At 38.3% G+C, this 72,089-nt stretch overlaps 1 protein-coding gene across 1 annotated transcript; it reads left to right on the top strand.

Moving 5' to 3' along the window:
• The first annotated feature begins 40,342 nt into the window (after window positions 1-40,342).
• Window positions 40,343-70,285, top strand: lmo1 (LIM domain only 1). The gene is made up of 4 exons (XM_007554076.2): window positions 40,343-41,197; window positions 56,786-56,999; window positions 68,266-68,391; window positions 69,747-70,285. Exons 1-4 carry the CDS (start codon window positions 41,176-41,178, stop codon window positions 69,850-69,852), a joined length of 468 nt encoding a protein of 155 aa, XP_007554138.1. The 5' UTR covers window positions 40,343-41,175; the 3' UTR covers window positions 69,853-70,285.
• The last annotated feature ends 1,804 nt before the right edge of the window (window positions 70,286-72,089 follow it).

Below are 72,089 nucleotides of genomic sequence, written 5' to 3'. Positions count from 1 at the left end.
TTTTTGAACATTGTGACTTTACAGACCAATTACTGTTCAGTGCGGTTCCATTGCCATCTTTGTGAGGTTAACACCCGTAATCATGAAACGGGGATTAATCCATATCCCTTATTGCTGCCTTTACTGTGAGCCTGCTGACCAATCAGCAAACATGAGGCCCTTAATAATAAGAGGGTTGTCAGAGTGACAAGAAATAAGAGAGCATTTCGTAAAAGTACTGGCAGCAGCAATGTGCAAAGAAGTGTGTTCAAACATGATTGCATTTTAACTTTTTTAATAGACTCCAAAAAAAACCCGAATAAACATTCAAATGAAAATAACATGACACTTTTAATTTGTGTAAAGAAAAGCTGCTTTTTTTTTTTTGCTAATGTGTGATAACATTCATCTTTATGAGAAAAATGATCACTATGTATTATCTTTCAAATTAAGTTTCATGTATTCAAGAGATTAATTATCGTCTTCTGCATTTAGTCAGTTTTAATTTTAGGAGGTTTTTTGTGGCTGCATAGGCAGGACTTCAACAATGGGGATAGTTTGGAGATTGTCAGTGTGTGAGGGGGTGGAGTGAGACAGAGCAGGAAGTGGACCAGTGTTGACTCGAAGATACGAGAATATGCAGAAAAACACACAGACTCATGCACAGCCTCGGACACTCAACACTCCCCTCCCCTGAGGGCTTATAAGCTAATTAGCTCCAGAAGAATTTATTTATCAGAGATAAACTGTCAAACAATCTCACTGGCACATTCCCAACGGAAATAAGAACTACTCATTAGTTTGTTCAATTAAGCTTCCTTTTCCCACTACACTACATTCTTCCCACAGCACCACTGCAATGAGAGTACACTTTGTGGTCCTACGGAAGTTTTTCCCTTCTTACACGGCTGCAACAGTGGACACATTTTTTCCCGGTTTTCTTATAACCTAAATTAGATTCAGTGGGTAATCGTGAAACGTACATTTCTGCCAGGGTGAGAGGTCTGTGACTCCACATTATCCTTAAAGACACTTGAAAAAGCAGCCATCTGCTGGCACTGTTTGAATAAACCCATGAGGTGATCTTGCAGCACATTCCAAACTATTCCACATGAAGGCCTGTTCAGGATTATTCTAAACCGAAAGCACTGAATTTATATTGTTGACTCTGCTGCAATTCATTTATGGAGCATAACAACAAGCTGGGACACAGTGGATCCAGCTTGGTGCCGTGACAGCTTGGTGTCAATATCCAATTATTCAGTGTGCTGAAATGGTACTTTTGAGCTTCCATCTGTTGGCTGTTTGCAAAAACATGTTCTGTCAGGCTGGATGGATTGTGTTTGATCAGGAGGCTGTGATATGCAGTTCATATTTGCATTATGTTAGAAATTTGACTTTTCTGCATTTAGATTTTTTTTTCCAGTCGTATGGTTGAAGATAATAGAACTAAATTGCTCTTAGAAAAAAAAATAAAAAAAATCACAATAGCAGTTAATCTTCTGATCCATTTCCATAAAGGAATTTATTTTATTATTACAGGAGATGGGTGGATATTTTTGGTTCATTTGTATGCCTCTTCCCTTCCTTACAAACAGAGTCCAGATGGTTAAAGTTAACAAAAGTCTGTCGTCTGCTGTCACAACCAGTGTTTGGGCTCTCCAGGCATGTGTGAATTCAGCTGATTTGATCACGTTTTACATTGATGATTGCCGAATAACTACACCAAATCAATACATATTGAAATGCACTGATTATTCAGTTTTATTTATTGTATTTGATGCCTCCGACAACCGAGGACCCCTCTAACGTAGTATTCTTGAAGTTATTTCAGTGGACAAAAATGCTCTTAAAATAATACAACAAACACAGAAGAAATTGTGTTTGGGTCACGATCATAAAGTTCCCATTACAATCCATAATGAAGAACTCAATCAGGTAATTTACAGTGCATCCAGAAAGTATTCACAGAAAATCATGTTTTCCACATTTTACATTACAGCATTGCTCCAAACTGTGTTAAACAAATCATTTCCCCAAAATTCTACACACAAATACTCCATTATGACAATGTGAAAAAATGATCTTGCAAATTTATTTAAAAAGAAACAACAATTTCGTTGGCAAAAGTATTCACAACCTTTGTTTAATACTTTGTTGATTAAAATAAAAATGTCAAAATTTACTCAGTCTCCACTGATCTTCCTTGTGGTGTTTGTACAACTTAAATGGAGTCGAATTGTGGTAGTATTAGTTGATTGGACTTGTCAATGAAAGGATGGTCACTGTAGGATCATGGTCATTGTAGGATCATGGTCACTGTAGGACCATGGTCACTGTAGGACCATGATCACTGTAGGACCATGGTCACTGTAGGACCATGGTCACTGTAGGACCATGGTCACTGTAGGACCATGGTCACTGTAGGACCATGGTCACTGTAGGACCATCCCTACAGTGAAGCATGGTGATGGCATCATGATACGGGGATGTTTTACAGCAGCAGGAACTAGCATTAAGAATACAGGAAATCATGTATACAGCAATAGAGACATTCTGCTCCAGAGCACTCTTGACCTCAGAATGGGTCAATGTTTCAGGATAACAACCCCAAAGCATATTCTTCAAAGCAGCGGCTTCCGAACCACTCTGTAATCCCGTAGTGAACAAAGCCAGAGTCCAGACTTGAATCTGACCGAACATCTCTGATGAGATCTGAAAATGGCTGACAGATGTTCAGTAGAAAGGAATGGAAGAAACTGCCTCAAGGTAGGTGCGCTAAAATTGTGGCATCAGAATCAAAAAGACATGAGGCTGTCAAGTTGGATCAACAAAGTGTTAAGTGAAGGCTTTGAAAACTTATGTATTCACAGCATAAGTATTCACATATATTGATATATTGGTTTTAGTATTATGTATTCTATAGGCTTAAAGTGCCGTTTTACAGCACAATCGAGTATCTTTTATTTTCAGTTGTTATAAAAATGCTATATATATCTATATATATATATATGTAATTTAAAATAAATTTGAAATGGTAATTTAATGTCTTGAAATTGGGCCTTTGTCTCTTTAAAAACTCCTGCTCTTTCTGTAGCTTCATCTTCAGGAAGTGATCACAACATTGTTCTTCTATTAACCTTTCAACAACGTTTGACAACCCCTTTAATAAATTTGGAAAACTTAAAAAAAAATCTTCCCACATTGTTGTATTTGTGTGTAGAATTTTGAGGAAAGAGTAATTAAATACATTCAGGAATAAGGCTGCAATGTATCAAAATGTGGAACAAGTATACTTTCCAGATGCGGTGTGTTCATGACTAAATATCTATTGCCTCGGGAATCCACATTAAACTAGTTTGTAGTAGACAAAGTAAAGGATATATTTTCTTTGACACCTGAGGTTCTTTGGAGAAAGTAAATATGATCTTTTGTTTTATACCTCAGTTACCATTAGCGCTTTGCATTTCTGCAATACCACATGATATAAAAGCCTGTCCATTGCTTTATCAAATTAAGTTATTCTAAAATTGCAGGCCAGGCATTCAAGACTTCATGAATCTTCCTACCATAGAAATGTGGTGAAATTAGATAATAACACCGCCTCTAACCCTCACCACTCTCTGAATCATGAATGCAGACTGTTGCCATCATGTTGGGGGATACAAGGTTCTGCAGTTTAATGAGGATAAACTGAAAGTGCTTTCATACATCAGTCAGTCCTGGATCTAAACAGAATTTTTAACAGTGTGGATTGCTATTATTTTGCTCATCTCGCGATGTGTATGTTGCAGTTCTGTCTGTATATGTATTTAGAGAACAAGTCTGTAAACACATTTATTGTTCTGACAATAAAGGAACACTGGATTGTATCTCACAGTTTAACAACATACTCTTTACCAGAACAGGGCGAGAAAGTTTTTGGCCTGCTGATGAATCCACTAAACTTGGAGTGCAATTTTACTTTACTCCTGTCTGAGAATCTGTCCCCTAAAGACAACATTGCACAGACACTACGAAGACAACATTTGGCCTGTTCCATCACTCTAATTCACTCCCTGCACATCCATATTTCATTCAGCTTTGGCTTTAATGAAACTCATGGCAACCTTTCCACCACTGGAGTCTCTGAGTGCAACCAGAAAAATCATAGTTTTGGACAGTGGCCTTCACACAAAACAATGCAGGAGGCAATGGTTTCCTTCAAAGTTGGGTGGAGAAAGTGAACGAAGCCGGGAGGATTCAGCTGTGCTAGAGCTGCGGAGGCCATCTGCCTCGAAGAGATTATTTCCATCATCGGTTTACCTCAGTTGGAAAAACTGTTTCCTTAACAGCACAAGTGTCACATTTAACACACAATGCATGAATAATTTATATAAATACTTATGCATACATAACTCATCTGTCATTCTCAGGAAAGGTTTGAATTTTATTGGAGATTGTTTTTACTTTAAAGAATGCAACTGTAACAAAAGAGTGCAGAGAGCATATTGCCATATTGAAAACATTGCATACAATTTGTTTACTTGCAGCTGTAAAATATTGTTAAAGGATTTTGCGCACATTTTAAATGACAGTGGTACGAGATCTCAAAATATCTCACTCTGTAGGTATAAAGCTTGACTGACAGATGATATTTCTGACGGCTGACATTATATCTCAAAGAAATAGCATGCTGTTCTTAAAGTAGTTTGACTTTTTAAAACAGTTGTTTTCTCAGTCAACATTAAATCAAAATTAAAGTAAGAAGTAAAGAAAACCTTTGACTAATTACTGTGAATTGTTGCAGAGATATTTTAAATAACTCTTGGCATTTTGATTTAAAAGGTAAAATCTGTATTAGCAGAAGAGCTCATAACTCATGTTACACTGTCTGGTTTGTTGATACAGTTAATCCCAAAGTGATTCTGAACTGAGGCCAGATTTAGACTTACAATTATTTGTATTCAATCAGTAAGTTTTTTTTTTTTCTAAATATGATATGAGACAGGCATCTCTCAAAAGATAATAAAACAACTTAGAAGAAGTAGTAGACTGGACTATTAATTAAATATGTTTGCTAATACTTTAAATGATATATTAAAACATGACCTTCTCCATAACTATTAGAAAATAATTACTGAGAAAGTATTGACATTACTGTACTTAGGATTGGTGACTAGCATTCTGCAAGTTTCCAGAGGTTTTTTAGACTTTTTATCTTTGAGGATGAGCTCAATGTTTTTAAGGTTGGAAGGCCGTATACCTCCATTATTATCTTTAGCTCTTTCACAGATTGGGTATCATAAGTCAGGACTGGAGCTGAGTCACTCAAAAACGTTAACATTAGGTTCAGTTCAAAGAATCATGCTGGTAAAATTAAAAGACATCTTTAAGCCAAAATCTGAGTGCCAGATGTACGAATAATTTGGAGCTTCACTTGAGCTTTCATATTTGGATCATGATGTTACCACATCATCATGAAGTCTGTCTGTAAACTGAAAATATATTTTTCTTTACTGATACTAATGCCTTTAATCAGAATATGCCTAGTAGATCTGGGGTGAACATAGTCTGTATTACAACAGAGATCTTTTATGAAGGGCAATAATTAGAATCTCGGATTTAAGGGAAACATCAACCCAAGCTGAGGGAAAAAAAAAGACAAACGGTGTTCCTGCCACACAGCTACAGACGGTTTGAGGAGGGAGTTAATAGCCAGACCACTGAGGCTACTTAGAACGTTGCAGACATAATGTTCATCAGGTAAGAAAAGAGTATCCTTTTCTGTAGTTTATTTCTTTCTTCTATGTCCCCTGTAAGTACAAAAAGTCTGCTGATCACTTTAATCAGCCGCTGGTTTATGTCTGAACCAAATAAAAGAGAGAAAGTTTTGCTTAACCTGCTGTTTGATTATTATATGTCAGTAACTTAACTTCTATCTACCACTTGAATAGCATTCATATTCATTTTGTGTTTTTTAAGTTTGTGGTCTAAAAGAAAATACAGACGTGTCCATTATCCTATTACAGCTGCTTACAGTGATATGATGTAGAGGTTGATATAAAAAAAAAAAAACACCTTAACCTATCTGAGAACATTAAATGGAAGTAGTTCACACTCAGCTTTCGCCGAAAGCTGGTATATTTAGTAGTATAAATTAAAGCAAAAATAAGTGGCACTTAAAACTTGACATTTGCAATCTTTTGCAAAACAAATTATCTAAAAGGTCTTTCCATTTGAGAAATCTTTCATCCTTCCATTAAACCAGTGTTGCAATTTAACTTGAGCATGTGACAAATATGTAAAACAGGGCCATGCAAAACCCATTGCCAGTGGTTTAATCATGATTTTATTGTAAAGCACTAGGTTGAGGAATTCATTCTCTCACTCAAAACTATTCAAGTATTTTTTTATTTATTTATTTTTTGCCAGTAGTGTCTAAAAGTGTAAAACTTGTTTTGGACTTCAGCTTCATTTTTTTCACCAAACTCTTGGCTTATAAACTGCACAGGATCAAAATTTTATTTATGTGCACTCTCATTAAAAGATAAAAATCACAGTGGATTTGTGCAGTGTTTGGGGCTTTTGTCGCGAGGTTTGTTGCATTTATGAAACAGAAACGGGAGACTGCTATTACTCGCAGGTGAAGAGTGCCGTTTAACAAGAGAGAGTTTTCATTGAAGTTGTATATGTAAAGAAGAAAAGTAGCAATTAAAATGGGGGAGAAGCGGCAAGCAGCATCCCCCGAAGCCGCGTCTTTAAAGAAGCAGGCTCAGCATAAGGTATTCCCTTTGCAGATAAACGCGCTCTTTCCTCTCATGATCAAAATATACACTAATGCATCATTTTCTACCAGATAGCACGAGAAGAATGAGCTCAAATTATTTTAAGTTTTTGTTAATTACTTTTGGAGCCTGAAGCAGCTCGTGCTTCTGAATTGCCGGGGAACTTTGGAATCGCTCGGTCAAATTAGCTGACTTATAATTCATGCACTTATCACACAATTCAAAAGCAGCGCTTTATGGAGCATCCCGCACTTTATCTGTGTGTACACCTCCAACATGATCACAAGCTCAAATGATATTTCTGCTAACACTCATCCCTTAAATTAAAAAAAGCAGTGGGCGTGCATTTCTGTGGGCATCACCTAATACTCCTGATCTCAATGGAGCATTTACAAAGGATTTTTATAACTTTATCTCTGCCCATTGCAGTATATCAACTGTTAGCCGACCATTGTATTGTGATATGCACCACCAACTCAGATTTCTCCTGTTTGTGGTACATTGTATTTTTCTTAGATTGGAACGAGCAAAGACAAAACTGCAGTTGGGTGAATTACGTTATATCTGCTGAACTGTAAACGTGACACTTTTATTTTTGAGCCCAACAGTTCTGACATTTATTTCTTGTCAGCTTACAGGGTCATTTGAGTATGATTTAATTTTAATTTGATATCAGTGGTTTATCTGACATAACTACGCAACACCCCTACATAGTATTTGCAGTCTGTTCTTTGCCAGATTATTTATTTCTGTACGCCTCTTTTGTTCTCCTTGCCCGCATGGACTATATTTTGTTATGACCAAATTATCAAAACAGCTGCTCTCGTGCTCATATTTTGTGTTTTCATCAGGAGGAAGCAAAATCAGAAGGAAATTTTGACCTAAAGGCAGCCATTTTGTAATTTCAGGCTCTAGAAGACTGGTGTTTGTCTTTAATAAATCAAAATAAAAAACATCCTATCTACTGAGAAAATTGTCAATTATGTAAACAAATATGCTCATACAGGCTATGCTCACCTGTGCCAGCCCTACTGAAGAAAACATCATAAGACTCCAGTAATGAAATAATAGTGGTGCATATCTATAAGTTTTGACTGTTATGGCAAGAGCCTTTTGTGAGGGAGAAGATATTGTAGTCAAAGACTCCCACATAAAACATTGTGTGCTTAACTTTAAACTGCCACTGTACCTGCACAGGCACCACAGTTTTTTTTATTTATAAAAATAAATCTTTGATTCATGTTAATTAAATTAAGAAGTGAATATGAAACAAAATGATACTAATTACACTAGACAATAAGACATAAAAGAATGCTTTGAATTAATATCCTTTTTTTTTTAAACTTGCATGTAATAAAGCTGCAAATCCACCGACAAATTATTGAACCTGAAATTTAATTTGAATCATCCAGTATGACATTTAGCAGCTTGAACCAGTCCAATATCCTCCATTTACACAAACTTTGATGGGTGAAAGATCTTAATGACCCACTAAGTTTAAGGCCTAGTTTAATTATACAAAGGTAGTAAAAGCAGCAGTGCATGTTATTCTTCACTAACAAAAACATAGAAATACGTGTACTGTATTTCTGTGAACAGATGGTTCTTAACAACCCAAGGCGGAGCTTACTGGAAAATGTTGTTGGGTTCATTCTGTATTCACTTTCTGCTGTAAAATTGAGCATACCTGCATGAGAATAAAATTGTGCAATACTCCAATTGCATTGTTGCTTTTCTGCCATAGCAGAAGTACAGTTTTAAGTACATAATACTGAAGTATTATTTACCCCAGAACTGGAGTTCTCGTCCTCGTGTCTATAACCGGCTACGATTTTTTTTGGACAATTTGACAGAATGTGCTTCGCAACTCATACTGCAAATGCAACTCCAATGTCACAGGAATTGCCCTGCCTCTCGCCTGAAATGTCTCACTGGAGATGGGCACCAGCATCCCTCCCGACCCTACTGGGGACAAGGATGTAAGAAAATGAATGAACGGACGGACGGACTGACTGACTGACTGACTGACTGACTGACTGACTGACTGACTGACTGACTGACTGACTGACTGACTGACTGACTGACTGACTGACTGACTGTTTGGCCACTTGGGGGCTCTCATACTACAAAGACATTGAACTGTTAGATGAAGTATAGAAATAAAGATGAAGGAAGATAATTATGTCATGGCAAAAAATGTCAAACACCAGAGCGCTCAATGGTAGAGCAGGGACACCATATGTAGAGGATACAGTCTTCAAAGCAGTTGTCCCGGTTCGATTCCAGACCACTTACAGCATGTCCTACCCTTCTCTCTCTGCCCTTTTCCCCATCCAACTACTAATGAATGAAGGTCCCTAGAGCCACAAAAACCTTTAAAAAAAAAAAGCATACTCCATCCTGATGCCTTTGAACATGAATATTACATTTTTCTTCAATACATGCGCACAACGAATAAAATACTGGTGGATAAAAGTGACACTTAGATTTGACAAGACTGTTTTACAAAATGAAGGACTGAATTTTCTTATGTTTGGACTCAAGTGTATTAAGAAAAATATGTGAAACTCTACAAAAGCAGCTTAAGTCACTCCTTAAAGGGCAGTCTCGATCTGGTGAACTAAAGCTACAGACTAATATTGTCGTTTTTTTTTTTCCTTCAACCACAGACACCTGTGAGTTGCTTGAAAGAATCCATGATAGGTTTCACATTTTGTTTCAGCTTTGGGTGGCTTCGGCGGGGCACACGATGGATAGGTCACCAGTCCATCACTGAGCAACACAGACACACCGGACAAACGGCCATGCATGCAACACTGAAACCTAAAGGCAGTTTAGAAAGATCAATTGATTGGATTGAGAGAAAAAGCCAAAAAAAAAGAGAGAAAACCCATGCATGCAGGAGGGAAACATGCAATCTCCATGCTGGTAACAGAAAGACCAGCACTTTCTTCAGTCTAATACTGTGTTTGATGCACACACAAAAGGAAAATGACCAATAGTAGATTTTCTCTCCAGTCAGCTTAGGTTCTGCTTGTTGATCCGTGGTGTGTCCCTTCACATTTATTGTGGCATTTTTATATTGTGACTTCTTTTTCTTACTTTTTTTTATGGTTTCAGCAATAATTTATTTCCTTTCATTCCATATCTTTTTACCAACATTTACACCAATATATCCAGCCAAGTTCTACATTATTTTGACTGATGCTGGGAAGTAGGAAAAAAAAACACCCCACAAAGGGTGGCAGCTGCACCATTGTGAAATGGTGAGCCCAACCTCTCTAATGATATTGTTGGGCTTTAAAATAAAATAAAATATATTTATTGCCAAACATGCCAGATGTTTACATGTTTACCAGCCCTTTTTCTACACTGAGTTGCTGTATGATGTATTCACTATTTATCCCTATGCAAACTAAGGGGGCCTTGCAGATAGAGTCCTAAAACTTATGTTAATGCTTTGTGGCAGTACTTTGTTGAGTGTCTTGAGAAACTTGAGTCCCCCGCCCTACATCTGCCTGCAGCTCAGCCACTGACAGAGCTGTTAATGTTCTGCAAAGAATGTGCAAATTGCAGAAACGAGTCCAAGTGTGGGCAGAAAACACTTCTGGTACTTAGAACCAGTGATGGAACAAATTTGGTCAAATTGGTAAAGTGCCCAAAGGGGGGAGGGAGATGTTCCACAGAAAACCAATTCCAAGCTTGGGTGAGCTCAGGATTGTTTGGAAACTCTCCAATCTGGGGGCCTGCATTGAATTGCGTGTCAGGCAGAGACTGTTAAATAAGATTAGAATAAGGACCAAAAGAGCAGCAAAGGAAGCACACAGAATTGTTGAATAACACTTACTTTCTAACAACCATATATCACCTGTGCCAGTGCTAGAAAAATGTTACATGAGCTAACATGTAAACTCACTGGTTGTTGCAGAAAACATGAGGGGTTTTGTACTCTTTTTTGTGCATTGTGAGCTCTGTTTGGAACCAGCCCTGTTTCCTGCTTTGATTTCCTCTTCATAGCACCAATTAGGCTATGCCCACTCCTGGAGGAGTTGAGAAGCTGACGATGGATATGTCATGGGATTGCATGATCAAAGCAAAAGAGGAACAGAGAAAGAAAGGATTCTCTTTCAGTTTCATATTTATTAGGCTTTCAGGAGACGTGTTTTACAGCTTGTAAACGCAGTCACTTTCAAAAAAATGCAGTTCAAGTCATAAAAATCCTAATGCAGCCCCTAGAATGAAATGAACAGAAACATTAGCATCTTTTGATGAGCACTCTAGCGAGCCGAAGTGACAGAGAGTTCTTGAAGCCTTCAAATACTGACTGATCCCCCTGCCTTGCCTTTAGTTCAGTTCATCAAGGGCACTGAATCATTATGTCAGAAACATTTAAAGGGTTTTACTTACGGCTCCCCTTCGAAGTGTTATTCTGAATGGCTTTGGACATGATAATCCCTGCAAAAAATGAATGAGCAGGGATGATTTGATCTTTTTTTCTTGCCTTGTGTAATTTAAAGTGGAGAAAGTAATAGGTAAGACTGTTGAATACAATTTTCAAAATACATTGTTAAAGATTGCCATATAATTCCAAAATAAAAAACACTGAACAAGCAAATGCTTACCTGGAAATTCAGATCAGCTTTAGAGCTGCTTATCTTTATTTCAAATAAAACTGCAGAGCACATTGAGCCATCATCATGCATGTTTCAGAGGTTTGGAGTAGCTACAAAGATTTTATGAATTTAGAACAAACATAATTTACAGGATAATTTATGGGTCTGACTTTATGCAGTTAAATAGAACCTAAAACAAGCATACAACACGTTGGAATTTTTGTAGAAAAAGAAGATAATTAGGTTATGAATGCTAATTCATAGCATTCATATGCTCTGAATCCCATCTTGTGATATCCCATAACACAAGATGGGATATCTTGTGTTATCCCATCTCATTATGCTTATGAATCAGACTGGAAATTTGGGATTCTCTTGTTATCCAACTGGAGGTAGATACATAAACCAACCTAGAATTTTTATTTAATTTTAATTTTATTTTATTGTTGGTTAAATTACTTCAAACCTACAGAATACATACATTGATGCTTAAAATTTTATTTTTAGGGATGTTTATTAACTTTGTTAATGTGGAGCTTCCTTCTAAATAAAGACTAAAAAAATATTGAAATCAGGTATAATTACAAAAACAAAGAAGCCCAAATGCTCAAGATGTGAAAAGATCCTAACATTTTAGTAGCATGTTTTTGTCAAAACTTTGGAAATTATACAATCCCAATACAATGCTTGTTTAACAGACCAATTATATAGACATACGGTTTCAAAATTATAATTATTTAATCTTTATAGTTTCACAACACAGTGCCAGTTGCTGATATTCCTAAAATCAATGCAACACTTCAATGAGCACAACTGTAAAATATTTGTTTCTGTAATTATACTTATATTCTGCATATTTGACCAGGACGGATACTTATAAACAAAAAAAACAACAAAAAAAAACAGACAGAAGTCAAAGCTTGCTTCATTTGAAAATAACTGAAATGAGGATTCAAAGTAGAAATATAAGTAGTGTTTGTGTGAAATGAGTTTATGGCTAAATTCAAGGATGTGGATTTAATAGGCCACCTTTCCTCCAATCACTCCCGACTTAGTGCTATTTGACTGAGACAGATGGGGAAGGTAAATCAAGGCAGCTGAGTGGAGAGCACCACTGACAGCACATTAGAGCCTCTCTCAATGAACTGTCACAAGTGCATAGTGAAAGTAAAGTTTGATCACACGTGGCTGCTGTCCTGTCAGACAACCTTAAAAGCAAATGGGGGCTAAGTGCTGCGGAGGTCTGAATGAGATGACAGTTGTAGCCGGTGCAAAGGCAGGGCTTCAGCACTCCATCCTCAGTTCTACGAAAGGACAATGAGGTGAGAAGGACTCTGGCTCCATCTCTCACCATGAATTCTCGTGGTGAAAAGGTTTGACAAAGTGTCAGTCTTCCACATCATTTAGGACTGGGTATGAACTTCTCCGCTTCATCTGGGGTAAAAAGGTCGTAGGCCTAAGTGAATCTTCACACCTGCACTGAACACGCACAGTTTTATGGAAACATCAAAACGCATTCTGTTGTAATTTCTGTGAATTACAGGCTTTAAGTTTTGATAAACACAGCCTCAAAAAGGATAAGTTTCTAAATTGTGTTTTGCACAAGCCTTTAAAAATGGAAACCTTGCAGGTTAGAGCCTTCAGAGTCTTCATAAGGTTTTTTTTTTTTCTCCATCATTTAATTAGAGCTAAAACTGGTTGCCCAGCTGTTATCTTATAATTTGCACATCTTCCAGACGTCCCAGTAAACTGACCTTTCAGCTCCATCAAGCATTTAAACAGGGAAGCATATCGCTGGTGTGCTCAAATGCTTGTGGGTCTTAACCATAATATATTTGTAATGTTCCATTATTATTTCATGTCATTACTTAAGTTATGACCCTGTGTTCTGCTATGAAAACACAACATTCAAAATTTTAATGTTACATAATAATACAGAAATTTGGACTAAATGAAAAGTAAATTTAATACCTTCTTGTGGGTTGTTACTTTTAAAGGGTACTTTTAAAATATATTCAACACAGGGCCGATAATTAGCTGGTTTGTAAACTGTCTACTCAGAGGAAAATAATGAAATAACTAAGGGAAATAATTAATTGCCTTACCAGGTAATCAGTGCAATAATTCTTTTCTTGAGGACCCTGGGAGGTAAATTATCCAAATGGGAAAATTGCACATGTTCCAGCTACTTGTTTTAGATTTTCTTCTTCTTCTACTGCTGATGGTTTGTAGATTCTTTATTTGTTTGGGTCAGACACCGCCCATTGCCAGGGGGCTGTATTCTTCCTATCGGCACTGACAGTAGGTGTTAATAAAGTTGATAAATTCAATCAGCAGACTCGGGTTGAAAGAACAAAGCAGTGAAGTGATCCATTATGATCAAGTGTAGTCAAGTATGTTTTGAGGTTTATTGATAAAGAGATTTGTGGCTGAGTGGGTGAAAAACAAATGAAAACCACTAAATATGGAAGTCCTTGATAATTTGTTAATATCTGCTGAATGATTCCACTTACCTACCAAACCAATTAGATGGTTTGTAAAACACAAAAATCTGTTCTGTGCTTCGGACATAACGTGTTTAGAATGAGCGTGATCATGTGATCAAACATGTTGATGGTTCCATACATTTAGTCCGTCACCACCGACTGGCCAAAACATCTCAGTGTCTCTGGTTAGTCAACAAACTAGAGTAAGAAACCGCATTAAGTGAATCTGCTAAGTCTGTCGTCTTTCTCTGAATCTACCCATTTGTTTTGTGTGTGTGACAGAAGACAGCATTATCTTCTGTAGGATCTGAGTTAATAGAGATGTTGGAGCTGATTCTACACAAAGATTCGAATTATTAACATGGGTGATTAACCTTCCAGCAGATCTACTCATAACCTAGTTGCTTTTTCCCCGCTGCTCTTTCCTGGGATCTCTTTGGATCCACGCTAACCACTGAAGACCTGGAACAACCCGCAAGAGCGTCATTTTTGGAGATGCTCTGATTAAATCCTTGTGTTTCCTCAATTTTTCGGTTTCTTACACATCAACTATGACGACACAATCTTCACTTGATGGCTAATACTTCCCACCAGATAAGAGGTGTCATGAGAATGGAATAACAGATGACATTTGATTAATCTAATAGTAGTCACAATGTAGCCTGATCTATGTATTTTGATTAAAATTGAAAAGAAAAGCTTTCCAATGACATGGCTAGGGATTAAAGTCACCATCTTTTTTTCAAGGTCTACTTTTCTCTGTGAGCTGACAAACTGCACAGTCAAATGCATTGAATACAGAATGTAACTCCAAGAGCAGCATGGTGCTGTGTGGATATCTTTTCTGATTCTTCCTGAATTATTATACATTTTTTCACTGACATAAATTAATCTCTTTTATTCACAATGTCCCCAAGACGCCTTGTCTGCACAGCAACATCTCTGTCTCATGATCATTACTTCTCTATAAGCGTTCTTCAAAAAGATATCGGTGTTGACACGGTTTATGACCAGTTGTGTGTGTGGGATCACAAGTTGTAAATCACAATTCATGCTTTACAGTTAACATTTTCTTTTTTAAATATGTGAATTAAGCCCATCTCTTGTGATATACAGGATGCATCTTTATGTCAGTGCACAGCTTGGTCTGGTTCCATAACACTATGCAACAATACATTTCATCTGCTAGTGCAGTACAAACCTGTCAGCATGTCTGCATATTTACTGCTATCGTCACAATTTGTAACTTTTGAAACAAAGGTACACACTTTTTCTGTATGTTGACATTAAAACCACAACAGCATTGCTGACACTTTGTTGTGCAAAAATCTCTGCTGAAAGCTACCTTTAACATATTTATAATATGAGCTGGGTTGTGGGTTTGATACACTGAAGACATTAGGGTAATGTGACATTTTGACAGCAATGAATGGTAATGGATGATAAATAACATTGTTCTTAACTCTGAATAATGAGGAAGCTACTATTATTATTATAAACCTTTGTGAGTGATAAATATTCACAGACAATATACTATTTGTGCTAATTATTCAGGACTAATTCTTATATATGGTAATAAAATATATCTATTAAAGGGAGAATGAATGACCCTAAAGACTTTAGGTACAAAATTAATTGAACGTTTTGCAACTGATAAAATTGCCTTCAAACTGTATAGCTTTAGTCAAATCTTTTGCATATCCTTCCACAAGACTCTTACAGTTTGCAGAAGCTTCTCCAAACAGAACTAGTGCAATTGAAGTTTGTAGACCAGCTTGTTCACATATACATTTCAGCTCTGTCAACATTTTTCATGGGACTGACAACAGGGCTTTAGGTCACCACTTTAAAATATTGACTGTCTGTACGGCGTTTTGTAAGTAACCTGGCTATACAACATGGAATGAAGCCCCATTTTTGCCAAGTCTTTAACTTCCTGGTTGATGTCTTGACATTCTGGTTCAATATTTCCACATCATTTTTTTTTTGCTTGTCATGTTCGTGTTTGTGAAATGCACTAGTTCTTCCTGCAGAAAAACATTACACGAGGCAGCCACCCTAGACAATTAGAACCGGGTTCTTAGTTTTTGCTGCAAATGTAACAAAGATCGTCATGGCTTTAATACTCAAAAAAAAAAAAAAACTCTCACTAGCTTCAATCAGCAACTTAACATATTTTGCTTTTGTTTTTGGGTTAATATTTTGCACCAAGATATGTCCATACCACAGAAACAAAACCTGTCTCCTTCATTAGCAGTGTAGACATTGCTGTGGTGTTTACACTTATATCTGTTGAACAGAAGAGCATGACATCTTCATGCATAAAAAAAAACTGTGTCCAAAAATTAACCAGACTTTTGAAGTGACATTGCACTATCAGTGTCTGTATCCTTGATAAGCAATTAAATAGTAATTGAAAAGAGGGGCTTAATTATCCCATTCAGATAGCTATTGATGAAATTTAACCCACCACCAATTTAATCTATCACTTGAAAACAGCTCTTTTACAATGTAATTCATGTTTTTAAAGCCATAAAACTGGATTGATAGAAATAGAATCTGTGGGTGATGTTTCTTTGATGGAAACTTGGTAGCCCTCAGACACTTAACCCAAATCTGCACTCTTACACTGTATACTACTCCAATCTTCCATTAGTATGTGTGTTGGGGCCTGCGCCCACTGTTTAGCCTGGCGCAGAGGCACTTCCAGCTGTAGGAATTTGGTCTCCCACATATTCTAAAACCCACTTTCATTTACTTCCCAGTGGGCCAGCATACCTTATTTCTGATGCAAAAGAACACTTTCATAAGTGTCCCGCTGGAGTGCGAAAACACACAAACAACCCCAAAAAAACTCAAATGTAAATTGAACTTTGTTGTTCTTAGCCAATTTGTTTGGTAGGTGGTATCGGGGACATGAGCCATCTTTTTCCAAATGAAATGTTTTATCTACTTAAAAAATTTGCTACATGGGTGAGTAAGACATGAATGTGGTGTCATCATTATGCCATTAAAAATGTAAACATGTCTAGAGGCCTTTTAGTGTCCCCCTAGTGAAAGCATTACTTCAACAGTGGTGCTTTCCATACTGACCATTTCACAGTGAAGCCCCTGCTGTCCTCCAGGGAGTTTTTCCTTCACAAAGACTGTAGGCTAACTCAAATGCTCTGAACAAAGGACAGAAGGAGGAAAAAAAAAGAGAGCTCCACAAGATGGCCCATCTCTTTCTAGTTGAATGCTTTTAACGTCACTGTTTCTCAGACAGACATCACACCGCGTTTAAAAGTGGGTCTAAACCAGGAGACACAGCCATTAAGAGCAATTCAACTGCATGAAAGTAGTGTCTGACAGGTCCACTCTTAGTGACAGATGCCATTATAACCTTTAAAAATGTGATACTGGCACTTTAAGGTTATATCATTTTACCCTTCAACTTTGGCCACCCATCTGCTGTATAATAAGGGTCCATTCCTGTGCTTTGGGACAGTTTTTTATTGGTATTTATTGTAATTATTTTTTTTAGACTCATCTTTAGGTTAAATGAAATTAATAGTGTGATTTATGGCCTACATTTACAATTCCTTGCAGACAAGCTTTTTTTTTTATAACTTTCAAATGTTTCCATTTTCTCCATTTAAAACCCCAGAACTTTGTGCATAGTGTTTGAATTTCAAATATTAAATTATGCTAAATATATGTCTGTATGTTTAGTGTTGTTGTCCCACAGGATGATAAATCCCCCTTCCAAGTTTCATATCTTTTACAATCTCCATTTTCTTCCGGGATAATTCTGTTTTTTAGCTCCATCCATTTTTCTACCAACACTGATCAGCTTTAATGCCCATGATGTGCATTACCACAGCAATATGCAGCACATGTGACTTGTGAGTTTTCACATTTGTCCTATTAGCAGATTATTCCATCTGATCTTGGGATCTCTGCAGCTCCTCCAAAGTGGCTCTTTGCTGCTTTTCCATTATACGGTTCCTTTACACAGCCAGTGCAGGTAGATGACAATGTTATGGTAGGTTTGCACTCGTGTCATAGTGTTTTGTTATTTAGATTGGGAAATATGAAACTTTCCTGACCGGTCAGCTTTCTTTCTTGTTTCTTCCTGCTTGTTGATCATGTAGAGTTAGGCCTTATTAATAGGTGACTTTTAAAGACAGTTGTCTGTGCTGCGTTTTAGAAAACGATATCCATAAGAGTGGTTAAATACAAATGCACACCATACTTTTCAGTTGTGTTTTTTCTTATGAAAAAAACTCACAACTGTTCATTATTTTATCAAAGGAAATGAATATACAATTCATTAAAGTTTGTGTTATGAAGAAAAAAAGAAAATAAAAAGGGGCCATAATTACTTTTGAATTGTATGTTCTAAATTTCATTACACAAAATCTTGCTTCTGACATCAGTAATTTCACCTTGAGCCACCTGATAATTTTCACCTGACTGCTTCAAACAGAAAGTTTGAGAAACAAAATATTCCCAAAAATGTATATTGTCCCCCTCAGTTCAGATGGTAATTATGACAGCCCAAGTTTAATCATAGAATCAGGTAGTTATTTTCTCAATGTCAACATGAAACCTTGTCAAGAAATGAATTCTGTCTTTCTCTCAGGAGATAAGCAGGCTCCAGTGCACCCAGCTCATTCAGAGAAAAAAAAAAGCTTGCAGGTCACAAGGCAGCGACTTGCATGTTTTCTTATTTTTTTTTCACCCCTCCCACCTCCGCCCCTCTCTCAATCCTCCCCCCTCTCCTTCTTTCTGAAAACCACCCAAGAAGAGATTAATCATGAAGGGAAAACTCAACTTCACCCTCTAGCTGCAGGTCACAGTTCTTATTTCGTGTGGAATTGGCTTTCGGAAAGCAGAAGGCCTGCCTGGGGGGCAGGGACCTGATATGAGAGGAATTTGAGAATGAAGCAGAGGGGATTGATTAGCCCACTTCATATCCCACACTCTGTAAGCACAGTCCAGCTGCAATCTAACACACCGCTGAGCTGAATAGACAAGAGAAATTGGATTCCTTCCTAATATTTAACCTTCAAGTCAGCTCTAACAGCTGTTGATGGGTTGCTCTCCCAGGTAGTTACAAGAGGACTTTTTACATGTTACATAGAGAGAGAACAGCAAAGTGGGAATGTGATGACTTTTCTGTAGGTTATTCAATTACAATGGTGCAAAGAGCAGCTAGGCCATTCAAGCACATCATCTGCATGCCGCTGCACTGTGGGATTTAATTTTACACCTCTACTTGTCTGAACTCACCATTTGAGTGTGTGTGTGGGCACACACACAACATTGTAATATACAACAGCGCATGTGCACACACACACACATAAAAAAAGTGCTTGTCCATGTATGCAGAGAAAGAGCAATTAATGCCTTAGAAGTTGAGGGTGCAGCTAATGGATGGATCATATACTGCCATAATGACTTACTTTGATGTTGGTTGTCAGAGTAGACCTATTTTAGACTGAGAGCAAAAAGGGCTCTTGGAAATATCCTGTAATGCTTTCATTCTTTTTATCCCTTTTCACAAGCAGATGTTCAAACAAAGAGCAGTGCCATCACTTCCTTTCACTTAGATCTGAAGAGTGGCTTCCATTTCGATTGCCAGCTTCCTTGGTCTGTACTCGGATGTGGATCAGTGTATAAAAACGGGATGAGTTGACGGATAAATGGTGCATTTCAGTGACTCTGCAGCCATATTAGACACCAATGAATATTAAATGGATTCATTTATGGGCCAGTTTGATTGTATCTACCCACAATATCTCGTGCCAGTCTTGGGGAAGTGTTGATAAGAGGAGCTGGATGTCATCAGGCTCTTTTTCTCAAGTCATTAAGCCATACAGTTTATTCCAAGCAAAGTGTTGCCCATTTGAATGAGCACATTAGCAAATGTCTTATGATAATTGAGTGCTTGAGTTGCAGAACTGCAGAATTGTATTCATTAGTAGAGTCACACATTTTTTATTAGCACCTTATTCTGTTCCAGGGCTGCAGGCAGCGTTGCCTGACAACATGCGGCTTCTGCCTTCCTCACAATGAGGAGAAATTTAAGCAGTGAACTTCCATAATTAGGAAAATTGTTAAAAAGAAATCTGATCAGGGACTTAAGTGTCCAGAGTTTTGTGTTTCCCATAAGAATTTAGGTCAATTTACCAAAGCGTACTTCAGGCACAGGAGAGCAATTCAATAAAGCAGTCTGGTACAAATCCATAGATAAATGATGCTTCACATTCAATTACACTGAGGATTTTATCTTTACATTTCAATGATTTTGTCAATTAGTCCACATGGTATTTCTTAATTCATCAAGGACTCTGGCCCTGTGTAAGCAGTTATTAGATTAGCTGAGGAAGTGGAAAGAAGTGAGAGCAAGAGCACAGGATGTGCTTTAGTTCCTTTTACCTAAAATAAATTCACCAGTAAATGAGATACCTACACCATGCTAATGCTCTTTGTTATCTTACAATGATCCGTGCTATTTGAAGGTTGCGCTTTTGCAGCAAACCTGAAAAGATGGCAAACAGTCATGTATTTATATAAATTTGACACATCACAACTGTCATGCAAATAGCAGCGAAACAAATCGATTCACAAGGGAGCCCATGCACAGACCTTGAAAACATACTTGCAACAGAAATTAATTGGAGAGAAAATAACTAATTCTGACATTCCCTGAAGAGGGTCTTTTATCTTATAAATACTGGCTGCAAACTTGAGTATTTGTGCTCAAGTAACACAACACTGCAGATGATAGTATTCGTATGGCTCAGCCCCAGGGGCCGAGCACGACAAAGAATACTTGTTTAGCAACTGCATAACCAAGTCCCAACATGGGCCTGTGACTGTGCCCAACCTCACCTAGAAACCTGCTCCATTTGCATTCTGACTCTCCTGACACCAGCCGACACAATCGGAGGGGATACGGCATCCTAAAGATGCCATTGGAGGTTTCCACATAAATTATTCCTCTATTCCCTGATCCCTCCTCCCTCTCTTCTTCCATGTGTGCTCCTCCCTTCCCCTCATCATTTGTCCCATGGCTTCTTTACATCACAGTTCATGCAAAGGAGAAAGTGAATTCCAACTTTTTCCAAGTTTTGCTGCCTAATTAGAATCCTTATTTACCTTCCTGAGGCTGCAGGGTGACCCAGAGTATCAGGCTTTTAAAGGCTCGAAATCAAATGTTTCGTTCAGCATTGTATCTGTGGATAAAAACAGCATTGTGAAATAAATTGCACCCTAAAGAAAACCTACTGAACTAATAGCCAACTTAGCAAACCAAAGACATGTTTATGGCACAGGGAACAAAACACCCAGTCTTTCCCAGTTGTTTTGGTTTTCAAAGTTCAAGAGACACAAACAGTTAAAGGTATTTTGCCTCTCAATGGCAGCTAGTCTACACTATTGACCTGTTAGTTGAGGAGTGGGCAGTTAATTTACCCAAATGGCCACATGAGCGGCTATGTTTGCTACCAAGGGCCAGACCATTAGCTGATTAGATTAGATTATGTTACTGTATTTTTTTTCCATTAAGGCAATAGTGAAAAAAACAAATTCTTGTATTTTACTGTCTAGTCTGACAAGGTTAATTCAAACTGTAATCCCTGTCAGTTCCAGAGGTGGAGCCATTTGAAAATGTAATTTCCTTAGAAACAGTTGCTAGGTAGCCAGCCACTCAAAATAACTTTTGTAACTTTATCTATAAAAAAAAGAAAGTTTGTAACAAGAAATATAAAGCCTTTTATTGAGAAAGTCATTATGAAATTTATATTTAAATTCATAGCTAAATAAAGCATTTTGCTTTCAGTGACAGTTTTATTTATTATAGGATGTGTTATTTTAATTCCTGTTTGCTCTTTCAGGAGCATCTGAAGTCAATATTTACCTGTAGCGCCGTCTAGCTGTGCTAGTCACCACTATTTTTTGATAGTGAATTCATGCAGTCTTTGGAGTCTATTTTATCATCAAGCTAGGCTTTTTCAATGATAAATTAAGTTTTTAAGTCTTCACTAATAAATATTGTAATAGAAGATCCAATCAAAAAAAAGCACTTAACTTATTCTGACTAAATTTCTCAATTTTTATTGCTAACTTTGATTGAGATGATGTTTATTACATGTGAAATACTGACTGCTTACAGTTATCCAACAACAAAATGTATTTTGAAAAATCCAAACTATCCTATTTTCTCCTATCTTTATATCTAACTTAGCAAAGGGAATACATGAAGTCTTGGTTGGCACATCGTTTTCTATGGCCACAAATTTGACCATTAATTTACTTTTCCCAGTGAAACTTCATATACCCATGACACTTTTTTTTTTCCTTTGTCCAATTAAATATAATTCTGAAGCTCTTTAAATCAGACTTCATCCGAATGCACAATCTAATTTTTCATTTGCTTTTGTACATGATATAAGACATCAAGTCAATAATAAATTAAATTACTTTTCCCATTCATTTTCTTCTATCTATAATTGATCTCTTCAGTTGAAATTCCGTTGTTCTTTTTATTCATCCAGTCTGTGGAGAGTCTGCGTGACATCACTGTGAACAGGGTCTTTCCCTCAAGATGCCCCTGCTGGAAAGTATTCACGCACACGCACACACACACACGCACACACACACAATCACTCACGCATGCACGCACACTTGTACTTTTATTCAAACTGAGGACTTTGTGTTGACTTCCTTTTATTTTAGTAACTGCATTTATGCCTAACCAAGAAATTTTCCCTATTCCTAACCCTAGGTCTTAAAACTTGATTCACACCATACCTCTAAACCTAAATATAAGAGCACAGTAGACCTGTAAAGAAAGTGAGGACGAGGAAAAGGACCTCACTTTCCACAAATGACCACCTTGTGTTGGCAAATGCTGTAATGCCTCTATATATAATATAATCACACGCCCGCACATGCTCACAACTCTCAATACCAAAAATATGCTGTAATTGACTTCTAATTTAGCCATTAGTGTCTTAGTTTTAATCAAAGCATATTATTTCACATACACAGTAGAAGACAACCAAGTAACCTAGAACACGTTTAAATATTTTAATGTGTTTTGTACGACGTGAACATATTCAAACTCAATCGACAATACTGTATCGAGAGACAATAGAATTATTGTGATTTCTGGGTCATGCAATTTGTAATTAATAAAAAGTTACTGAGTTCTGAAACGAAGTAACAAAAAAATCAATCTACATAGCAATAATAATATTACTCAAGTAAAAGAAAAAGGTACAGTGCAGTAAAAGTACTCTTACAGGTACCTTTATTCCAAAAAAGTTACTCAAGTGAATGTAACCAGTACTACCCACTTTTGAACATAGATAACATCAGTAGCCTCTGCGCTACTTGTTAACAAGCTTAACTTGCTGTATTGGCATTAGCTAGTGATCTTATACCTAACGTTACCTGCATCAATCTGCATTACTCAACTCAGTCGGTTAGTTTGGGGAAAAAAAAACTGTGCAAAGTTCTTTGTGTTTGACTGGTTTGCTGCCATGATTCTAACACACACCTGCACAGTTCTGCACAGCAGCAGCACGACGTCTTATCGCTCATGTTGCATGCAAAGGCGGCTCTGAAAAACAGGTTACGACGTGCTAACAAAAGATTAAACAGATACTTGTAATGGCTGAAAAAAGTGAGAGAGGGCACAAATGTGTTAAGTGCAGAAGCCCCTACTGTATCAAATCTGTATAGGAATACCAGAGTTGGCCACTCTGAGGTAAAAACAACAAACAGCTTCCAGTTCTGGGGGGCATGGCTAACCCTGTGGCGGACAATGCCTCCCAATGCCCGGCTATACCGCCGGGCCCAGATTAGAAGACGTCTGAGTGAAGTCAAGCTATCAGCAAGAAGTTCCCACAATGTCCCATTGTTGAAGAACATAACATGCTTGAAAGGTTACAATTTCCCAAACAGTATTTTGACTTGCCAACAAAGACGTGAAACATTTGATGGAGAAAGGATCTTTGTTAGTTTGATCTTTTTGTGTCCATGGGGAACCATTTATTAGATCACCCCAAAACCCTGAATTCATACCATAGTACGCCATGAAGACAGTCAAGTGGTGGTTCAGGCATTAGACTGTGGAGCTGTTTCTCATACTATGCTGTCAGGCCTACTTACTGGATGCCAGGTTTCATGGACCAGTTTGACTACATAAAAATAATCAACACAGTCAGGTTGCCTCATGCCAAAAAGAAAATGCTTCTAAAATGGGTGTTCCAATAAGTCAACAACCCAGATCAGCAAGAATAATGTTATGAAGGAGCTAGTTAAACCCACAAAATGATGTAAAATAAAACTTGCATGTTGACATAAACAGAGCTGTTTCTAAGACAAGCCTTAGGAATGCAGAGGAATTGTATAATATAGTGAAGTTGTTTTAGGCTCTAATACCTGTTCAGAGGCGACTGAAGTTGATCAAATTAATACAACACAGATCTGAAGAATTTCTCAGAAACCATAATTATACACCTAAATATCAATTCAGGGATTTCCAGGAAAGTTGAACTCCCAAACATTAGCAAGTGAACAAATCTGTCTAGAAAAGTAGTGATTGTTTTTGAACAGCTTAACATTCAATTATTCTGTAAGTTTCATCACCAAGTTAAGTCAACTCCATTTTATTTGTGTGGCACATTTCAGCAATAAGGTAGTTCAAAGTTATCTATGTAAAGAAAACATAGCACAATAAACAAACAAAAAAGAGATGTTACATTACAGTGGCAAAATAAAGAGAAGTAAGGAAACGTTCCAATCCAGACTATGACTGAAGCTGTGTGCCGACTCTTGAACATTCTTATAGTGATAACAAATCTTTTTTTTTGTTTGTTTTGTTTTATTTAGACTGAAATATGCTGTGTTCCCAGTGCATTTGTTTGCATAAAATAAAAGCTGCCATAAGGACTTTGAACATTACATCACTTCCCTGCTGTCACTTTGAAGACAGTGGTACATTCACGTGAACTAGTTTGAAGGTTTGGAACTCATCTTTTTTGTATATGACTTTTATCCTCTGTAAGATTAGCAAAACATAAGGAAAAAGAGAAGACTCAATTGTATCTATTTCCTGATTCAGGCAACAAAATATTACCAAACCAATTCTGAAGTTGAGCTAAAATCTGAAAAGGCGTTTATTTTATTTTTTTAACTGTCCAAAGAGCAGCTTTCATTTACAGTTTGGCTGCTGTTGGATTTCTTTCCTAGTACAATTTTCTTATTCTTAAAAATTATTTGGCATGATTTCTATAGTGTTCCATGAAAAGTTGAAGGACAGAAATACTGGATGTTGGTTAAAAAAAAAAAAAAAAAAAAAAAAAACCCCCCATAAAAACAATGGAGAGCTGTTAATGACCCATCAAGCAGATGCTTCACTGAAAAGTGGAACTGACTTCTGCGACACTAAATACCAGACCCTCGAAGCCCAGGTGTTCAACAATGGCAGTTTCAATTTTTACACACCTTTTAGGTTTATTGGCAACAGCTCATTAGTTGGTCCTTCACTTCTCCTGTGCATGAGTTGCACAAGTGTTTTGAGCATCTGGAGAATAGTACCTAAAATGTCACGTGGATAACATCTTAACCCTCTCCCCAGCAGCAAACATGATGTGATGTGCAGGAGAAATCTTGCAGGTTTTTACTGTTCGGAATATGTTTCTACTCAAGAACAAGAGTTCTTTCAGTCACTCTGTGGGGAAATGCTAAAACGTGGCCACACATTATAGGCTACTGGTAACGCTTAGATTAGTTACGGGGCGCAGAATAAGACGAAAACAGTGGCAACTCTATACTTCTGTATGATTCAGTAAATTTGTTTTTCAGTTGAAAAATGTATAAAGTTACTTCTCACTCACTGTTGGTTTTTCTGTAATGATGAAGTCACTCTTTGTTGATATAAAACAAAGAATTTTCTTAGGGCTTTGAACACAGACTTTTGAAGTGCAACGTTAAGTCAAATAAAATTTTCCATTTACAATGTCTCACAATTAAACACCAGCTGTGGATATTAGACACATATGAGGGTGGCTGCACTGTTTAAAGATCCTAGTTATCCAGAAAAAAAAATATATATATATATTCTTTTCTTTTTAATCAGAAAACAAACTTTTTGCTTTGGAGAATATACAAATAAGTACTAATGAGTCTACATCGGGTTGCAATCAGTCAACATCTAGATGAGTCTGTACAGAGCAGTCTTGTGAATCAACCAGCAATTACAGTCAGGTTATTATTTAACAGGTGGGTTAAAAAACATGTTAAATGCTTGAAGTCATGAACCATGTAGTCATTAGAAAGACAAGAAAAGGAACAAACAGACAATCCAAAAATAACCAGAATTGGGGCGTTACCGCTGTTGGCTAATGCTTATTTTATTTTCAGGTATGAAAAGATTTTATGTACATAACAAACCAATGGTAACTTTTTATTACAAGGGTGTAGTTGATGGACCATAAGTCGGATCAAACAAAGTATTGTACAAGTGACATTTTTTTGTAGTTAAATATATGTTAGAGAAATAGATTGAGAGTAAGTGGGGAGAAAAACGAAAACCACTCCTCTGTTAGACTTGAACAGCACAGCATCTTTCTCTGATAGGCTGTTTCCCCTCCCAGTTCATCACTGTCAGGTTTATTCAGTTATGTCATAGCTGACATGGTGATGGCCTCAGAGAGTGATCTAATATCATCTCAAGGCAGTTTGTTTCAATAGTATGTAAAACAATATAGTAAACACATGCAAATTGTAGATAAAAGAAGATTGTACCTGTTATTGCAGCTTCAAGGTGCCAATTTAACTTGCATATACAAATAAGGAGTATGTGCTGTCATTTATTTCAGAAGAGCTATTGTTGTTAGGTGAACTCAGCAATGGTTGCCTTACAAGCAGAGGCATCTCTGCATCAAACAAAAGGAACTTGCATACTTAAGGTCATGTTTTCCTTAGAAATCTTTACTGAAAGAGGTGCAACAAATCAGTCAAAACATAAACACCTCTTTGACAGGCTCTTAAACAGTGGTCTAAAACTGCAGTTCTCGAGAACCAGAGTCCTGCAACTTGTAGATGTGTTCCTTGTCCAGCACACTTGAATTAAATGGCAAAACTGCCTCACTAGCAGTCAGTCTACCTCCACAAAGCTCTTCTAATGAGCTAATATTGGAGCCAGGTGTGCTGAAGCAGAGAGGCGTCTAAAAGCTGTAGGACATCGGCCCTTGAGGACTGGAGTTTGAGTTTGGCCATGTACATCAGAATTCTCCCTAAATTGCTCAATACCTTTTTTCAGCAAACATTTAAACCTGCTTTTACATAATTTTCCACATATTAAAAAAAAAAAAAAAAAAAAAACTCTGTGTTGGTGTCAGCATGAGGAAACCAAGTGGATTTTGTGGAACAAACTCTTGTCTTTGGAGCATGTCTGCAACTTTAATTGTGCTTGGAATACCGCACGTATATTGAGATCAGTGCTGTGATAATTCCAGTGTGGGAATCAGTAATAATCAATAATCATATGTACCACCATTCTAGATAAATTAATTTTGTTTACAGTTTTAAGTCAAGTGCCCTGGGCCCATTTTTTTAAGCCTAATTATGTCACTCTAGCATGGCACTCCATTCACAAAAGCGTTCTTTGATTCACTGTTTGCTCATCAGCTTGAGACAAGGAAGGAGTTTATAAAATAAGATCTTGGATTTTTCAGTGGCCTTTGACCTGCACAGCTGACTCATTACTGTTTGTCACAGGAGAGCTGAACATTTCTGACAAGCATGTACAGCAGAAGGAGATCAGAGGAAGAAATGGGTTGTTTCAATTTTCTCAAAATGCCTTTCTGCGGTTGAAATGGACTGAAGGGACATCAAACACTCTTGGCTGTGTCGCTCTCAGAGGGGAAGACAGACAAAATTATTTGATGCCATCTCAGGCTCGCCAGAGTTGGGGTTCACGATGTAGCTTGCAGGGATTATTAGCTTGTAGCGAGTATTCATGGCACTCACGATTATTATTGTGGAGAGACAGAACAATGTATTGTCTGCTGTAAAAAAGTGAATGGTTAGAAGTTGTAACATGTGCCAAAACAATGACCCCGTGCATCTCTTTCAACAAAAGCAGAGAGGGGAGGGTGCGGATGTTTCCGCCTCCCTTGGGTGCAATCTGACTCGGATAAATATTTGCTGTGTGGTTTGAACATCACACAAAGCCATTGTGATGATCTTGTGGAGCTTGTTGCGATTGGTGTAGACTACCACAGAAATGAGTTGTAGTTTTTCAGAAACTTTCAGTTGAAATCATTATTATTCCCTTTTATTTCTATTGACCCATTTGTCTTATGCCATTACTAAAAGGCTGAAATTCAATAAGAAAAATAAATGGAAAATTCTATTGAATTATTTCATCAAAAATATGATATAAAAATCTCAACAAACATTCAGAAATGTAAATCTGTTTTTAAGGATTTTGATTTTATTCACAAAATACCGCAATAATGAAATTTATTGAGAGTTACCACAGACAAAAAATGTCAATTTGTCTTTAAAAAGTGTCACTAAAGATTTTCTCTGAAATTCTGCCCACTGACCCATGTTAGTTTGTGTTTTACCATCACACACATCCATCACAGCGTCCAGAATCATATCAATACTTGCCCATTTCCCCAGCTGAGTAGATCAATTCATTTAAAAGGAGCCACAGCCAGACATCCGTTGCAGAGATTAGTGCATATATTGGCCAGTCATCTGATGGAGGGTTGAAGGTTCATTAAGTCAATGGAATCCTTAATCAATAGGCAAACTTTAAGTCTAGGCTTTTATGGGGGACTTTCTGCTTCAGATGTATTTACACTGGGATGGCATGATGCACTGAAGAGCCAGTTTCTCATTTCCATGATGTTTATATTGCATTTCGCTCTGTGTATTTTGTCCTTGGCAAACAGTGGTTCTCGCAAAATGCTTGAAATATTTGTAACAGGATATTTCAACCAAATATTTGGAAAATGTTTACAGCTATGTTTCATAACCTTGCTGCTGTTATGAGATTTTGAACTCCTTTGGGTATCAGATGAGACTTCATTGGCGTTCTGCTCTCAAAGCAAACTGGAGATCCTTGATGGTTAAACTCAGCTTATAAGCATCAATTTCATGGCTTCATTCTGTTTCAGCACGGCCCAAATGACAGTAGGTGAAAAGTCAGCCCAGCTGGAGGGGTTTTGTAAAATCCAGGAGCTCAAGTTTCTTGCAGTCCGGCATATCCCTCTCCAGTTAAATCACGGGGCACGCTCTGGCTGTGATTCTTAAGTGTCACTTGTGTCCACCTGAATTATTGTTTATGTGTAATGCAGGGGAAGAGCTGGGATGCAATGAGAAGTGGTTGTGTCCTCTGATTGATTGTTAAGTGTTGTCCAGGAGCCATTGCCAGACTCCACTTAACGGCCTGCACAGCAGAAAGCAATCAGTGGTTGTTACTAAGGGTCTCGTGGGGACGGCCCCGGTCATGATTGATCTTCAGTGGATCTCTAAAGATGTCTGAGAGAGCTGGGTTTCACTGGAGTGGTGTTCAGGTCAGGGGGAATGCCCTCCAACATCACAACTGAAAACTTTTCTCGGCACAAATAAAACTCTACTTTCTTTCTCCCCCGCACCCAATGTAACTTTTCCTTCTGTGGAGAAAATGAGACATGCCACGAGTGCCTCTGCCATTATGAGGCTTTTTAATTGGCATGACAAATGGTGGACACTTGCATACATCATTCATAAGGCATGTTAATGGCAAATTACTGCATGAAGCAGTGGATTATAGTCAAAATAGTAAACCCCAGTGGATATATTGAATGTCTCCAGGCACTACCTGAAGACACACAACACACACACACACTCGCACACAGCCGGCTGTAACACCAGGCAGCAGAGCTGTCTGCTCTCCAGTGGTGTGTCAATGTGTTCAGTGACCACAACGCCTGGTGTTAGTCTCATTACAGAGGGATCAAAGGGACATGAGCTTCATAGCAGCGGGGACTCTCTTCAGCCCCCCCTAGAAGCAACTCCTCCTCTAATCTCAAAGGTCACGTTTAGTCATTCAAATATAAAACAGCATCACATCACTTTCACCCATGCAACCTGCTCGAGTTTTCTCCTAAGCAGATGTTAAGAGAAAACTGAAAAAAAAAAAAGAGTACCTTAAAACTGAGTATGTGTGCGGGGGGGGAGAGAGGTCAGGATATGCTTTAATTTAAACAGTCGTTAGCATCTTGAATTACCAGCTTTTTTATAGCTATATGTAACAACTTTTAAAGTTGTAGCAATATACATTATGATCACACTGAACCCTACATCCTACATATTAAAATAAAGAAGTGTAGGATTTAATAGACTCACAAAGTAGGTATGTCACAAAAAATATATTGTAATGTTGGTTTGAAATTTTTTATAGTACATTGCTCTTGACATCCTTATTACTTTTATAAACATTTGCAGGGAACTACATATTAACTGGCTGCTTTATTAGGAAAACCATGCTAGTAACAGGTTTGGCTTCCTTTTGCCCTCAGTACTGTGAACATTTTTCTTTTTACAGTTGTTTCATATTTGTCAGAATATCAATTTTGAGACATTTAAATTCTTGTCATTTGGAAGTAAGGTGTCCAAGAAGTTCCCTTAGAAAATATGCTGAAACATTTACAGCACAACTGAATAGTTGTAAAAGACAGGATGAGTTTATTCTTTCATAATGGGTTTGCTAAATTACAACCCTACTGTCTGGATGACATCCGGTGAAAGTGGGACTCATCAGTCCAGACAACTTTTTTCCAATCTGCTGTTGTCCAATTTTGGCAAGCCCAAAGAAACTGTAGACTCAGTTTCCTGTTCTTAGCTGAGATACCGGCACCGATTTGGGCTGACTGCTGATGTTGTAGCCCATCTGCTGTTTGACGTGTCCTGAGAATATATCCTGCATACATACAGAAGATGTAATATGTAGTCTTTGCCTTTCTATCATTGAAAACCAGCCTGCCTATTATCCTTTGAGTCAAGTTAAATAAATTCAACTTAAGGGGCCATCCCATGATTTGTTTTAAGGAATCTGGACTGAATTTTATAATTATTCAATCAAAACATAAAATGTTTAGAGCATGTAAAGCTGAACCACACTAGAAAGATTCCTTAATGCACAGGTTGGCATTTTATAAATCTACTATAAATTATAAATCTATTACATAAAATGTAATTAGATTTGTGATGCATCGTATAAACTGGAAAAAACTTGGATTGAATTTGTGTATTTAGATACACAATTTGTGTATTTAGATACACAAATCCAAATTCAAAAGTTGATTTGAACCAAATCCCAAATCAACTTTTTTCAGATAAACTATAAATTGGGCCTTAACCCTTGTGTTTACAAATGGGGTCCAACTGACCCCACACACGTAAAACTTATATCATTTGCCACAGTCCTCCACGTTTGACACGTTTCACATGTTGTTGGGCAGCCTCCAGTAACAGAAAAAAGTCACCAGACGGGTCTGAAAAGTTGCTAAATGGAGGGACAACGTTGCAAAGTTAACAACAGTGCTTTTCCTGACCACATGCTAGCTTAACAGTGTTGTGTCGTTCACCAAAATGATTCGTTCAAATGAACAAATCATTTCGGTGAATGAACTGAAGCAAGTCACTGATTTGTTCATTTCTCTAGGTGAGGTCAGCGACATCATTGAATGGAATTGCATTCTGTGATTCACAGAATGTATGATAAAGATTCACTCAGGCAGTGACACAATGCCACTCCAGCACAGTGTACTGCGAATCAGAACGTGATCCGGTCTCTCACTCACAGTACAGTAGGATATTGTGAGTGAGTCGTGTACCGCACGAATCAGGGTATGGATGCTGTCTAACCCCTGAATCAAATATGCAGGCATAATGCAAAGCAATATAATGCTTCACTTGATGCAATATGCTTATTTTGACTGAAGACTGCATATTATGCGAATGCATTTCCAGCCTGTCAAATAAACAAGTAAATGGTATGTTAAGATAATGGAGACTGGGGGGTGTGTGCGTTTGCTTTTATGTCTCTTGACACAACATTAACTGTTAGCTTGGAGAAACAGAGTGAGCAGCACTGTGTTGGACACAGCGCCACTCCAACACAGTATGGTACGTAGATTGTGCTGGAAGAAGCGCCGTTTCACTCTATCAACTGTGTAAATCAACTTGTGAACGGATCATTTTAATGTACTGACTCTAGAGATTCAGTACACTCAAATGAACTTCGGCTCCCATCACTCTTGGTTGACCTCCTCTGCTCATCCCAACACTTGACCATGCCCCTCAGTGCCTCCTAAAATGCCCACTTTGGTGGAATTTTTCAAAAATTTGTCTGGGATTGTTTAGATTGTATTTACTTCCACTTTAAGGTTCTTCAAAACAAAGTTATGATTTGTGAAACCTTTATTTGTGTGAAATGGGTATTCTTAGTCTCACTTTTGTAAATCATGGGTGGCATTCTTGAAATATGTGCCACTGACCCTACTAATTAGTCCTTCATCAACATCAGAAAAACAAACCTTTTAGTGTGAAGGCAGACACCGTGTAAGTAGGCCCAAGTGGGCAAGGGGTGAAACGGGAGTCAAATGAGTACATAGTGTGTATCTCCATGTTTTTTTTTTTTTGTTTTGTTTTGGATTTTTTTGTATTCTGGACAACAACTTAATTAGAAATGATCCTTCAAACCGATAAATCTTTATTAATAGGTCGTTTTTAATTTCTGTTTACTGTGTGTCTTTCCCTTTTTATGTATGTCTTGTTGCTATCCTCATATGCTGTCTGCAATTAAAATTACTTGACTGATTTTTGTCACAAAATGAAGCCCTTATTCTTTCAAATGACACAGTGAGTGGACAATGATGGTGACAGCTAATAACACTATGGTGCCAACAGCAGTTCCTCGGGATCTGAGCAGCTGTTCTGCACTCTATATTGGCCTGTTCTTCAAGGGGAGGGAAAAAAGAGCAACCTAGATGAGAATTTTGTGCTTCAGTGGCTATTGAAAGATGAGGCAATAAACTGCTAAACTTGAGTAATCACACAGTCCCTCAGGAATTCCTCAAATGGGGATGGTCAAAAAGCTTGAAATTTGAGCCCCACGCACACGACCCGGGCTTTAACATTTGATGAGATTCATTATTGTACAGAGCTGAATACAAGTGTCTTTGATTACAGGGCCCACCATTATATTTCCCTACCAGTGTGCATTTCCATGCAAGAAAGTCAGTGGGATTAAAATCTCAATTCATTCCAGTCAATTCTCCTGTAACAAGATTTCTTTAAAACCAGGCAGAGAGGAAAATGGACTCGAAAGCACTGAAACAACTAGACCATAAATTATAAAGATGTGCTATCTGTTAACTGAACACACCTTTAGCTTGCAGATGCATTATTATTTAATGTTCAGAGGAGTTGGTTTTATGTAAATTGGAGTCTTGTATTCTCTTCTGCCCCCTTCTCAATGCCAGGTACTTCCGAACCAAGCAAAGGGGAGAGATTATGCAAAGCAATTAACATATGAAAATAACGTATTAATATACTGTCTCTGAACTGTATCCAATCAGTTCCTTTTCACTGGCGTGTGTACAAAACAATTAAAATTAAATTTATACTGCTCTTCCTTAACATATTCTGCAGAAAATGGAATCAGTGAGCAAACGCTGACAAAAGTTTTACAGGCCTGTGTTTTTCCTTAAAGGCACACTGACTTGGAGAATATTTATAAGACGCCTTGCTAATAAATTCCAGTCTTTGTTTCTCCCTAATGATGTGTGCATCTGAGACAAAGCACTGAAATCCATAGCGGTAGCCAGGTGCTAATGAATGGCTTACATTATGCTGTCCACTAATTACTACTGCACCATAAATAAAACACAAGACAATCAATTAGTGGTAGGAGTGTGTTTGTTAGTCACGGGCAGCAAAGATCCTCCAGGCCAAGGCTTTGCAACAAACCAGCCTCTTCAGGGTGTAATTCTGCAACAGATAGGATGAATTCAGATAAATCATACTCTGAATCTTAGCAAATGCGCACTTCAGGCAGTCTCCCTCAGACGGATTACAGGTAAATATTATCAACAAAAGGATAAATGAAATTTTTGGATGCGCATGGAGTAGTAGGTCCCTTTCAATGATTAAGACAAAAGAAAACCTCTTGGCAGTTTAAATTTAAATTGGGGAAAATATCAGTGCTTCTTCTCCAAGCTAGCACAACACAAAGCCCAACCAGCTTCCCCAGACACCAACTGGTTAACATATCACCCTTCATCTGGACCAGAGCAGGCGAAATCAAAGTGCATTAACACTGCATGTAGACTGCACTAAATGAATTACACTGGCATTATGTGGCCTCTGGTCCGGCCTACATGCGTGGTAGGATGCATAATTTGTGCATTAATGTAATTTACATTTTAACACAGTCCTAAAAGTAAACTTATTAGTTGATAGCTATCTACTAATGTGCCAAAGAGACCTGCTTGTTACTTGCATCCAGAGAGAGGGCTGGGATTACGCATGACAAGGTTGGCCTTGCAGCAACATGGACAAAGAAATGATGCCTGCCAGGAGGACAGACAACGATCAAGTTTAGTGGTATAACATTTACTTCAAAAAGAGGCCGTTTTTCTTCTTTATTTTCGAGGACCTTTAAAAAGATCACGCCAATAAGTAGTTTGGGCCATAACAGTAAATCCACAGGATAAAACAATAAGTTCTCAGGTATAGTATCTGCCTTTAGAGCCTTTTTGTTCCATCAAGAAAAACGTGTACGATTTCAAAAAGTAGCTAACTGGCAAAGTAATGCAGTCAATGTATGCAATTCAAACCAAACGCTGCCACATTAAATGTCTTTTATCTCTGTCCCAGCAGAGTTTCAGCTCTTTCTTGGGACAAATTCTTGTCCCTGTGGATGACAGAAGTTTCCTTTCTTAAAAAAAAAAAAAAAAACAGAAAACAGTGCGACCGGGTTGCAGTCCCATGATGCAACGCTCCCAGTGGTTACATCTGCTCCATTCTTTCATCTTTCCCCATTGTTAGGTGGAAGCTGTCACATTAGGAGGAGAATCGTGGCTCCTTCCCACCCCCAAGTACCCCTCATTTCCCATTCCAGCAGTTGGCAGGGTGGCAGGCCTATACAAAGGAGCGTGCACCAGGAGCGCAGAGGGGAGCACCGTTAGGAGGAAAAACAGTTTGGGAATTAAGGTCATTAATTTTCCACTTTCAAGGGCTGCCACACAGACGGAGATAAAGTCAGCATAAATATTCTGCCGAAGTTTCTCCTGTTTTTCTCCTCTCCCCATTTTCATCGGCAGCCCATTTATCTCCATGCTGTCAATTAGAGGCAAAAGCAAAGAACTAATTAGGAACTGTGCAATTTTAATTAGCTGTTTTGATAATTAAACTAATTGGTTCCCTTGTGTTTCTGCAATGTGTGCTAAGAACTTTTTGATATCTGGGCAGCAGATTTTCTATCCGCTGGTTAATTAGTCACTTTTGCATTAAAAAGGAGCCTTCCTTAATAGCCTTAATTTGCAGTTGAAAAGAGAATCTACCATCAATAATTTGTGTAATTGGTAACCGTTTGATTGTAATTTAGAGGCACGGCCGGACAGCTCTGCATGTCTAATTCCTAATGACTAGGATTAAAGTTGGATTAGCTGTTTGGGAAAGGGATTCACTCTCCCCTCTTCCCTACCCACCGAGTGACACCTTGTCGACATTTGATTGGTCATGAAATTCAAATTGACTAGATTGAACAGCGGGGCTTATGCTGGTTTTATTACTTTCTATATGGTGAGCCTGTCAGGTTACATCAAAAAGATTGCAGTGATTCTTATTTTCCACCCACCACGTGAGCAGCTCCATGAAGATGAGAAGGAAAAGTGGTTACAATTTATTATATTATGTGGTAAATCCCTTCTATCAAAGGTATTTATGTACAGCTGTGAGGAGAAAATATAGTCAAGATCAGCCACTAGGAGGAGCAAAGCTCTCAGTGTAACAAAGTGCATCAGGTCTCATTCATGTATCTCCAAGCTTACAGGCTAAAATAACAAACAACTAAGTATCCCTCTTTCATCAGTGCATTTTTAGGTATGCATGTAATAAATGCTTTGTAAAAAAAAATGACTTCTTGCAGTAGCAGAAACACAAAATAGATGCTTACAGGTGTCAGCAAGGTGCCAAAGAGCATTTGAACACAAAGGCCTGGATTAAAAGCATATCATTCAGCATCTTAACTGTCAGGCACAATCTCTATACTTTTACAAACCACAACCACGTCAGTAGTCTGATTAAAAAGCACGATTCATCCCACTTAGCCAGAATATAATTAAGGGATATGGCTTTAAAAGCCCAGCCCTGAAGCCTCTCCCTATTCCACATAAAAGGAGCACTCTCCACTGAGCTTTGCCTGTAAATATCATGTTTGATATGAGGTTTTAATCTGCTTAGCCATTCTGAACTATAGAATGGGCTCATCCTCTCCCTGGAACCTCTGTCCAATGGTTGTGTGCCTGAGGACGAATGGGAACACAACACAAGTGCGCTATCTGATTAGTTGGGGTTAATTACAGTGCACTGTTTTGTAGTGGTTGCATTTGAGAGCAGCCCATAAATAGACAGGCATGGCTAATGCATGCTCAGAAATGAATTCTAATTAACTGTGCATCAGAGGAGCCCGCTCAGGGCTTGTTGCTGGTATCCACTGACCCAGGTGTTGGATGTAGAGTAGGAGAGAGGGAGCACCCTAAGACACGGCAAGGAGCTTAGGGGTAACCTGCAAAAACATAACTTGTTGTGACTTAACACATGGGTAATTTTGTATTGATGAGAACTATTTTAATAAGGGACCCTGTGAAACCTGTTCATGTGCTCTTATAATAATTGTTGAAGCAGTCCACTGAATGGTCTCCACTTTCAAATGTTAAATGGTTATTTGAAGCCGAGCCCTGATGACACTGAACCATTGTTCCCTTTACTTTTTCCAGTTTTCTGTGTGATTGGATTAATTATGTGTCACTCACTCAACGCTATAGGTCAGCAGACATACATTCTCGGTCATAAGTCATCAATCTATGCGACCGTGGAGATGAAAAGTCAAGCGTGTCAGCCAGAAAGCGGTACAGAGAGGGATCAGACCATTGATTTCAGGGCCAAACCAATCTTACCACAGCTTGCTGCCTTGAGAACTGAAATTATCCCTATGGGCATGGTACAAGAGGCTTTGTATCTTAGATTTGTAGAATAGGGCAGACATAATGTTAATTTGGGATTATTATCAAATGACTAAGCATATGCACTTCATACACTAGGTCAAACTGTTGAAACCAAATTGCAGGAGGATTTGAATTAAAATTAAAACATTTTGTTTTTGCCTTTTACAATTTTCATCTCTAATTTAGACTGAAATATCTTAGACAGGTGTGCAGATAAGGATGCATAAGCTTTCTACATCATACAGCACTGTAAATAAGACTGACCTCCACTAACAGATTAAATTCTACTTTGCTTTATTTGTCTGACCAAAATCTTTCAAACATTAAACTATTTTAATATGAAGCAAAGGTCGTTTTAGCTCTAAAAAAAAATAATTTTCAGAGTAAGATTTTTTTTTGGGGGGGGGCTATTGAAACCAACCTAATCCCATGTGAAAGGGTAATTCAAGTCCCATTGCTATACTATGAGAGAACTTTGACATTTTATTGAAACAATGTAAAAAAAAAAAATAAATAATAATAATTTAAGCACAATCTGTTAACACAAAAAAGACTGAAATATTTCAAGAAGAATTCCATTATGCCCAAACTAAGTAAATTCAACACCTAACAGTGATAGAAAACAGTGTCTTTGACATCGGTTCATCTGTAAGAAGATTACAAAGCTGTTTCTAAGATTTAGGGGCTTCAACAATCTAGAGAGAGAGAGCTTCTACACTCATGGACAAATGGTAAACCCTTTCAGGAGTGACACGTTTACCAAATTTACTCCAAGAGCAAATCAGTGACTTTTCCTGGTTACAAAAAAACCCATGTCATCATCTAAAGTACTGAATGCCTCACTTGCCTTGGTTAAGGTCAGTTTGTATGGGGGCACATTCCTGCCATGATGTTAAGCAATCACAACGACGGTGTATATATTAATTGAGAGATCACATAGCTCTGATCAAGGCTGCATTTCCATTTACTTGCGGGCCCATGTAAATGCGAGTGGTAAAATATGCTCCTTTCACCCATCTGTATGCTCTCTCAAAAAACATTGTGCTGACTCTCTGTTTTGTGGGTGTGTTTGTCAGTTGGAGGTGATAACTCTTCTGATTGATCTGGTTGGCCAGAGTTTCAGTTGATAACAAGCACAGGTCTTTGTCTAAGAAGAAGAGGAAGAGGTGGAGAAGGACAAAGATATCACACTTTTAACGCAATTGCTTGAGATTCACAACACGGTGTGAAAAATTGCACATCTCATTATTTACAGATTAGAACAATCTTTTTCAACAGTGGGAAATGCAGAACATCTAATTTTGGGGTTCTTTGAACATCTAAAACATTAGATAGTTTTAAGCAGTGTTGGCAAAACAAGACAGGCAAAATAACCAGCCAAACCTTTGACACCTAGCATAGCACTGTTTATGTAGGGTGCTAGCAGCAACAATTATTGCCATATTTACTCTTATTATTATTAAAAGATCCTTGCAGGGATAAAAATCTCATTACATATCAGTAGAAAGTCATTTAAGGAACACTGTCACAAAATATTTGTGGTATATTTGCATATTTTACTGACTTTCTCTTTACCGCCAGAAGAGCAGGCAGGAAGTAAAAAGGTCTGGTCATGTGACCATTCGCAGCCGCTTTATTACATTGATATTGCTTAGAGATATGTTATTTTATTTCAAAACTTAAATTTGCTACCCATAGCTAAAACAACACTTTTAGAGCTTCCAGAAGAAAAAAAAAAGTCTTGCAACAATTGTTTTCGGTGGAATTAAATTATTTGTTTTGGCATGAATGTAATGACATGAGTGTTTACTAAAAATAAATAAATAAATACATTAATGGATGAGTTTCAAGGACAAAGCAATGCTGTTCAATAGTACAAAAGGCCTACTCAGATTTTCCACAGAACATTTTGATGGTTGACCAAACCTTAAAGAAAACATTGAGTAGACTAATAGGGTAATTCTGTAATTATTTTTAAGGTTCTACTTAAACATTCAAGAAAAACAACATCATAGTTAAGAGTCAAGTGTTGTGGTGGTAGTGTGATGCTCAAACACACTTTGTTATGAAGTAGGCCAATGATCTGAGGTACATTTGCAGGTCCATCCATGACTGACTCAATAAAACAAAGTGAAGTTTTAAGACTGACTTCAAAGTTTTAACTTAAATCTTACCGATATGTAGTTCATGCTCAAAATGCATCAAATGTAGGCACAATTGTGGTTATTTCAAATCCTTGATGGGAGTTGTTGCCATCAAGGTTGGTGCAATCAGTTGTTAAGCTTAGGGGATAATTACTTTTTTTACATCAACATAGGTGCGTATCTCCAGCGGTCATTGGACGAGAGACGGGGTGCACTCTGGACAGCTCACCATCACAGGGCTCTTTGCCCAATATGAAAATGTATTTCATTATCTGATACATTTGAGTAACAAAAGAAGAGGATACAAGAACTCTGTAAGAGGGTGATACACATGGCAGAAACATTCACTTGTAGAGATCTAGTACTGATAATGAACTGAAACAATGGAATAACTGGTGCAAAACGTGACAGAAGGCAAGGACAGACTGAGCAGGCTCACACCACAGACAGACAGCCTGCTGGCCGCTGACAAACCAGCGTTATTGTAGCTCCACTCCGCTCCACTCTCCTAAATGGCTAATCTTTGTTGGATCTCACCCTTAATTGGTTAACAGTCTCTGCAGGGCAAGTGAAAGTGGTGCTATTTAAGGCTCCGCCACGAAACAGCAACACTTTCATCTTGGCAATAACGGGCAACAATTATATTACCAGATTCGAAACTGAGCCCTTCTATCTAGCCACTAATCAAAAACGCGGCCCATCTGTTGTGCTCGCCTTGCTTTGAAACGGCTGCGTGTATGATGTATGTATGATAAGTGCGTCTGGACGCTAATTAGCGGCTAAACAGACCGCAATTAGACGGCTTCAAATCTGCGGAGGAAAGTAGAAGTCGGAGAGGAAAACAATAAGCGCATTTTGTGTTGACTCAAAGTCTACCAGGACGGAGCAGCATCACTCTCCCTCTCAGCCGACACTTACGCACACATTAACACAACCCCTCCACGTGCACGTGCGCGTGCTCTCGCTCTCTTTCTTTCCATCACGCGCATTCAGACTGGCAGGCAGCCTCGCATGCATGCGCGCGCGCCCGTGCACGCACTCACTTTCCCTTAGCTGTGCTTTTGTGTTTTGTCAGAATTAATGAGAAAAGTTCCCTTGCCCTAGGGGTAATTAGTGTCCTTGGAGTTAAATAAGCTAATACTTAGACACCTCTGGCACAAGCAATTATGTTTGTGTATTGAATAATTGATTCAAAGAGGGGGGGAAGGGCTGCTAATCAGATCTGAGCATAATGAATTGATTTAATTAACAGGGGAATCCGAGGGTCTCTGGAAACTGCGCGCATTTATTCAGCGGCAGAGAGGCGAGAGCGCGGCACACAAACTGGGAGAGAGGCGGCGCGAGTTTGCTTTTAGCAGTTGTCAGATTCGCAATTGGATTTGTTTGAATATATAGTTGCTGTTTCGGAGCAAATGAGAAGACGAAAAGGAGAGCATTAACACCGAGAGGAGAGAGCTCAGCTGGTTTTCAGTCCGAGCGAGTGATACGTCCGTGTGTGTGTGCACTCTTTTACGCAGATATACTCTAAATTTATCTCGCTTTTCATTGTTTTTTTTGCCATTTTTTCCCCTTCGCATGGAATTTATCAAGGGCAACCGAAGCGGTGTTTATTTGCATTACAGTTCAGCCCGAAAAGGGGGTTCTCGTCGTGTTTATCGCCGCATTCCGTGTGTGAATTATTATTGATAGGAGGTGCAGAAAGCGATCCGTCTTTCCATGTTTTCTCGCTCCTTTTTTTTCTACCCCCTTTTTTTGGTTTAGCGAGGCGTAGTCTAGTAGAGTCAGCCGCGCGTTTCAAAGCCATTTCCAGGAGAAGCGGCGAGCAGACGGAGCGGTGCAGCCTGCTGGAGCCGAGGACGGATCGCCCGGGGAAGGACTCCTCGTTCCTCAGGACGATGGTGTTGGACAAGGAGGAGGGTGAGTAACATCCTCAGCAGCAGGATGCAATAATAATAACCCGGGGAAACTACTGACATTTTTACACGTTTGAAGTCTCCCCGGGTCCCGACCTCATTCAATCACGACGGGCTCCGGTCTTTTATTTGCTTGGCAGGGAAACATTTCTCCACGAAAGTTCAACAAATACACTGCCACCTCCAAACTGCCGCTCAGTTTGGAAGAGTTGCGTGTTTATTTCAGACCACGTTTGTTGTGTTACGTCTTTTTAGGGCAGTATACACCACTCCACACACTCTCCTCTCCTCTTTGCTCCTCTCTCTAAGTGCTTTTTGCGTCTGTGAAGTTGGCGAGGCAGCCTTTGACATCACACGGGATGGGAGATGACAGCGGAGTGCTTTTAACTTGATTGCAAATTATGGATAGCGCCGTGCGACGTTCGCTCACTTCCCATCGAAATAGGCCTTCTTGCATTACTTATCTATTTCAATGTATTCAGGTTAATGGGTGAGGCAGTCTAATTAATTTTAATTTGAATCAAACTTGCCTCTAATGACGTCCCATTTTGGATGAAATGCTCAGATGCACTTTCATTTATTCAGCATGATATCCACAGCAGCCTCACTGAAGGTTTTTATGTGTTCTGAAAGGGGGGGAAAAAAACTCTCTTTATTCTGCACCTCTTTAGAGGGATTGAGTGAATATGGACCACCTGCTGGTATACACAGTGACAGCCTTCATGGACCATATACCACATCTCGGTATATTTCTGCTGCACACTGAAGTTTATCCGCCTCATATGAAAGTAATGGATGCATTTGGAACACATTATTTATGATTGAAAATGGATATTTCATTTGTCTTAGCGCTTCATCCTTACACTTACACATCTGAGAACCAATAAAAGGATTGCGGTGCAGACATAAATTGGTCTGTCTGGCTCAGGCTATGTTGTGCTAATGTACTCAAATTAACTCAACTGTAAATTGGCCCCTTCTTCGGATGTCCATCTTGCTAAAAGTTCCCCATATGATTCACGATTCGGATTGCTTTTAGCAGTTATTGGCTAAGCAATATGGTAAATGTACAAGGTGATGCAAATGGCATTAGTGGGGAAAGGATGCACAGGAGCATGTAATGCAGTCAATACTACATTAACTACTGATGCCCAATTACAGAAGCAGGGAGAGAGGCTTTTAGGAGCATTAGGACTTGCAGAAAAGCTGAGATCACCTGCTGCTCATTGCCTAAAAGCTTCACCCTTTATTTGCTGGGTACAACCCAGGGCTTGAGCATATTCTCTTTTTTTGGCCAGGTTGTCAACACAGCAGGCTGGCCCTGGTCTCTTTCACTGTGGTGCCCTCTTAGCGTTTATTGGCCCTAAAGTTATAGGGTTGTCAATTCAACCTTCTTGTCTAATGTATCCTCTAAGTGCCTGCACAAATACACATGTGCAGCGAGGAAGGCGTGGGTTGGTGTTTTTGGGTGGCCAGGTGTGCGATGGCTCCGTGCCTCTTGATTGATTTTTTTTTTTTCATACACCGGTTTGTGTTTACACAAATAACTTTTCTATTCCGGTTTCAGTATTTTCCAAGCGAGAGCTCACCGGGTATTCTACTGGTGTGTTCAAAACTGCGATTTTAGCCTGCTCCAGTGTATTATTGCTGCTTGTCTGGTTTTAAACTTAGCAAAAATCTGCAACAATTTGAGCTGCAGAAGCTATTACAAGACATTAAACTTTGTGGGACATTTTTAGAGGAAATTGGGTTGATAGTTTATTGCTGGCCAAGAAAAACAGATCTCAATACATGAACTGAAATCTGCAGACATGCACCAGTTTCACATTAACTTATGTAGAGCCAATGTGCCGTTTCGTAAGCTAGGGAAGTTTTTGACATTTTGAATGTCTTTTATGGCAGGCATTGCATGCAAACTGCAAACTATTTACTCTTTTAAAGGGTAATTAAAGTATGAACTTATAATTTAAACAATTCTGGAGAGAACTGAGAGCACTACGGATGACTGTAGAAGGAAAACAGGCACTGCTCTTTGAAATGACCTAATATGCGGGCCATAGTCGATAATGAATAGCAACACATGTACCAAAATATTCTGTGTCAACATTTTACTTCACCCTGTGATATCAGGCTCCAATTTGCCTCTAATTTGAAAGGAGAAAAAAAAAAAAAAAAGCAACTCAGCCATTTTCTCTTTTAACTATGGGAGAAGAAAGTGGGTGCACACTGAAGGCGTATTTTTGCTGAATATTAACAGAACCACAGTTTATTTCCCCTTAGAGAAGGGAGCAGAAAGGAAAATCCTCCAGCTGCTGATAAGTTTCTGGTCACCTTTGTGGGTTAATTTAAGATCCCGTTATCATCCTGTCCACTGGAATTTCTACATTCATAACACATGTGATTGAAAAGCAATGCTTCAGCTGAATACAGGCTTGGCAATCTGTCGGCCGCTGTAATAAAAGTCGGGCTTCAGGCTCCGATATTTATTTTGAAATAATAAGAATTGCTTCATTCTTTACCAGTGTTGCCATGGCAATACTGTCTCGTAGCGATGTTATATTGATTTAGAAAGTGGACAGTAATATTTCTTTTCTGTTATTCAGTTTCTGAGGGTTGATTTCTAATTTCCAGCTGGAGATTACTTTTATATGTTCCTTAAGTCTTTTTTTCCACTTTTTTTTTTTTTTTTTTTACAGAGGAATGCAATTTGCTCTTTTCTATTTGCCATTTTCTCAGCTTATTGGTTCGCTCGGGCTTCAAAATTAAACTTGCCCATTTCAAACAGTGAAATTACGTCTCATTTTTCTGCTGTAGGCCTTGAAGAGTATTAAAAAAACTCAGCTTTGTTTGATTTTTTTAAAGTCAGGAGCTATATATATATATTTTTTTTTTTCTTAATGTCAATTTGCTCTACTGTAATTTTAGAGTAACAGATTTTTTTTTAAATGGTTCTAAATTCAATCTGTGCAGATCTCTTATATCCATTGCATTGCATTTGGCTAAATCTACATAATTGATAGAAATACATGCAATGGATTGACTGCTACCAATGCACGCTGTCAGGTCACCCTAAAGCTGCTCCGGCTGTTCATTCTAGCTAAGCTCAGGAGAAAAATGTCCTACAAAACCACATTAATACCATTTTCAGCCTTGAGTGTTTAATTTAATCTAATCTGAGTCTGATATCTCACAATTGCAGAATTCTCACTAGAGACAATTTCATCTCGTCACTACTAAACCTCTAGATCCCTATCAGCCCTGATCGTTTCACATTTTACGAGTGCGGCGGATCCGTATCATTTCCGTGATCTAAAGTGGAATTCAAAGGGACCGAATTGAGACTTGAGAGACACGTTTTAGTGTGCGCACCCACCTGCCTTGGATGTAAATGGCCGCACTCATCAGCACTGTGCACAAACTCAATTATGCATTCTTGAGCTGCAAGAGCATCTCTTTTATTACTGCCAGAAGCCACATGCTGGTCATGTTATAATATACAGATTCCCAGCAACAAGATGTGTGGCTGCAACACAGGTGGCGGAGAGCAGATCATCGCTGCTGGATCCTACTATAATCTGGCCTACTGTTTTTATTCACTCCGAAGGATATTTTTAAATATAGATGAAGTTTGGGCATCGAGTGAAAGAACATATACGTATTGGAAATCTTGAGAAATTAAGAGCATTAGTCACATTACATCCTGACAGGCATAAACAAATGTTTATATATAGTTAGTTACTGCTCTGCTAGAATCCATTGGAAGAAGGTCTGACAGCTACCTGTCACTGTAAAGCTGACGCATGAGTTATGTTTGACAACACTCTTGTCAAAGTGTTAAAAAAATAAGTAGAATACACAGAGTGATGCTTCTACAAATATACATGTACACATCTTCTTCAACATTTCTCCATCTTTTTGTTACACGCTGTTAAGTTATTTATTGACTGCCTTCTGCTCTGACTGGGAGTTATGATCTACTCTGTTAAGGTTACTCTTCACTCTGGGAGAGATTTTTTTTTTTTTGTCCCTGTCATCACAGGCAAAGAAAAAGAAAGCATGAGAAAGAGGGATGACCTGTTGCAAAGTTACTGAGGTGATACGTTGAGCTGATTCTTAAACTACACTTTAATCAGCAACGATTCCTCAGCAGCTGAGACATATTTCTCAAATGGTGCTATAAGAGCATAATTCATATCTAAACTGGATCCTAAATCTTCTTTGCCCTGATGGGTCTCAAAGAAACCAGTCTATCTTCTTTAGTGATTTTGTGCATAGTATTGATTTGCTTTTTAAACAATGGGCCAAGAAAAGTCGTGGAGTTTATACAGTCCGAAAGCTTGAACTGACATGTTTTAGATTCACAAATACCAGGTATGACACCTTGAAAGGCGCCTGTGGAAATTTCTGTTTTGAGGGAAATGGTAGGAGGTGAATGTCGATCTTCAGAAAACAATACGTTTTGAAATCCAGCAACGGATATTTTTACAAAAGCAGGCCTATAATAAGTTGTGATAAACATAAGCCTTTGATAACAAAAGCCTAGGTGTTCACTTATGATACAGTGTAAGTGTTTCAAGTACCGCCAACATTTAGGCTGGCATGTTTGAGTAGGCGTTCTCTTCATTGCCGAAAAGATTTGTGAAAAAGCAAAAGAGAGCCAGACAACCTGTTAGTATCCAGGTTTTTGTTGAAGTATTTTGGTTGAATTAGACACATGGTTGAAGTATAGCAGTATTCTCTCTTGTGCAATGTTTGTTTTTGTTTTTGATAAGATTGAGTTCATTTTATATATGTTTTGCAAATTATTTTTTTGTACATTAAAGTGTCAAAACTAGGTTATTTAAAAAAGTTTATCACAGATTTTTTTTTCTTCCATTTTCACAAGTGCAATAAATGTTTATAGCAGTTTAAAATCATTATAGATGGACTGTTCCAGTCCATGTTTGACTAGTTCATATGTAGACACTGTGTGATATTAGTAAAATAGGACATATTATTGTTAAATGTTTCCATGACATGACGTTTTATAAACTACTTATCAATTTTCTAGTTGCAAAAAACGGTGTCATAGTTCTACATTTTGATTGCTAAAGCCAACAACAAGAAATCAAAATAAAAACAGTAAGTTAACCAATACAAAACTAACTGCATTAATTATCAAAAACTAACAGTTATTTTATCCATAGCTAATCTTACTTTTTCACCTTAAAGTTTATTTGCTATCGCACATTTGTGTTTTTCTATGAAACAGCTGACTTTTCAAATCAGTAATATTCTCTTGAAAAGAACACAAATCTTAATGCCATTTCATACCGCATCCCATATCAGATTGACTGATATCCAGAGATATATGACCGGCCAAAAATCCTGTCAATTGCAAGGACAATAGCAAAAAAATATTTTTCCTGACAATCAATTCCTCCAATAAGATTAGCTATTCTGATGATGCATTCAGTTTAATTTAAAGAAGACATTTCAGGCCACTAATTAGATTTTTCTTAAGATTTTACATACTGAATATTTCACAGTATGATTTTTTTTTTTTTTTGCAGTTGTAATTTATTTAAGTTTCTTAAGGTACACTATGCCACCCACTGGCATAAATAAATTATTCTGGCTTAAATTCAGAGAATTGTAATCTGTCTTGTTTTGGCACACTTCAGCATGACACATCCAGAATGGCCATCATTAGATGCACAACAAAAGCTGCATCGCAATACGACACTGCCAATATGCAATTCTCTTTACACATTGTAGGATTTCCCTTAATACATTTTGGCCTCAAGCTTTATTAAAAAGTTAGTTTTTAAATTTCTCACAGCTGAGTATGTCAACCTTCTGACAGTGTGCAGGTTTGAATTAAGCTGTTTATTTTCTTAGCAAGCATGGGTTCTGAACTGAGAGGAGATGTGGCTGGTGAGCGATTTTTAGCTAGCTTTACCTAGCTGGCCAACAAACTCGAAGGTGAATCAAGCAGCAGTAAATGCATGTTTAAAATGTATACAAAATATAAACAATATTAATAGTAGTAGAATATGGCTAAAGTAGACTTCTGTTGCATAGCCACTAAATACATCACATTTTGAAACAGAGGTGAATAAATACATCCTAGAAACCATAAAAACAGAGCGTCAGCCCCTTCATGCAGCTCCAGTCCTTGATAGCTGCTGTCCTTTCAGTTTTAGAAGTGCCTCTGCTCCAACAGATCTGCTTTTAAACTTATTTAGAGGCTTGCTAATGAACTATCATTTGATTCAGGGGTGGTGAACCAGGAAGAGACCTAAACCATTCAGGACACCAGGACTTAAGGACCGACTTTGGACACCGCTACTTTATAGGAAGGCGATGTTAGCTTTGTTGTGGTGAACTGCTAACAGTTAGCCAGTTGCTATGTTCTGACTGTGTTTACAAATCATTCACTGTTCAAAATGAGTTGGTTGCTTCTTAGCGCTTAGGTAATCCAATGTTGTCGACTTGCTTAATCTGCCACCTTTATCAGTTGACTGCTGCTAAAGGCCCTTCTCTCTAATTACTCTAAGAACTACTTCTTGTCTTACTTTCAAATAAGAGTCTCAAACATAGTTACAGGGTGTCAGGGTAAAATCCCTCACGGTCATATACGGGGTTCATAATAATTGCTTGGTCTAACTTCACATTGACGAGAATTATCTTGGCCTTTAAGTATCTCATTCATCAAATTGCGTTACACTAATTTTTGATTCATTGATCATCCAAACAAAATAATAGTCAGAACAAGCCTTATAAACATTTATCCAGCAGTAAATTCCATGCAGGGGGTCACTAGTTTGACTGACACACCGGTGAACTAATGAAGTGTCACCTGCAGATAAGCAAAGTTAAATCTCTGTAGATTCTCTAGAAACATTGACAGAGAATACATTTTGTTCTGTCGTGTTCAGAATCTGCTCTCAGAAACCCTCCCCTGTGCAACTATTGTTTTCAAAATTCCCCATCCTTATTTTCTGTTTGCTTCTGTCTAAATATCTCACAGTATGACGGTGTTAGCTGAGCAGCAGCACTTTGTTTTAGTGTGTATAAGGAGCCAACAACCTCCAGGGGTTGCTAGTGAGACTGAAAGTGCCACAATCTCACTCTGGACAAATGAGTAATGCTGTGCTCAGTTTTCCTGCAGGTCAAATATGTACTTTTCTTTTAAAACCAATTTAATCAATTTAATATAGTCATCTTTACTTATCCTTACCTGAGCAGCTTGAGATGCAGGTCAGTGTAATTACACTTAGCCATAAGCAAGAGGTGTATAAGTTGTATTTTTATCCTCACTTGATCATTTGTAATTAAAAATCTAATTAATTAATTCATGTACACCATAAACAACAAATTAAAATCTCCTTTAAGCCGTTTCACTCTTTCAACCACAAGAATTAAAAGTACGACGAAGCTTTACGAGATTCTTGAGGTCTTATCAGTTATCTGGGTGGTAAATAGAAAAGCCCGGAGTCCCTTTTCATAAATAAGATCCAAATTGCAGTGGAATAACCTCTCCTAGCATGACCTTCAGTAAATAAAATCTTAAATGGCTAATTAAAACCTGTGTTTAAACCAGGTTTCTCAATGTCCCTGAGGTCTAATAGATGAGGTTGCGATCATTGAAGTTGAAAATTTCATCAGCGATTAAGTGGGGTGTTTGTTGCTCATAATTTGAGTGGGTGATGCCATCCGCACACATTCCCAGTGAACTTAATGTGAACTTTAAACTTGTTTCACGGACATTCAGCTGCTCTTCTTCCATCCTGTTCTCTCTACTTTTCATTTTATTCCAATTCATTGCACCAGATTTTTATGGCTGAATTACCGTTAGAGTTTGACCCATAACAAGAATTACTCCAAGAGAGAAAAAAAAAAGTAGTCATTTCTTGTAATTAAAGATATAAAACCATAGTCATAATTGCATTTTGAATGCCGTAAATGATGTTTCTTTGAGTTAGTGGAACAACAGGAAACGGAGCATAACATAGATTGTTCATAAAGGGCCTTCTCTCTAACTGTGCACCCACCCAGCCACCCTCATTATTTACCCCATCAGCTGTGGGAGTGGGATGCTTGAATGACGCGCTGCCAAATAACTGCCCCCTGTGGGGAATTTGCATTATTCACGATTAAAGAAGCTCACACAGTGCGTCACAGTATGGTGTTCCTCCTTCCCCTCCATTTTCCAACATGCTGAGGACCCTGAATGGCACACCTGTCTCCTGGCATATCCTTTGAAATAATAAGTGCGTGGTAATTGCTGGGGAGTGGGAAGGATTTTGTACATCACTTCCTGACCTCATGAGTGACAAACTTTTAGAGGGGCTGCATTTATTCCTTTCTCAATGCATTTTTAATGTGGAGTAAAAAGTGTTGGTGCATTTTGTTCTGGACGGCAGGAAAGTGGCTGTGACAGGTCTAATGGTTTTAGATTTATTTTTTTATTTTCTTGGGGATTCAGAGGGTGGCAGATGTGATTACCTCTCCCCTCAAGAAAAGTTTACAAAGGCAAAGCAGAGTAAGTGGTTTCAGAATAAATGTTTTTTTTTTTTTTTATTCTGACTGGGAGTTAAATTTATTTTAGCATTTTTTTCTGGTAAATGATATCTGCCGTTGACCAAAATAATGGCAAAAATCAGGGTTTTTTTAATGTAGATACCTTTCATTAGCAAGAATGAAAGCCCTGAAGCACCTCCACTGATGATTGGCTGGAACAAATCTTCTTTTTGCTCTGCCAGCACTCTGACAATCTTCCTTTGCTGTAAGAGCTCTCGTGGGTTTATTCGTGGTAAAACTGCATGATAAAAATCACAAATGTTTTGTGTCCCGTCTCCTCCTCCTCATTCATCTTATTACCTCATTTTCTTTGCCCCCATCTCGCTCCTTTTAACTCAAGCGTCGCTGTTGACAGCTTACCTTGCAGAGCTCCCACTGTAACCTACTACTGAGCAACCAAGTGCTGGAACACGTTGCCTTCTGTAATAATTTGGAATCTCTGCCAGTTTCATGTCTTAAAAAAACAGGAGCAATGAATTTAATTAGAAAGCTGTTGCATATCTCTGTGATACATTTCTTTTAATTAACCCCAAGTGAATAAATTAAAAATAATAGGGGGCTGAAAAGTGTGGAAAAACACCCTAATGAAGTTTTCCGTTAATTGGGATGAAGTCTGTAGCCAAACCGCAGAGAGCAGTGCGCACCAGGAGCTAACAATGCCGTCTGTAAGCCCCAGAAAGGGGGGAAAAAAAAAAAAAAAAGGGCCCAGGGCCTTCATGCTGACTTGANCAGTGCGCACCAGGAGCTAACAATGCCGTCTGTAAGCCCCAGAAAGGAAAAAAAAAAAAAAAAAAGGGGGGAAAAAAAAAAAAAAAAGGGCCCAGGGCCTTCATGCTGACTTGAAGTGTAAGAAATGCACCTCTGACGTGATGGAAATGACCGTGGGCTGGGAGAAAAGGCAGTCCTGTTCTGGGCCGCTCTGCTGAGACTCCCCGTGCCGCGCTTGAAGCCTGGCCAGTGTTATTGCAGTCCTAATGCGGCTGACTCATTTGGAGCGGATCAGGAGTAATTATGGTAGGGAAAGTGGCTGCCGACCGTGGGGGTCAGGACACTTGTAACATGTGAAAAGAGCAATTATTCCAGGAGACAAAACCCTCCCTTATCCCGGCCGGTGCCAGGGTCAATGCAAGGGACGGCTGGGCTTCGTTTCAGCGAGGCTTATTAGCCACAGCAAGCTGCAAAGTTTGAGAGAGTGCATCTTGTTAATGAACAGTCCCCCTGCACCATTTCTGTCTGCTTTCTCTCCCACTTACTGTGGGTGTTAATTATGTCATAATCATAGCGGGCATACAGTCTCAGAAATCACCTCACAGACCCCAGCATTCATACACAACCATCTGGAAAACCAGCATGCTGTACAGTAATAAAGAAGGCTCTTACAGCAAATTATAAGGGGAACACAGTCAGCTTGAAATGTAATATTGACTTGGGCTTTTGTAAGAAACTACCTAATTTGAAGGGAAGAGTGTATGGATGTGTCTCTTTCTGTGCTCATGCATAGCTTTCCCTTTACTCCTTCCATATGCTCCAGCTAACGACAGGAACACGAATCAGTGGTCTTTGTTTATCGCAGAGAACATTCTCATCAGGCTGCTTTCAGCTGACATGTGTATTCCAGCTGATATTATTGCCAGATGTCTTGTATTTTGTCTTGCAGACTGAAAAACATGTCTTTGGTTGAATTGCAGAGATTTTGGAAACTGATTTCCGCATACAATAGCGAGACATCTGCATCAGATCTCTATTAACCATAGTGGCCGACACCTTGGCCCCAGGACAACATTTTATTTGGGATTGCCATGGCCACAGCACTTAAAGTGGTGGCTGAAACACAAAGGACTCGAGTAAATCGGCGCCTGAAGGCTGTAATCTCATGAGGGCCGATTAGAGTTATAGTAGTAGAGCAAAAACAGAGAATGTTTTTTACCATTCTATACAGCAATGAGTATTATAGTAGAATATAATAGAATAACATGTGGATGCCTTAATCAGTTGTACCAGAAAATGAATTGTCACATTTTTTTAATCAAAGGTTATTTGTAGATCAAAAATCAGATATTGTTTTGTTACTTTTCATTTGCTTCTCTATTAGTTTTCACTAAATCAAAACTAATAACTACTACTTTTTCTGAATATTAATACATTAACCAAAAGCATGTACCTGGATGAATTTTTTCTCCAGAATTTCATAAAAATTAGATGGTGTTGGATGAACTTTGATGAATAAATTGAGTTGATCTTGTAATTATTTAATTTTCACTTGGATTTAAAGTTCCTCTCAGTATGAAAGAACATTTTCTTCCTATTTAACACCTTACAATCCTAATGAAAAATCAAAATCAGAGTTGGCAGTTCAGACCTTAAAGGAAACTGAAAATTGGAATAGGCCAGGAATAAGCTCTGTGTTTTTTTTGTGAGTCAAATAGTATTAGAATTTTGCAAAAGCATTGCCTTTATGAACATTGATTATTACTCTGATCTTAAGCAGAGCTAATGTTATCCATTACAAAATGATTTAGGAGTACAGAGAATCTCAGTTTTATTTACCTAACATCATGTAACTCAGGAGCCAATTCCTTGTTTTTCCACATGTCAGTCCTTCTCATGCATCTGACTTGTCATTCATTTGAAGTGACAAAGAAGAACCACATGGATAACAAGCAACTTAGTCCATTACCACCACCTTGTGTTGGTCTTCTAAGTTATATTTTTTTCGCCTCGAGGCAGTTAAGAGAAGACTTATCTAAACAGACATTGTTTAGAAAATGTTTTAATTATTGTTCAAAACTTTTACAAAGTTCCTCAATATAATGACTAATGTTGGTTTGGTTTTTGTAGAGTTTCTAGTTTATAGAGCTATTGTGAGATTTCTTTTGTGCAGCACTCATTTCAATTAATAGTTGACACTGATGAAGATAATGATGACAATAATGAGAAGTGCAAGTGCTCCAGATAAATGCAATCATTAAGTGAGGTGGTAGCCAATTTTCCCGCAGATCTAGGTTTTTGTGCTTACCACTATAGTGGCTAACCCCGTCTCATTCAGTGCAGCTGGGGGTTGCAAATTATGAGGGGTCCTTCAGAGAAAGGGCCACCCAGGGCCAACTTCCACCTCCCTCCTAATTTGTCAGGAGGGCTGAACGGTTTTCGTAAGATCCTTTACCTCCCAATGAACCTCCAGAGTAGGCATCACACCATGCAGTCAGAGCTTTTAACTAATCATAATGAAACGCAGAAGCAGATGTAACTCTTTGTTCTGCCGTTAAAGGTCAAGATGACTTCTTGCATTGGCAAAAGGGACATTGGGTTCTGATAAACACCATAAATTACTCATAAACCCCATAAAACCTGCAGCGTATTGCATAAACTGTTGGTGATGAATTGGTTCTGATGTTTCTTTAACTTTTGAGGCACAGCAGCAGAATTTCACAAGCAATGTGATGATCGTCGTCAATGCAGGAGCAGACGTTGAATCAGTAACCAGTCTTCCTTCAGATTAAACAACCGACAGACAGGCAGTTGATTGTTCTCTCAAGATACACGGGAAACATGTGTGTACATGATTGTAACATGTAGGTAAACGCGTACTTGTTTTAAACACTGGAGCCAAGTATTCTTACAAGGATGGCACAAAAATGCGGCTTCAAGTCTTTTTACTTGTGCGATATCGCTGCAGTAACTGCAATTTTTTTCATTTTCCAAACATTCCCTTGAATGATATGTATTTTCTCTTAAAAACTTCCAATATATACAAAAAGCCTACTGGACTGATTTGGTTTTTCTGATAACTGCAAAAATGGAAGTGTAAATAGGGTAAGAGAAATCGGATGCTATCTATAATGAAAATACATGGTCTGACAGGCCGCTTGGGCTGAGTAAAACTAACTGTACATATTCTTTGAAGATGTAATCTTAAAGAAAGAGAGAGATGACAGGGCTTTACACACAGCACTAATGGCAAATTAAATTCCCCCCTCAGGAAGGATATTTGGCAGGGCAAGTGCTGTCTCTCCACTTTGAGGGGCAAAATACATCCCTGTGTTGGAGGAGCGAATTGTGATGTGGAGAGGCATGCTTTTGGTGACATCAAATGACACCGGAAGGTCAGTGGCACTTGTATCTGTTAAATGGAATGGATTAAGTGGAGGCTGCCTCTTCGTCTGCTTCTTCCTTTCATAATGCAACTTGGTTTTGTTGGGTTTTTTTTTTTGTTTTTGTTTTTTCTGCTTTCTGGGAGTTGCCAGGAATTTGAGGTTCTGTTCTACTTCAGCATTACGCAGAGCGCCCGGAGTGGTGACAGGTGCAAGAAAATGTCTCATGGCATTAAGGGAATTGAAAAGACATTTACTTTACACAATCGCTTTCTTTCCTGTCACTGCTTTTTGTTTAGTAGGTTTTAGCTCCTGCTTGCTACACTCCTGTTTTCCAGAGGCTGTTTTTCAGGGAAGACATAAAACTTATGTTTGTTCCCAGCGATGGCTCTTCAGGCAGTGTGCAAAAAAATAAAATAAAAAAAAATCTCTGCCACACTTAGGAGCAAAGAACCCAGCACGTATGTCTGTAGAAATAAATGTCAGACTAACTGCAAACACAGAACCTGGGTCATATTAGACACAAACTGTAGTGTCACTTTAATGATGCTGAACAGGGTTTTAAACATCTAACGGCGGCTGTGAGCGGCACTCGGTAACTCCAGGATAGGTTAAGCTTTGTCCTTTTCAAACTTGATGTAAAACACACACGATATGTTAAAGGAATGTGTGGTGGGGCTGTGGTCTCAGCCAATTAGGAGTTGTTCCTCGGGAGGTGCAGGAACGACCTTTTTATATAATTAGTTCTCTTATTTAAAGCAAAGATTTTGAGTAGAATAACTAATTAGGTGTCATAAAAGGCAAATTAAAGATTTTTGTGATCCTTGAGGGAATTGCAGCTACTCGTTTTTTTTTTTTTCCTTCTTGCAGAACACAAGCTCCGAATCAAACGCACACACACACACACACACACACACGCTCTCCCTCATTAAGACTGTTTTTAGTTCTGTAGAAGCCTGACAGGCGAGCGCTGTTGGCATACCTGCAGAGAGCTCCCCTAACAAGCCATGAAATACAGGTAGGAGAGTCCGCCCTTATCCAGTGTAGCTTGAATTTGAAGCTTTTTTAGCTTCATTTACGCTGAACATTGGTATTTATGGCAGGTTTTGTGATCCTAACGCAGCAGCTTTAAGGGGTCTGTTTTGGGGTGGCAGGTGGGGGAGCTGAAGGGCAGGCAGAACACTAATTGATGGCTCCCATCACTAGCTCAGGACCAATTAGCCTCTCCTTTCTACTTCTGATAAAGAAATAGAACAGCTCAACACCGCTCTGCTCCTTACTGACATATAAACCAGCGCCATAAATTTGACTAACAAGCTCTGCTTTGTAATTCACCTCTTATGTAAAAAGGGAGGTACCTAATTAATTTACGTTCCCTGTAAAATTGATGCAAGAACAGAGAATACCTGCAAATCTAGATCCAATAATGCATTTTCTGAGTCCATTTAAGTTCATGTACAAGTGTGAAGGAGTAAGAAAAGCTGGCCAGAAACGGGATTTTCCTATTCCATGCAGGGTTTTGTGAAAAGCAGTGTAAAGTCGTTTTGAAAGAGGGCAAACTGAATAAAACTTAGCTGAGGAAAAACGGCAAGGAGAGAGGCAGTCCATTCGTATCTGCCAAGGCTGTTTCTATCATTCAACAAAGCAAATGGCAGGTCTAACTGCACAATACGCGCCGTCACTGTTGCCATTTCTTTCCTGCCAAAGAGATGCAAATAAAAACTTTTATCTGGCCCTGCACAGACTAATAAGTCAGTAACATTTTATATAAACTTTGTATGACGTATAAAACAGGCCTCCGTAGCCGCTCAAACGTACAAAATGTTAGCCTAACCCCCCGTCACGCAGATGTCCTGCCCTTTTTTCCTTTTTTTGGTGGAGAGAGACAAATGTGTTTTGAAAGTAGAGTTGCAAGTGGCGTCCACTGTGTGTTCTTTTAGACGGATCAATAGCTCAGTGTGTGAGAGAGTGTCTTAAGAGCTGTTGTCTTGTGCTTTCAGCTGTGGCAGACCTGTTAGTGCTACAGAGGGGAGCTACGCACCCCTGCCTCCGTACCAGCAGTGGCCTGAGGGGGGCTTTTAGTCCAAACACAAATGTCAGCCTCACATAGACTATTAGTGTTTAGTGCAGTTATTAAATGGACTTTATTTGTCCTTTAGGAGGCTAAAAGGCGCACTTAAAGGGGACCTGCGTGACAGCAGGGCAATTTGCGAGTTTGGTAACTTAGGCTCGCTCATTGCGGACACATGAGTACAGATAAGTGTAAAAGGAGGAAAGGCTGTTATGCTCAGAGCACAGAGAGGAGAGAGCATTGTGTGTTTGGGGTTTGTGTGTGTGTGTGTGTGTGTGTGTGTGTGTCCCTCTATGAAACACAGAGTGAGTGTATGCTAAAAGGCACTTAGGCCATAACATATCTCACTGGGGTCTGGTAGCAGCGTTTTTGTGGTCAGAGGCTTTTTAAAAGGTTAATGTTAATCTATACCAAACAAAGCCCATGAGGAGCTTTTACAGCCGTGGACAGTTGAGTGAAATGGGTTTTGATGAAATGGTAGGTAAGTAACATACTGCACATCTTGTTGTAAATACCACAGTAAGCTAAACAGGCGTTGTGTATTTTATTCACAGAAATCCGTCCCCCTTCCTCTATGGCCCACAGCCAGTGATCGTGTAACTTTTGTATTACAGCGTGTTCTTAGCCGAACAAGTGAGTCAAGGTGTTGTAGTCCAATGTGACCTGGGTGCCTATCTACATGGAAGAGTGTTTTCTTTAATGCATATGAAGCAGGTAGGCAGCGTGCCGTGGCCATGTGCGAACACCAGGCTTAGACGCCTCAGGAAGCAGCTGGCTTATCAAAAAAAAAGAAGAGAACACGAAAAGTCACTCGTGTTCCCAGGCCGTAAATCACGCGTGGCTGTTTGTCTCCTTATCGCTACAGGTGTGCCGATGCTCTCTGTCCAGCCCAAAGGGAAGCAGAAGGGGTGTGCTGGCTGCAATCGCAAGATTAAAGACCGCTACCTGCTCAAGGCCTTGGACAAATACTGGCACGAAGACTGTCTCAAATGTGCCTGCTGCGACTGCCGCCTGGGGGAAGTGGGCTCCACCCTGTACACGAAAGCCAACCTCATCCTCTGTCGCAGGGACTACTTGAGGCAAGAAAGACACACAGTCATTTTTGTCCATTCACAAAAATACAAAAGGCCGTGTCATTACAAGACTCTGTGACATTTTAAAAAAATTTTAAGCTTCAGAACTATGGTCTGCATTTAGGAAAAAGTGATATTGGTAATCTTATTAATTTAGTTCTGTTGCAGGTCAGCCCCAAATTGTTCATACACTTGGAATATTTGTATTTGAAGTGATGTATGAATTTAACCTTCATGATTTATTACTTAAAGTCAAGTTAAAGTTTTGGAGTGCGTCAGCGAGAGTCCTGACTCGAATTTGATAAGGAATAAATTTTAAAAATAGGTGTGATGGCAAAAGTCCTTCCAAACTCAAGCCCTTAAAGCTCACCAATAAATATAAATCATCAAAGTATCAGTGGAAATATGAAAAAAGCTGGTTGGCCTTTATAAGAAGGGTTTGGCTGCTATAATACCAATAAAGATTTTCCTATTTATTGTTGAGAAGGGCATATTTTTTGACTTGTACTTTGCTAATATGCAAATAATAGCAATTTTTTTTCTACACTAATAGAAAGTGTTATCTATAGGAAAGAACAATAAATCTATTGTTTATTGTTCCTGTTATCTATAGGAAAGAACAATAAATCTATTGTTCTTTGCTATAGATAATAATTTCACTTTCTATGACAAAAAGCTCTTGGTTGAATAATTTATTTTAAGTCCAAATCTGCTAGTAGCATTAGTAATTATAGTCTTAACTGTGTTATCGGTGTTAACAGGCCATTGATTGTGTCTCCTGACCTATTTTTTTTTTTTACATATCTGTTAATAATGGATATATATTTTAGAGAATCAATAGGATTTGTATGGGTTTATGCAACTCAGGAAACCCATTACCCTAACATATTAGGACCAGAAATTAGACAAAAAAGTGATGAATATTATTAAAAACCATTAAATCTCTATTTATATGCACATGTCAATTACGTTGTTGACATATTCTACAACTGTAATGAATTTATTTTAAATGAAATAATGATCAAATAAACAGCGTGGCAATGGAAAATAAGTCACTTATTTTCCGTTTCTGTCTGCCACCACTGGGACAGCTGCACTGTAAAAGCATCTCTTGGTTGGTGGGTATTGTTTTCATGTCTGACGTTTTCGTGAACATGAAGGACCTCTGTCATGAAAGCTCTCTGTATTGTAGAGGGGCTGAAGGCTGTGAGAATCCTCCAGGCAGGCTTGTTGCTTCACTTCAGGCCCCCCCTCCCCAAACACACATACACACTTCTGATGCCCCTGCCATCTGCTTGTTAAATTAAACATGACCATTTCCTGGGCGTTAGGTCACATTCCCCACCATTTATCTGAGAGGGAATCCCCCTGGGACCGACTTAGGGATGCCGGTGCCCTGTGCCCCCCTTTTCCCTCTCGTCCAAACATCCCTGGCCAGCATTGTCTTCCCCCTCTCTGTATTTTCCTTCTGTCTGTTTGTGTCTCAGCTATCTGGTTGTTATCTTTGATGTGCTGCTGTTTCCTGATTGGCTTTGGATCTACAACTAATTTGAGAGCCTGGATTATTAAGAAGCTCAATGATTTCACATTCAAACCAAAAATTCAGCCTGAGGCCTCGTCCGCTTTAATATTATTATTTGTATTTGTGGTTCTTATCCCCATAAAACATTTTTGAAAGCCCTTTTTTGGGATATGCGTGTAGACAACGGAAAGTGTGAAAATCCCAGCAGCCTATTTCAAGCAAGGCAACTATTCCTTTGTATGCATCATGATGCTCTAGGTACCATTGAGTTGTTTTTACATGTTTTTTTTTAAGTTCTGTAAAAGCCTGTAGCAGACTTGCATTAGCACCTTTGTCTCTGAACTTTCGTGCTTTGGTGATTCTGAGGAAAATGGCAAATAACATGGGTGTAACTATTGCGCTAATTCACAAGAGGAAATGTAAATGTACAGTTAGGACTATTTTTTTTTATTTGAGATGAACAAAGGCAGTCCAGATTCCCTGAAAATTACAAAACAACTCTATAGTGGCATTGAGAATCTGTGCAGAGAATGGTTAGCTAGTGTACATGGGTAGCCAAAATGCCATTAGTTAAAGGTGGTGCTTGGCCAGCCCACCATGCAGTGTTTAAAACCAACTTTATCATACAACAGAACAAAAAATGAAGAACTGCTTCCTTACTTCCTTCAAAGGAAAAAAGTCTCAAAGGCAAAGTATTGAGCTTAAAACCCTCATTTAGGCCTCACAAAACAATCTAAAAACAAGACCCAGATGCTTCACTTTGACCTGAAATATTACAACAGTTTCATAGTTTTCTGATATTGTACTTAGAGGTTTTGTTATAATTGTTACTCATTGCTGTGACAAAGTAACAAGAAAACAAACCACAGTCATTTTGGCAATCACTTGTGAAGCTTGGAATAACTTTATTTTGTAATCATCTGTGGTTTTTGAAGTTTTAGGGCAGCATTTTTCAAAACTTTGGTCACATGTATTTTGCTAAAAAAATCATTCTTACACTCTGTAGGCTTTGTCAGTCATATTCCCATAAATCTATCAGCTCAGTAAAATATAAACATATTGAAAGAAAAAGCAAGGAATTCAGCAAAAAAATTAATTAATTAATTATTTTCCAAGGAATTTTCTTGTTGGCCATTGCCGTTTTTTTTTTGTTTTAATTAAAACTCCAAGAAGTCTCAAGTTTGCAGTGATCATTTTAACGTTGTGTTTTAATGTACATATACAATGTTATTTGCTCAGTTATATCCTGGCAGGTATTGTTTCCAGGGCAAAATCACTACAGTTTCGGATTTCAAAGTAAAACAAAACCTGACTAATTTTTGAATTGGAGACTGAACTTGCATGTCATTAATGAAGAAATCAACTCTGCTAAAAACATATGGGATTATATCCAATGAAATTCTGACTCCAGGAAATCTCAAGAGCTTAGTCTGGTAGTTTGAATAGCTTTTGTACACATGCATCCACAATGTCAAGCCAGTTAGCTAGTTTGTTAGCCCGTTGCCTCTTTATATATTTACACACAGTGGTCGCATGAAGAAATCGTGCGTACCTTTCAGGTTTTTCCAAGGAAAACAATAATTTATAGATGCTTTTCAGAAAAAAAATGCTCCTATACTTTTATATTGTATTCAGATTTCAGGAGTGTGTTCACTGGACATAAACTAAAAACTTTGCAGTGAATATGACAAATCAAACTAAAAATGGCATGAATGGGAGGTAAAAGCCAACCTCATTTGAAGGTCTTGTATCTGGTGTAGTTTATTAAATAAAAGCCTTGTTCGCTATTAAAGAAAGATGGTAAGATTTTTCCCCATCTCACCCATGGTTTTCAGTGACATTTTACTTTCATCTTAGCTCTTTTTCTGACCTGGAAGGAGCTTGTGGCCCACTTGAGAGGCGCTCAGGGACGTTACGTTGAGATAGGCCATTACCATCCATCAGTCCCCACCCACAGTTAATGCTTTTAAGATGCAGTGAGAGGTCCACTAAGACCTGATGTTGCCCCCAGAAGGGGCAGATGGCGCAGATGAGGTTGTAATAAATGGGGAAATGACCAAGAGTAGGCAAAAATGATGAAGCTCTTAGTTTCACTTAGTAAAATACATCAGCTGAAAGGACAGCAACCCCAACCCCGAAGCTGTAAGTGCCTAACTGGCATAGTGAAGGGAGAAGGAAAAGCTTTCTCGCACATTAGACCGGTAAGATGTAGAGGTCAGGCAGGGGATGAAAAAATGAAAAAAGAAAGGAGAGTGACATGTGAAATGAAAAGTTAGAAACACTAAAATAAGAATAACATTGAAAGAGGGGAGAGAAAGAGAACTTCCTGTGTGCCTCTGCTGCCCCAGATTGTCTAATGAAATCCATCCAACTTGCCTGCTCTTCAGCCTGCGACAAATGCAGAACACTTAATGGCCGAGATGCTTCAGATGAATTCTATTATGAAGCAAATTAAAAACCTTACCTTGCGTAGAGCAAAGAGGCAGTTGGAGAGACCAGCGCATTTTGAAAGTAGGTGATGCGGAGTCCAGCTGGTGCCAGTTTCCTTTTCATTCCCTCTTTTCTGAGTAGAAGACCAAGTCTACCCTCACCTGCAGTAATGAAGTTAAATCTGTGCTCTGAATTAGTCTCCCGCACTTCATTAAATACAAGCAGTGGATCAAACACACTGGTTATTTCTAAGGGGTTGGATCCCTGCCATGCTCACATTAATTTTTATAGGAGCTCCATCTGTGATTGTCCTTCAGTGGCATTAGCAACTTAAATTCACTCACTCTCTCCTGAGTCTTTCTTTTCAGCATGCACAAAAGAAATGCCTGCACATCTCTCTGCTAGCGCTTGCAGCAACTAAAAAGTTCACTTCCAACCTACACATTCTTCACTCTGTCGTTTCTACAAGTATTTTTATCCAGCTGGGCAAATTTCTCGTTCAGACACTAGAATAAGAAATTAATTAGGTCTTTGTCTTAGAGCAATATAGTTATTGTGTGATCATCAGGGTTTGAGGACTGATATAATTTAGTCTTTCATTTCACCTACGACAAATGACATAATAGTCATCAACTTATCAAAGTGGGTTATAATTAACTGTAAGAGGAAAATGTGCTCGAGATAATGAACATCATAAGTTAACTGCAAACAGATGGAGCAGCAGGAGAAAGATAACAGTATACGGGTGTGGCTGTTGTACAAACCTTCTTACTACTTTAGGAAGTAAAACAGTAGCTCTTATTCTTTGGAGGTGATGCAGATCAAAAGACAAAGGTTTACACTTTAGAAATGATACAACTGTTGGGGAAGGTCAGAGCATGCGATGCATGCATTAGCAGCTCTCCCTCTTATAAAATCTGACAAGCCCTGCACAGTCTGGGAAGTCTCAAAGAGCTCAGAGAACACATGGAGAACTTCAAGAGCCGCAGCCCAAACTGAAGGAAGCAACGCGGAGAGGCAGCGGATACGCTGCAGGAGCTTTAAGGGTTTGAAGTTAGCAAAGCAGCAAGTTGAAAGAAACAAAGAAGGCACACTTTTCTCTGAAGACCTGTTGTAATAACTCAATACCAGGCAAAGGAGAGTTGCTTTATGGTGCTGCCATCCAACTAACATCACAGTATTCCATAGCGGTACACGGTTACATATTTAGTTACTTGACAATACCTCTTCTAATGACTGTCGTGGATTCTTATGTGTTACAGAAAATAAATAAATAGGGACCAAACACACATATCCATTCATATGAAGGTAATTAATTTTGGCTAAGACATTCCTAGAATTATAAACTTGCATTTTTCATGCTAATGTGACGCTCAGTCATTTGGACAGAGCCTCACGGCAACAGATGTTCACGCCAAACAAAAACGACATTGCCCAAACTTCTAAAGGTCAGAGAGTCATAAAAGCACAGATGAGAAAGTTGCTACGACTGCATCACAACTGATGCACTAAATAAAATATGTGTTAAATGCATATAACATTATTATAACATATTAAATAAATACATCACAACTGATGCAGTCGTAGCAACAGTTACCAGTGTTGGTGCCGTCACAAGATTTTCTAATATCATGCAGCTCTAATATAGACCTTCATAGATTTAATGTTTCAAAATCCTCAAAGATTTAGCCAAAAGAAATTATTGCTAAAGTTGAATTAAAACACTTGCAAATCAAACAGTATGCATAAAGTTTAATACAATCATTTAGGGTAAAAACATTGAAACATAAATAACGATGTGCTACGTGGATATTGGTACTAATTTTACTGCCACAGACGGTATCTCACGTAGAAACGTTAAGAATGGTTAACACTGCGTTCCATTTACTTTAAAGTTGCGTCACAGCTAACATTATTATGTTCCAGTTCTTTGTTGGAAAACCAGTAAAATTTGCCAAATTATGTTATTCAATGACCAGGCCAGCAGCTGTTAGTAATACGAGGTAATGGCAATGTTTCCATGCATTTTATACAAACAAACACTTTATTAAAGGTTGTATGATTTATGACTGAATTTGTGCAGTTACTTTAATTAGATACAAACCATGAAAAGTGCAAGTAAGTAGGTGGTTACCATAACTTTTGTAACTTTTTAGTCAAACAATAGCCAATATAATTCAATGTTCTATTGCATTTGGAATGTTAAATAAATATAACATTATTATAACATATTAAATAAATACAACAGAATTGCTCAATGCATGGTGAGAATACTGTATTTACATGTGATGATGTATCACAGGTACGCACTCTGATAGTTAAGGTCACATATTTTCCAGGGGGAAATACCAACAGTTTGGCTTATAAAAATATAGCAAAAACCTTTAATAATAAGATTACGTTCTTTACCAAGTTGCCTTGATTGTATTCATTATAGTTTAATTTAACATTAAATACTGATGTTTTAATTAACTGAATAAACATTTTTGAAAAGAAGGAACTTTTAAAAAAAAGTGGGGGGCATATATGTATATCTTAACAAAAACATAATAATTTAAGCAGAAGCCAGTGAAAAACATGTATTTTGGACAGAGCACTCAAAAACACTCAAAATACTCAGATTCAAGAGAGATTGGCAAAAAAATAAACTAAAAATGGCAGTGAATTGAAACTACTTCATAGGTACAGATGATTTTGGCTTTGAACTTTAAAATGTCAACTTCTGAGTACAAATCTGATGCAGCACAGCATGTTAATGTTATGCTTTACTTTATGGAAAAGGGTATGTCATTAAATTTCAATAGAAATGTTTGTAGTCATAGTGGCTTATTACAACAAATACATTGAAAATAAACTACTGTACTTTTTTGACATTCTTTTCAGAATGTTTCAGGTTGCGAGGAGCTGCAGAAAAAAGTCTTTCTAAACTTTTAATGAATTGAAATTAACTACTGAAAGAATGTATTCAAAATATGAATGAAAATAACTAATATATATATATATATATATATATATATATATATAACATTAAAAAGTGATCACTAATTAGAAAACAAACATGGGACAGGTTTAGCTATGAATAAGAATATTTTCAAGGATTTCAGAAGTCATACTTGCTGAAAAGAAACGGATGTTAATTTTTCTCCTTTCATTTAGAGGAAAGTTATTCGTTTAATCCAAATGACCAAAGAAATTACAGAACATGAGCCACTGCACTCTGACAATACAGGGCATATTTCAGGACAATATGTGAAAATTCTTCACAAAGTGGGCTATTCAGGCCTCAAAATTAATTTCTCAAATGAAATGAATTGTTTTTCAAAAGCAATTTACTGTCTAAATTCTTTGAAAGGTGCACTTTTTATGTAGCATGTTGGGGTTTTAAAAGGATTTATGGACATGCAGTTTTCATTTAATCTAAATGTAGACAAATCAGCCAAGTTCTTTAACATTTTATTTTTTCTATAAACTTTTGTGAAGGCATGCATTTGTGTGTGTTCCACTTAGAAATGTATTAACTGATTAAATACATCAAAGCGGTAGACAGAAGTCAAATAAATGTATAAAAACAATATATATTAATTTTCTGGTTTGTAGTGGTACCTGTCAAGGACTATGATACATCAGGCAGCAAATTAGCTGTCAATGTGAAAAGCTGATGCGTTGGAAGCAGAAACAAAACAATCTAGCATAGGAATCTGAGCTGGGCCGTTTTCTGAATTATAATTGCAAAAGAATTTTGCAGATTTGTTCTCAGAGTTCAAGGTAAAATACAAATATACCAAATCAGTCCACAGATACAGCACAGTGACTCTAAAAAGGCTGGATGAAGCTTCTGTTTCTGTTTCTTCCTTTTCTTTTTTTTTTCTTTTCTTTTATTTGCGTGGTAAGATGTAGTGTTTTCTTAGCTTTAAATCAATATCATTTGTTGTGTCACAGTCATGGCAGACCAAATGCAGCGCCCCCTCAGCTGTTACTCATGAGATTACTGCATTGGTTGTGTTTTCTGGCTGTTTATTGTTCTTGCCAAAGGAGCAGCAGTAGAGGAGCTTGTTCTGTTTGAACAGTTTCCTCAGGCTGTAATCTTCTGTTAGCACAGAGAGCTCAATTGGCACATACATTGATGCCACATGATAACCCATACACCTACAGTGTTAACTAAAGAGCTGCTTACGTTCTTGCGTTCTGAACCATCTGAGTCAAATTTCTCACTTGCAACTTGAAATCAAACATCAGGCAATCTAATTTGCATAAAATAATGGACGTTTTTGTTTTTGTTTTTGTTTTCTTTCTGCTGCACGGTGATGGGGCTCCATTCAAAGTTCTGGATTACTATCAAGGAGCTAAACTTTAAATATGTTTATTAAAAATGTGTTGGAATCAAACTAGCTGTGGACATACAAAGATGTAGAAGTCTGCACAGTTTTGCAGTTTATGTGTTTTTATTCTCCTGTACTGAGCTCCAAAACTCTGTTGAATAAAGCAAAAAAAAAAAAAGACAACACAACACACTGTACTGAATGATTGTAGATGCTGCAAGGTGACAATTACCCCAAATCTGTGGCATAGTGCTATGTATGGAGGTATAACTTCAGCAAGCTGGACTTTCTCATCAGGGGTTTTCACAAGTCATATGTATCAAGTGAACACCATGTCTGCAACCCAGCAGGTTGTGATAGAGACAGGTCACAATAATCTGTCTGGGTATAATAGGTGTCTGCATAGCAGTCTGTGTAACTGACCCAAACTCTCCAGGTTCTTCTAGAGCCCTTTTCCCCTGAGGGAAAGAAAAATACATCACCACCAGTCGTCCAGCTCAGTACAGTCAAGCCATCAGACTGGAGGTAAATCGGAGAGACATTCCTCTGCCATAGACACAACTAGCAGCAGCGTCATTCAAAAAAGGCGCAATTAAAGTGCGTCTAATGCAAGAATTTAACAACGGTGCTTCAAATTACTTGATGGATCTTAGATTTTTTTGGGAATTTATTCATGTTTTAAGAAATTGCCATGATGTGCAATACTCATAGAATTGCTCGTTCCCTTGAAGCAAGATGTTCCGAAACAAAAAACTTCACCGACTTTACAAATTGAGCTTTTTACAATTTATTCCGTTGCATTCCTACATTGAAGATCACCGAGTTCTTTTTTCCCCTCATAGATTAAAGTTTATAGATTAAGTATTTTGTCCAGTTTTGTTAAAGTTAGAATGAACAAAATCATTCCTCCTTGCTACATGTTAAATGATTGAGAAAATTTGTTTTCAATACTTTTTTTACTTTTTTTTTTCCAAGTCAGAAGTTTACATAACCTGTGTCTTAAATTCTTTTGAAAAGTCCAGAGATGATTTCATAGAGTTGCAAGCTTCTGTTAAATGGAGGCACTGATAGTGAAATATTTTAAGTTAACTCATCAAACACCGCTTCCTTATGTAACGGTAAAAGAAACTCAAAAGAAATTAGCCAAAGATTAGTAAGAGACGAGGCTAAACTCCACCTGTCTAGTTTAGCCTTGGGCACAATTTCCAGATACCTTACATATCACATTCATCTTGGAAAAGCATTTATATGAAACTATGAAGAACATGGGAATGTCCAGCCATCCTACTGTTCAGGTAGGATATAAATACGAGAAATTGCAAATATACTCGGGTACAAAGACTTTAATTTTGAGACATTTGTCCTGTGCAACTAAACTAGAAGTGTTGGGCCAAAATGGCCAACGTTACATTTTGAAAACAAAGCATGAAACCCTGAGAACATTATTCTAAAATGTTGCATGCTCGGTTTGCTGCAGGAGGAACTGGTGCGCTGTACAAAACACATGGCACCAGAACGAAAAAACACAATACTAAAAGAGTGAAACAAAAACACAAGGCTTGAGTCAAGCTATGGATTGAGACCTCATGAGTCATCCGCACAGATAATGAGCCTGAGCTGAAAAGCTAGTTACAAAATGCTTGGAGGACAATAAAGTCAATATTTTAGAGTGGCCGTCACAAAGTCCTTACCGTCAGTGAGGAAAATAAATATTGATGCCTTTTCTTATACAGGTTATATCAAAATCTGGTTTCAGCTGTGGATGTTTTGATACATTCGTCTCGTAAATTGTTGGAATATCATCATAAGTCCACTTTTCAACACTGAAATTTTGGGGAAAATGTTGGGTTTTTGGATCAATACTGAATGCTGAGAATTTCCTCAGATGCCTGACTAAGCAGAAGTCTTTGTGTCTCACAGAAGAAAAACACATTCTTTGTGTTTCAGAGCAGCCTGTGGGTGGCAGATGCCTACTGTATGAGAACACTGAAGAGTTGTTTTTTTTTTTCACTGAAGGAATAACCAAATGTAACAATGTCTCAGTTTAACACCCTGTGAATCCCTCTCATGGAACATAACAACCTTTCTCCCTCTGTTTCGCTCTCTGTTGCTCCTCAGGGGCAGTGGCCCCTAATTAGAAGCAGAGCTGCTGGATATACATTTTCCCTAACAAGGTGAAAGAAACTGAATGGGACAAGCATAAACTAGGCCGAATATCAACACACTGACTCATCTGTCTGAGCCTTACAAGTTTGAGGAGGAGTGTTTAACATACCGCTGGAACAACGATCTGCAGTTGTTCTTAAGCTCTCTTGCAAAGCTGTGAAGCGGACCTTCTGCGGCTGCAGAATATATAAATCTATCTGGGCTCCAAAATCTCCAAATTAAACATAAGGGCAGGCGCATGGAAAATGAAAATGTAAATCTGTCTGGGAATAGCATTTGAGTTTTTGCCCCCCACCCCCCTTTTCTTTGAAAGAAGAATGCCTTCTGTTCATGTTTATGACCTTTATCATTTGGCTCCGATCTAATAAGCCTAACTAGACTTATGTGAGATTTCATTTTGTTATTTTCACTTTTAAAAATTCAGGTAACTCATCACAGCTAGCAGCAAAGGACATATGAAGACTAGGAGAATGGGTTGAACAACAGAAAACCTCTGGACATGAATGACCACATTCTGCAGTTTGCCTTTGTGTTGAAGCCTGTATTAGGTTCAGATTGTTTGAAATGGGTTTTCAACAATTTCAGCTTTTCTCTAAAGATAACTAAAACATTTGCTCTAAAGTCAGATATAGACATCCTTTTGTTGTAATTGTAACAAAACTACTGATACGATGCCAAGAAACAGGCGCTTTGTGCATTCTGTATGCTACATCATATCATGTTTTCTCCTTTTCCTTGCAGTCGTTATGCTGCACATTTGTTTGCGTTTCACGCTATGAAGTTTAAAAGGAAAGTATGTTAATCTCTCTGTCTTTTCTCTCTGTCTGTCTTTCAGGCTCTTTGGTACAACGGGGAACTGTGCAGCCTGCAGTAAACTGATCCCAGCCTTTGAAATGGTGATGAGAGCCAGAGATAATGTTTACCATTTGGACTGTTTTGCCTGTCAGCTTTGTAACCAGAGGTAAGAATGGGAATCATACCTGCAACGACAATGCATTTTAAACAAACCATGAATGGAGTAGGAAAAAAGGCTCATATCTTATATTTTAGAATGTGTTGTACAGAAAGCAAAAAAAAAAATTCTGGTACATGTTTTTTGTTTGTTCAATTGCATTACATCTACCAGCTTGTAAATCTAGAAAATAAGATAAATTTTGGTTGTCTCATTATGTTGTGCATTTGTAATGCCCTGCTAATTATTTTCACTATAACATGCTGCCAGCAGTCTGTCCCCATTTGTGGCACGATATGTAAATCTTTAAAGCCAGCGGGATGTAAAATTAGCTCTTGTTCTTATGTGTAAAGTTCAGACGCTCCGGAAAGGGACACATCTTGCCGCATATAAGGGGAAAATAACGAGTGCAGATGTAACACGGTATTTCCAGGTGGACAGCGACCAATATGAAAAATTGGAACGAGCACAAAGCCTATGGTATGATGTACATGGAATATGACATACCCTAATATTGCCTTTCCCCATTAATATATTGTCAGTAATGGCAGCAGTGTGAGAGTGGAGCATCCTTTGCATGCTTGTCGCGAGTGCCACGACCCTGTTCCTCCACACAGCACAAGCCCATTAACCTTCTGCAGGCCAGATTCAGTTACCATAGTGAACACCTGCTGTAAGGGAATTATGACTCCAGTCTCTCTTCTCAGCTGGCAGATATATGAAGCCAGGGCTCATCTGGCACAGCATTGCCATGGCTGTGACTGTTACCAGCTTTATTTACCGTGTTACCAGCCTGGCATATTACTGAAGCCAAGCTATTTTCAGCTATGTTCTTATCTCCGCTCCCTTTCAGTCACATTATGGAGCTGTTTCCAAAGTGTCACGCAAACAAACAGCAGCGCAGAGAGGGAACATCAGTGGGACAGGCTGCTGTGTGTTATTTTCCCTCTTCAATTGACTCCGACTTTTGAGGAAAAATGATTTTGAACACTGCAGCCAAACTGTCTCTGAAAAAGCTCACCCCGTGGCAGGGTTTCCTCGCAGACTCCCGCGGCAACGTTACCGTTCGACCAAAAGGGAGTTTGACCTGCTTTTCATCGGGTGCCAGTTCTCCTGTCTGTCCGCTTTCAAACTGGATTGGTTTATAATCTCATTTTATTTGAAGGCCCACATTTATGGTGACCATCAAACTGGCCCCTAACAGGTCCTGGTGTGCTTGATGAAAAACATCTTGATCTGAATGCGTCTAATCAAACAAAAACCATCATTACCAATCAAACTCAAATGCCGCCCTTCAAGCCACACTTATCTCATGACGCCAGCAGCAGCTGCATTCATAACCTCCTGTTTCTGTCTTCCAACAGGTTTTGCGTGGGGGACAAGTTTTTCCTAAAAAACAACATGATTTTGTGTCAAATGGACTATGAGGAGGGCCAGCTGAACGGCAGCTTTGAGACGCAGGTTCAATAGTTCATGGCAGCAACAATCGGCTCCACACTTTACACACAAGATGGATGTTCTGCTGCACTTGGAAAAAGACAAGCGTCTGTCTGCTTGCCTGCAATACTTTTTAAATCCTCTTTATCAGCTCCTCCCCTTCCCCCACCGCAAGGACTTTGTTGTAAATGTTCAACTTTTTGCCCCTTCCACACTGCACCGATCCCTCTCCCACCCCCAACACTGAGCAGTTACAAATTTTGATGTACAGTTGTGCCTGCTAAGCTGAGCACTGTATTGCTTGTATGTTTTGTGAAATTTGTTTAAGGTTTTCTGTTTTCTTTTAGAAATGGTTCACTGGAGGGTATGTACAGTCTGTTTTCTCTGTATATATAAACTGGAACATTTATTTTATGAAATGTAATGCAATTTTATTACTAGTGTGAATTAAAGATTCCTAAATGTTCATAGTGAGTTTTTTTTTCCTCCTACTGAAACCAAAGTTGTTGAGGGAAGTTGCCCATGTATTGATAAAAATCAAATATCAAAGTATGACAATGTTATAAAAGCCTTGCACGAGACAGATATATTTGAACATCTCTCATGATGCATTAAAGGTTTTATTACATTTTGCAAACTTCTGATGGAATTGGAAATGTTGTTTAAAATGAAGTACGTACAATTTTATTTGGAATAAAAGAATGATTCTCCAAACTGTGTTGTTGTGAGCATGCAGGTGTCGGGAAGTGAGATAAGCTGAGCGGCTTCTCTGTGATTCATGCTTCACTAATTGCCATCTGATTATCAGGGTGAATTGGCCTGGAAATGAAATGCAACAGCAAATAAATTAGAGGGGGGAAAATAAACGCTCATTGAGTTAGAGCTCACTCAAACTCATCATGAGCAGAAGCGCCGAGCTGTATTTAAAAAGTCCTTTTCCCAGAAGACTCTCTTAATAGAGATGCATGACACCGTCTGTTTATCTGATGAGGTTATTTCTGATAAACGCACCAGGAACCAATGCACTGTCAAATAATCATATGATCCATCAAAAGATAATCCACTTCACTACGTTTGTACATTACCTATAGCGGTATCAGTTAAACTTGACTGAAAAAAAGCCTTGCAAAGCTAATGCTAACACGATACAATTAGCTAAGTGAACCTAACATTTAACCTACAATTTAAGACTGGGCGTAGTCAGTACCTTTTTGTATTTGTTCAACACATTTTGATTAATTTGTGGGAAGACAGTTAACATTTTGGGAAAAATACATGTATTTTTGTATGTTTTATGTTTAATATGTAACTAGATGTATCTAGTTACATATTAAACATCATCCAAGGGATTCACAGACATTTTAATCGAGGCAGATACTTGGTAAACAAACTGAACTTTCCTTGAATGAGCTGTTAGCTTTAAGTTTTTCCGTGCACTAGCTGATCATAGCCGTACATTAAATAACTATGTGCACATTTTGTTGCAGGGTTTCCCACTGATAATAGAATGACTTTTCTTACCGGCTCGTGCAGCTACATTATTGCGTTATTACACATTGCTTAGAAAAACAAGCATGATATGTGACAGCCGAATAGTAAACACAAGCCATGAGCATGAGTAATACGCCTGTTAAGTAAAATATGTGCAATGTTTTTACAGTGTGAAAACCGGTAATATTTGGAAGGAAAAAAGAACAACCTTGTTGCTGTTCATATTGAGTATGTGCTGCAACAGTCTGGATGGGCATTAGTGGAAATGTAGCTCACTCAGTCTCACAAATTTCCAGACCTCAAACATGTTTTTCACCACTGGTTCCAAAAAATCCTTAAGTTTTCCACCAACAAAACAATGTTGTGGGACTTTTGACCTCAGAGAGCACTGACTGACAAAAGGGGAACACATTGTAATAAGCCAATTAAAGCATAATATAATGAACAGCCTCAACCAATGAAGATTTTTTTATTGGTGTTGACTAGTGTTTACATCTGCTATACTCTACCGCATGAACTGAGACTCACTCCAGCCCCACGGTTTGGTATTAAACCACCCACAAGGTGGTCCAGTCCCTAAAAATCAGGATCCACTGTTTTACATGAAAACTAAAAAGTGACTAAATACAGTTAAAAGATTTCCTTCAGATTGTCTGACGGTCCTCGTCATGCAGATCTCAGGGGTAAGGTCAGTTAATTCAGTTAATGCATATTTAATAAAAGGACCCAGAGTATATCTGCACAATCCCATAAAAAGGCATTGTTAAATATCCTGCTTT

The sequence above is a fragment of the Poecilia formosa genome, unplaced genomic scaffold (genome assembly GCF_000485575.1).
Source record: "Poecilia formosa unplaced genomic scaffold, Poecilia_formosa-5.1.2 Scaffold61, whole genome shotgun sequence".
Classification (NCBI taxonomy): domain Eukaryota; kingdom Metazoa; phylum Chordata; class Actinopteri; order Cyprinodontiformes; family Poeciliidae; genus Poecilia; species Poecilia formosa.
The sequence above is the reverse complement of the archived record's forward strand: the minus strand, read 5'-3'. Positions and strand labels throughout refer to the sequence as shown.

What these genes read in the sequence shown, in the direction of transcription:
- lmo1 (XM_007554076.2), top strand. Translation starts at nt 41,176, where the DNA reads ATGGTGTTGGACAAGGAGGAGG. An exon ending in TGTCGCAGGGACTACTTGAG is followed by an intron (nt 57,000 to 68,265) that starts GCAAGAAAGACA and finishes TCTGTCTTTCAG; the next exon opens with GCTCTTTGGTACAACGGGGA. An exon ending in TGTCAGCTTTGTAACCAGAG is followed by an intron (nt 68,392 to 69,746) that starts GTAAGAATGGGA and finishes GTCTTCCAACAG; the next exon opens with GTTTTGCGTGGGGGACAAGT.